Raw genomic sequence first — 72,089 nt, 5'->3', positions numbered from 1 at the left:
CAAAGCCCAGCTGTTCCCCTTCCTTCTGAATGCAGATAGAGTGAGACGAAAACCACAACGGTTCTTTTCTTGGATGTACGTTTGAGGGGAAGTGGTCATTCAACTCTACATGAGTAAGCAAACAAACTCTCAGGCACAGGTAGACTTGATATTCCAGCTCCATGCCTCAGTTAGCACTACTTTCTCCTTTCCGTCTCATGAAAAGCAACCAAGATAAATCTACAATGTACAGTAAAGAAAGAGCCAGTGATAGTTGGTTGCTGCTTTCATGGGCCTTACAGAGAAGCTTCGGCTTGTTGGCATTTTAGGGCTGTGTAACTGATTTGACTGACTCCTTAATAACAAAACAAACTGGGATGATTGGGGCCGACTTTGTATAGGTTCTGCAATGTAACAGGACACACAATTCAGTTTTGGAGCAGAATGCCACAGTCCCAAAATATTTTGGATTGAGCCAGAGCCAAGAAGGTGGATGTTAAAAATAAGCAGAGAAAAATGCAAGCCATTGTGTCTCCAACATGACTTTATAAGAAAAGGTGATGCAGTTCAGAGGTAGAGGAAGGGAATTGGGCTTTGCTCTTTGACAGTCCTAGCATGCAATCTGGGCAGGAATCTCACCAGCATGCTCTACTCACTGTACTTATAAGGAAGGATTATATGAATAACATTATCTCCTCCATTAACTGTGTTACTGCAAATTATGGAACAAAGAACTGTGGTCAGTTGTTGATTATCATCAGAGTTGATCTTGCTGTGCTTTGTATTGTAACATGCTGTAGCCTGTCTTGAGCCTTGAAGAAAGGCAGGAAAGAAATAATAATAATAATAATAATAACCTATGTTAGGGTTTTCTTGGCAACATTTATTAGGATGGGGCTTGCCTTTGCTTTCCTCAGAAGCTGAGAGAGTGTGACTTGTCCAAGGTCACACAATAACTCTCCCATCTTGTTGAATAGCCTAACTTAATCTTCTCTTTAGAGATGATTGCTCCAGCCTTTATTCCTGTGCTAGGAGCAAGATGTAAACACACAGGGATGGGGTCTATCGCACAGCTTCATCCTTGGGCAGTACTCATCCCGTATCTGATCCAAGCTTCTCCCAGACCTTTTAAAGAATGGGATTTTCCCATTCTTTAAAAGGTCCAGGAGAAGCCCGTATTGGGTATGGGATGAGTACTGCCTGCGGACAGAGCTGTGCAATAGGATCCATCCTTGTGCATTTACATCTCGTGCCTAGAGTGGGACTAAAAGCCAGTGCAATAACCTCCTTTGTCTTTCTTGTTGATGGGTCTTTTTAATGGGTTTCTATGTGTTTTAGCTAGCAAAACCTATTCCTTCCTCTAACTGGTTGTGTTGTTGTTATTTAGGTGTTAGATCAGGGGTAGGGATAAAATGGCCTGTGGGCTGCATGCAGTTCCTTGCCCCTTCTTTTGTGACCAAAGAAGCCCTACATCAACCCCCACAAGCAACCTCTGCTTCCAAATATTTTTAATTTTTTTTGGCCTGGTTTTGGGTGGCTTTTGCCCCCAAACTATGCACAAAGTCCCCCAAATATGTGAAAATGTGACAATATCATCACCCTACCTGCAAAAGCACCCGAGAATCCCATAAGATCCACACACCTCCATTTTTCTCTGCACAATCACTCTCAAAATGGCAAAGGGAAGTGATGCAATGTCTTTTCCTCTGTCCATTTTGAGAGGGACTGTGTAGAGGAATGTGGCTTGCTATGGGGGCAAGATGTGTCCCATGGAAGAGTTTGAGGGATAGATTGGTCTCTTGCTTCCATCACTGTGTTAGATGGATGTCAGGCCATCCAAAGGAAGGGCAGCACATCCTCTGGAATCACTTTGAGGTAAGAGTGGACCCCAGGATTGCTATCTGTCTTCACTGTATGTTAAATTGTATGTTGAATCCCATAGTCTGCTTTTTAAAAACTCCTTTTGTTATTTTGAAATGCAACAAATTTTACTGGAACCTAACATAAAAACAACTGGGTTAATGACTTCTTGATGATCTACTATGTCTCCAAATTTTATATGAAATTGTGAAAAAACAAACAAAAAAGATATAACTGTCTTTGGGTTTCCCAATTCATGTCAGTGATGATCTGGATTCTTGGTCTATGTCAGAATGAAATGGGGCTTGAGTGATATAGACCAGATTGATAAACTGGGCTCCAACTAACTTGGGAGTCTCTTGCACAGCTCTAGTTTTAAATATAAATGAAGAAGGCAACTGAAACAACTGGGAAAATAGATGTAAAATTGGTTGTGACTGGCAACTCTCATGTTAGTGGGGCAGTGAATCCACTCGAGGTGTTATTGTGGGCTTCAAAAGAGGTCTCCAAAGTGCTAAACCCTATTCTTAAATAGGTGCAGAACCCTGGCTTCTTTAAAGCTAGCCAAAACCTGGCATAGATTCACTGATATGGGTACTATCAGCCTTCACTGTGTGAAACAAAGACTTAGAGGTCTCCCAGAGTCTGAGTCCACACAGTACAGCCCCTTGGGTTTTTACCTCTTGTTGTTGTCTCTACACCCATTCTTTATGTTTTTTCTTGTGGACTGTAGACATTTCCTGGATCTGTGTTAAGGCTCTTCCAAAGTTTTTTTAAAAATTGGGCATGGTTTGGTGAGGTTATCCTGGATGGTTGACAGCAGTTCATGTGATGCTGGTGAAACATCAGGAATAAACTCTTCTAGAACATGGCCACATAGCCCAAAACCCCCACAAAAATCTATGTTCTGCTTTGGTCAGACCTCATCTGGATTATTGTGTCCAGTTCTGGGCACCACAGTTCAGGAAGTATAGTGATAACCTGGAACATATACAGAGGAGGGTGACCAAAATGGTGAAAGGTCTGAAAGCATGCCTCATGAGGAATGGCTTAGATTGCTGGGTTCACTTGGGAAGAGTAGGTAAAGGGGTGACATGACAGCCCTGTTTAAATATTTGAAGGGATGTCACACTGAGGATGGAGGAAGCTTGTTTTCTGCTGCTTCAGAGAATAGGACATGGAGGAATGTATGCAAACTACATGAAAAAATATTCCACCTACATATTAGGAGGAACCCCCTGACAGTGGGACACACTCCCTCAGAGAGTGGTGGAGTCTCCTTCCCTGGAGTCCTTTAAACAGAGGCTGGATGGCCATCTGTCAGGCGTGCTTTGATTCTGTGTTACTGTATGGCAGGGGGCTGGACTGAATGGACCTTGAGGTCCCTTCTGACTATGATTCTAGGACTGCCACTTGAAGGGAAAATTTTCTTTTCCTTTCTCTTCTCCCTCTTAGAAATATTGTGCTATAGTGCAAAAATGCCATTTCACTGATCCATGGGTATACTATAGCTCTAAGAAACTTATAACCATAAGAAAAATCAATTTTTAAAAATTAATTTAAGAAAAGGATAAGAGAAGGAGGCTCTTTTGTTCCGATATGTCTCAAGATGGGAAAGAAATCAGATGTGAATGAAATGTTTCAGCTGGTGCTGGGAATTGTCAGAAAATAGTCCATAATAACAGAAATGTAGTTTCATTAATTTAAAAACCCACACACAACAAGAACAGCAACAAAGGCTGCAGCCTCCTGACAAATTTGAAACCGATCTTCTTGTTTTAACATCTTGTTAGGCCTACTTTTTGATTGTTTTGAAAAGTGTTTGAAGAGCATTTTGATTTGTTTTTAATGTTTTACTCTCTGTTTAAACATTGTTTAAAATGTTTTTACTTGTTTGCATGACAGACAAACACATCTAGAGGAGCCCTGAATATTTGGATGTATTGTAAAAAAGGATTTTATTTTTTAAATTCACCCAAGGTGCAATTATAGAGTGTGGATAAACCCAACTCAAAATGGGAACAGATACATTTTGCAGGACTAAAAATGAGCAAAAGTATGGGATATTTCGATGATTTCTAAGGAACTAGAAAAGGCCAGAATGCCACTTCTATGCAGAAGAATAACACAAGGACCTAAATCTGATATTAGACTTGACTAGATAGCTTATTGCTTGGTTTATTAATTCTTACCTCTCCTGGTTTAAATTTCAATTCAAGTTCCTGGAAGCAGGGATGCACCCGGGCTGTATTCGGGCAGCAAATTTGGTGGCAAGAAACCTGATAAGATCAGGATGCAGGATTGAAATTTAAACTAGGAGAGGTAAGACTAATTAATAAACCAAGCAATAAATTCCTAGAGTAGATCCATCCAATCAGTGGGATTTATGTATGTGTTGACTCACCATTCAAGAATTGATTAAGTAATCTACTCTAGTTGAGACAGACCTACAGGATTCCAGCCATAGGGCAAAGAAGAATAACAACAACCACACCCACTCCACATTATGATTTATATGCAACATAATTTTTATTGATAGTAAGAAACATTTCTTTTCCCCGATGAACCTGCAAAGCAAGGTATATTTGAAAGCAAGGTGGAAAGCAAAGTGAGGAAATGAAGCAGAAGCCAGGTAAGGGCAATTCAGATTTGTACTGACGAAATAACATCCAAGATTTGTGGTGGATATGATAGTGCATCTTTTTGTTCTCCTCATCTTCTGAGAAGTGCGGGATTAAATCAGACAAAGATACTGTGAAAAAAAGAAAAGAAAAGAACAATTGTTGCATAAAAAAGTAACCTCATTCCTTAAAAAAAAATATCTACAGGGACATGGAAAGCAGTCAGGTGGATATTAAACTATCCCTCAAAGCCAATAATACCCTCTAACCCTCCCAGTTTGGCAGACAGTTCCAGTTAATTTTCTGTCCTCCTACTTTCTCAGTTGCTTCTAAAATCTTTGAATTCTTTCACCTTCCCACTTTTCCTCTTTTTCCTCAGCTTTGTTCAGTTGCTGCAAACTGAGTTCAAAGTGCACAAAGAGCTTGCCCTCAATTGATTTAGTAGGATATGGAAGGAATTCTCAGGGGAGGTGTTGCCAATTTCTTCCTCTGAAATATAGTCTATTGCACATGGCATTTGTTGATGGTCTCTCACCAAGTACAGACCAGAGTTGACACAGCTTAGCTTCCAACATCAGACAGGATCTGGTGCAAGGTGACCAGATGTCCTAACCCCAAGGCACCACAAAATGGAGGACATCCAAGGAAAATGTAGGACATGGTTAGTGATTTGTAGGCCTGACAAGATGTCTCGAGAGGTGTGTTGTCTTCCAGGTGCAAAGATCCGTGATGTGACAGAGAGGCTGACAAGACTGGTCAAGCCTACTGACCAATACCCCTTCCTTTTGGTCCACGTGGGAACTAATGATACTGCAAGACACAGCATTCGGAACATCAAAAGGGATTACGAGGCGCTTGGTAGGAAGCTGAAAGGAATGGATGTACAGGTTGTCATCTCGTCTCTTCTGCCAGTTGAAGGGCATGGTCCAGGAAGGGAGAGGAAAATAGCAGATGTGAACAACTGGCTTCGCAGATGGTGCCGCCGAGAAGGATTTGGATTCTTCGATCATGGGCTGCGGTTCCATGAGGAGGGACTTCTTGCAACAGACGGGTTGCATCTCACGCCAGTTGGACAAAATGTTTTTGCCAACAGTCTCAAGAACTTGATCAGGAGAGTGTAGCCAAGGGTCTGTAGGGGAATTTTATTATGTTGTTATTAGTCCAAATATTGCAAGAGGGGGGCTGGCTACAAGAGCCCACCGAGATCGTCTCCCGATATGTATACGGAGTAGACCAGGGCCTCCCAACAAATAGAGCTGAGACAGACTTCTAGAATTAATAACCAATTTATTTATAAGGGGAAAAGCACATACGATTCACTAGCATACACACACACATACAAGGCTCAGGAAAAGCATAGGTTAGCATGGAATAAGATTTTAGGCATCACTGGGGTGATACGTACCAGAATGTAGACTCCCTCCAGGAATCCAAATGGAATATGATGAGGATGACATGAGGCTCAGCCATGGAATGACTGGCCAGGAGCCAGGAGCCAGGAGCCAGGTCAGGGTTCAAGGGGACAGAGCTTCCCCCTGAAATCCAGACTGGCCCAGTGAACAGGCAAATCTGAGAGTATTTATAGGCAAAATCTTGCTTCTGGCAAAGGTGCTTGATGGTGAGAACAAAGGTGTTTAATTACTTGCTTTTCACCTGGATGTCCCTGTCTGATTGTCTTAGTGGTCTTAAGCTGCTCGGACAACAGACCTGGGGAGGGGGTGATAGCCTCAGGCAAGGCAAACATTTGCTCTTCCTGGTCATATGATAATCCTCTTATGCGACTCTCTAGATATGATGATGTGGGTGCCCCTCAGGGGTGTATGTACATGTCCTCATGCCTTGCTGGCAATGGTGGACAGGCTGTTAGAGTTCATCTAGGGGTCATTAAGGGTTATCATTTATACCAAAATTTATATGGAGCAGCATGGGTAACATTCCCCCCCCTCGGAAATTACGAGGACTCACAGGTGGGTGAGCATGAGTATTTTCCGAATTAATCTTTGCCATAGAAATTTTGGTGTGAGAATATTGAAGAGGGCATCCTATTAAGGGACGTATCACACTTATGATGCTCAGGTAGGTTTTGGTTGTCTGGAACCCAATCATACACCATACATACCAAAGATTATACAAAGTCAAAAGTGGGGGTGAAAAGGGGGCACATGAAATATAACCAACGGAAAAAGCCTTCAATAGGCCAAGAGAAAAGCAATAGACAATCAATATATAGTATGAAAAAGCAACAACCAGTGGAAATGAGTCCAATGACTGAAAAGAGCAAATGAATGTGACATGAGTCCAAACAGTTGGTGGTTTGTATATGGAAGGACAGAGTCCATGTTAAGTTTTGTTCAGCGGGAGCCAGATGGCTCAGTACGGGTATGAGAATGCGGGCATAAGGTATAGCTGTCCTGCAAGAAACAATTTCTTTGCAGCCAATGTCCATATGGCAACAGGATGAGCCATAGGTCTTGTATGCGGGCATTGGTCATGGTGAAGTGGGCTAATGTCCATGAGATGGCAGTTTAAGTCCAGTGGCGAGTAGTTCCACATGTGGAACACTTGAATGCAGGCAATGAGGTTTTGGAAAACAGTGATGAAAGTTAACAGCGATAGGTCTGTGGAGCTTGTCATCTGGACGGACAGCAATAAGAAAGGCATCTGGATGTAGGTAGGGCCATGAAGGACCATCTGGAACAGGAGCAGAGGTGTGAGGACAGCGGTTGTGTCTTGAATGAGCCTTTGGAGGATGTCCATGGCAGCAGGGGATGGAGGACATCACAGGAAGGATGCAGGCAAAAGAGTCTCAACCCTGGAGCAGGGAACATCACGAAGGCTGGGAAACAGCTTGGAGAGTCCTGTATCATGGCATCGATGGGATGACATCTGTGGGGTCTGGTCCGGCTTTTGGAAAGGATATTGGGGCTTACCTTCCCCATGAGGTTATAGAAGAACAGAGCTAGAACAGGATAGAATTTTACATGCAGTGGGGGTGAAGGAAGACAGACTCCTCCCCCCCCTTGCTCCCGACAGAGCAGGTCAGCTTTAAAATAGAAGTGGAAAAGAGATATGGTTTTTACTTGCCTTGGAGGATGAAGAGGACAGTCTCTTCTCTCCTCCCCCCCCTGGTCTCCCGCAGAGACCAGGCTGGCTTTGCTATAGGAGTTTTGTAAGAAAAGGATAGGACCTCCAAATTATATCTATGTGCCATGGGAATTACTGAAAAAGATAGGAATTTTTCCCTGGCTTCCTGCTGGAGCCAATCCTGATAGGTAAAGAATGCGGGAGAGGTCAACATTTAAAGCAGTGGCAGAGAAGTTCAGTGAGGCCACTGTCCGGCACTTAAATAAGCAGACAGACAGTACATAGAGGCCAGGGATAGGACTGGCATACACATGCAGAGTATAGAAACACACAACATTAATAAAGGAAAACCAAGGGGTTTGTGAGGCAATGCACTGTTTGGTTGTGGTCAATTTCCGGGCTTGACCAAGGCTGCTGTGAAGATGTGTAAATTTAGTCCAACTTTTAGCAAAAACTACATCCAAAATAGGCAAATTATTCATTTTTGGATCCCAGTGCCTGGGTATACTTGCACCATTCGAACAGGAGTCTAGCCATGGGTGCATTTTAGAAACCTTTCTTTTAAAACAGTGAAAATGGAGCAGCCGTGGAGGAAGTTTTAACTTTGGCAAAAACCTCTAACCATTGGGCTTGCTGACCAGCAAAAATGAAAAGGCAAAAGAAAAGCAAAAACAACAACTGTATCATTGGAAAGTAATGTGACTGGAAAATAACTCAAAATGAAAACACGATCACACAGTCAGGCAATTTGACCACTAGGCCTGCTGTTACCAAAATACTGTATGGGAAGCAGCCTTAAAAGACCAATCAAAAGACCAAAATTCTGCTAGCCAAAGGGTGAAATCCAAATGAAAGGTGTTGCAGTAAATGCATAGTGCTAACAGCAAAAATAGAACAAAACAATAACAAAAATGAGAAGGCACAGCTAATTTTGGGCTGAGAAAGTGTGACTTTCACTCAGTCTCAAAGTTGCAGAACAAAACGGACATAAAACGACACACATAAAAATAAGCCACCACCTTGTGGAAAAAATCACTCAGTTCTCTGAGCATAGGCAGAGCAAAACTGGGTATATTTGCAGCATGATCCTAGTCTCTGATCATGTGCAGAGAGCAAAGTAAAACCTTAGGAGGCGCTGTGTGACATCATTGGCAACACTCACAGCAAAGAACAGAGCCCAAAGCTACTATGAGAAATCTATCCTTCCCAATTCCTAGGAGAAAAGAAGAGGATTCCTGAGCATGCTTAGAGTGCATAGTCTCTGAGCATGGAAGGAGAAAAGCAGGAGAGCAACAACTTGTGACTGACAGGGGGCGCTTGTGTGAGACAAACTGGTTGGAACACACTTCCAATTAAACAGTGGATGTGCTGTCCTACATAAATTGTGGAGGACAAAAAGGTAGACTGCTCAGCCAGTGAGGCTCATCTATGAATCTCAAGGCTCTGAAAATAGACAGAGTGGAGGGAGTTCCTTCACACTCCCAAATCTCAAACAAACAATTAAACAAGCACAAATACCAATTCATGTATGGAAATACCTTGGTTGAGAGTCAGCAGCTAAGACATTTGTCACAGATAGACTATGCTGACCTGAGGCTCTTTATAACTACTTAACAGAAAAACAAAGACATTTAGAATAGACCAAGAGGAAGTTGCCTTCAAACTCCTGAATCCCAGGCAGTCAAGCAAACAAGCAAACAAACCAGAACAACTTTACTATGTCTGACCCTGCTGTGCCAGCCAAGCCTATGCAAATTAAGGCAAGGGAGACAAATGGGGCTCCCTTTTCCTGATCGAGCAGCCTGACTATGGAAAGTCTAGTTTTTCAAATACCTAAGTACCAGATTTATTTCACAAAATGCTATGTTCTCTTATCACAACCAAAACAACAAAAGTAGCCCAAATTTGGGTCAAGAGAAAAAAACTAGAAAGTCCTGTCCCTTCTCCATTCTCCATAATTACAGAAGAGATCTATAGTTTAACCAAGTAACATCCAAATTACAGTCTGAAAGCATGTTGTACTCACTAGAAGAGGGGGAGCTGAAGAAAGGCACACAAATCAGCTAAAAACACCTGAGGAAAAGACCAAAACTTTGGTTTGGGGCTGAGACAGTGTAACTCTGTTGAGTCCTACTCTCGGGAAGGAGGATGTAGGACAAGACTCATGGAAGATGACCAGATCAGACTTACAAGAGCAAAAGAAAAACTTTTGGCTGAGCAGAAGGTCTACAAAACTTTACACACAGTACTGATTACTGAAGACAAGACAAAAGAGTAGATCTCTTGAGCAATGCAAGAATAACAAAAGAGAAGATGGGGGTGTTTGGTGGCAGGAGGCCTCTGAGCATGTGAGGAGAGCAGAAAAAAACTGAAACAGGAAACTACGGCTTAACTTATGCAGCCCCGAGCACATGGCAGCAGAGATATACTCTGGGTCCCAACCATGTGTTCCTAAGACCTGGAGGGGCACAATAACATAGACTACATGCCTTTATCCAAAAGACAAAATCCTAACAGCATGAAGAAAAGACTGATGGTGTGCTTTTGCCAAAAGTAAAATAGAACACCAACACAACAAGAATATCTCAAAACCTTAAAACACAGAATGACAATCCTAACTGCACAAAACTAAGCCCAAAAGCTCAAAAAGAGATATATAAAGAACAAACACACCGGGGAATGGGCTTAAAGCCCATACCACAATGGATTTTTTTAAAAAAAATCCTAACTAGTTCCGTGGAACAGGAGGTGCTGCAAACAACCTGAGTCTGCAGCTCTAAACTTTGTGTTCTGCATTGCATCTGAGCACATGCAGAGTGTAAGCAAACAGAAAACAATGAGGCATTTCTCAGTCTCTAATTTGCAGAGCAGGAAAAGAAGAGGGGGAGGGAAGTCTTTCCCTCCAAGCCTTTGCAAAAATGGTGTTGCAAACTTTACAGAGATAAACCATGTTTCCCTTGTTGACAAACCCTCCACTCACACCAGAGTGGTATAAGTCACAAAAGGGGAAACAAAGGCAATTTGCCATTAACTGAATTTGAGTCCTAAGCTAACCAGGATGATGGTCTTTGCAACTTCCTTTGCCCATGATTTGGTTTTCTTGGCTTCTAGCAGTCAATTTTTCCATGAGGCTGTGGCATTAGGCAAACTATAGAAGAGGAGAAGAAAACTGCCTGTTTTTTAAAATCTCAACATTGACCAAAGTTCTCTGCACATGCCTGGCGTGCCTGCAGAGTTCTATGCTTCCTCAAAGGGCAGTCTCTAAGATTCCCTTTCGAAAGCCATTTTCTGGGGCCTTTCTTCCTTGCCCTTTGGTGGGGGATGGGGGAACTGAGGCTGAGACAGTGTGGCTCACCTCTTGGTCAAGGAACTGGGCTGAAACAGTGTCACCCATTCCTGCTGTTTCTTCCACGGAGCTGGGCTTGTGCCTCCTTGGGGGAACACATCTCCCAGTGCCATTCCAACTTGAACCCCGGGGATGAGATGGATGACCTCTAGGGTTCCCTTTCTCTGACATGCCTGACTGGAAAGGTTTCCAAGTCTTGGGATTTTGGGAGGGAGTCCATGTCCTACTTTCTGGGGTTTTGACTCTTCTGGCCCCTGGGTGCCCATGTGGGGCCTGCCTGTGACCTTTCTGCTTGTGGACTGTAGTCCGAACTGCAGCAGAAGTGTTCCTAGAAGGAAGAGGGACATTTTCCTTTTTACGTGGGCAATGAGGGGTTGTCTGCCGGAGGTTTGCAGGACAACTGCTGGTGTCGGTCCCTTGGGAATGAGGGGAATGGGGTCCTTGGGGGGTTTCTGGGGGCTGTACGCTGGGAAGATTTGCACCATCTGATGTTGCCATCTCCCTTTGGGGAGTGGGAGCAGGCTGAGTGGGGCTTCTAGGTGGACCTGAAAAGCATTCTCTTGGGGCACTCACCCTACTTTTCTTTTTGTTCTCCCTTTTTTGAGCTAGGGCCTTCTCTTGCCTTTTTGCTACTTTCACACGGAACATTATGAAAAGCAACTCCAACATCGGGTGAAGGGCATTAAGTCCCCCATATTGCCCTTCGGTTAGACGGTCCAAAACTGCTTTGCTCTTGGGATGGAATCCCTCAAGTAAATCACTGAAAAACTCTGTCTCCCTCTCCTCGGGGGAAAGAGCTACCTTTGCCAGCAAAACCTTTTTGGCAATGTATGCCTCTGGATCCTCATTTGTTTTTTGCTTTAGACTATGGTACAGATTCCTGACACCTTCTCTTGGCCACAATAGGTTCAAGATTTCTCCCATGCAAGAGTACATATCTCTGGACACAAGGTCCCTAAACATTACTGCTGCTTCTAGCATATCTCTGTGTGCAGGAGACATGCATAATCTGGCTAGCTGTGTTAAATGGAAGCCTGTGGCAGATGGGAGGCTGTTTGCTGCCCGAAGCATCCATGTGAGGCTGGTCTCTTGATTCAGGGGGCCCAACAATTCTGCCGTCACACAAGCTTCTGTGATGGGGAAAAGGGATGGTTCTTGCTTAGAGGCTATTTCCAATTTCTGGATCCTAGCTGCCAGAGTGGAATTTTCCTCTCTGAGGAAGTTGACTTGGGCTACCAATTCTCTAATTTCCTTCTCCATTTTAGTGGTGGGGTCCTTGGGATCTGGGACCTGCCTTTTCTTTTCTCTGGAGGATCGTCCTCCAAGGCTGTTGCAAAATTGCAAAGTGTCCTGTGTGGTGGGCTAAGGGTTTAGACCCAATTTTAGCCCAAATTGGTGGGGACCTTAAGAGGTTTCTCCACTGCAGAGCTTGGGTTAAAACCACTTGCTCAAAACTGCAAGACCCTTAAGGGGCGTCTTGCTATTTTTCTCCTCTTTTTGCTGAGGGAGAAGTTCAAAGCCAGGCGACCTCTAGGGTTCTGACTTTTGGGGTCCTTCTTCTATACTATGCTATTCTACGGATGGTATGTCCATGTTGAATCCTAGGCTGGGAGAGGTTATGGAACCGGGGCCTCTTTTCCCACCTAAACCTGGTGCAACTCTCTGTCCTACAGTGAGCTGCTGTCCTGGGATCCTCCCTGAGGACTCCACAGAACCCCTAAATGTAACTCTGGGTCAGGGACGCCGCCCAATTCACGCGAGGGCCCGGCGCTCCTGCAGGTAGCGACTTAAGGGTGATCCTCCGTTTAGACCCGGTCAGAAGTCAGTTTGGCCCTGCCTCACTTTCACTGGGGAGTTCAGATGCTGTAGCTCCACTCCGGCGTGGCCCGGCTAACAACCCAAACTTTGGCCCCCAGCTAGACTCCTGCCTGAGTTTTCCTTTCCTGGGACCTCCCTGAGGCTCCCACAAATGGCACTCCTTGGAGCTGCCTTTCCCTCCCTTGACCCCGGGCTTTAGGCTTCCGGACCAGGACGTCTCCCTCCTTTGCCTACCTCACCCGTTCAAGGGGGATTTGTGACTGTGATTTTGGGGTTATGTTTTATGGGACCTTTATTCTCTGGCTTTGTTTTGGGATAACACAATGGAAAGGGATCTGTCTGTTTCCAATCCACAATACTGTAGCTTTAGTGGTGACAGGCTGGGGTTAAAACCAATGCAGCCAGATGGGGTGTCCCTTAAAAGGCACACCAAAAAGAAAGCTCTGGGTTTTAAAACCACTTAGCTGGATGGGCTGTGACCTTTAAGAGGTACACACCTGGGGGAAGCTAGGAGTTAAGACCCACTGGCTTCAAACCAAACATGCCAAGACCTTAAAGGTTCCTTGGCTCACCATTTTAAAACAGGCTCTTCCATGTGAGGGATGCCTCAACCTGGAGGTTTGCTTGGGACTCCTTTTTGCACTGCAGCCCAAATGCCTGGATTTGGCTGCAGTGGTTCCTTGCACTAACTTTTAACTGTAAGCTTGGGTTCTGGAGTGGGAAAGTTTTCAGGATGCCTAATAACTTTTTCCAACCCACGGATAGAGAAAACAAAAATAGGGCGTCGGGAGCCTACTCCGACAAACACGCCCAAGGGTGATTAGGGCCCACCACTGGATGGCGTACCAGAGCCAATGAGCAGGACACCTAACCAAAGAAATGAAACGGGAACAGCCAACCCAAGATAGCCGTTTGCCCTTATGGCCAAGCGCACAAGAACACACACACACACCTCCCTATTTATTCCTGTCTGCAGCGGCTTCTTTAGAATCCCTGTTCTCTCTACGTTCCGAGATCTAGACAGCCCAAGTGATCAGTTTGGAAAGTCCAGATTTCGGGGGAGAGTTCTATGCCCGCATTCTCCACCAAATTGTAGCCAAGGGTCTGTAGGGGAATTTTATTATGTTGTTATTAGTCCAAATATTGCAAGAGGGGGGCTGGCTACAAGAGCCCACCGAGATCGTCTCCCGATATGTATACGGAGTAGACCAGGGCCTCCCAACAAATAGAGCTGAGACAGACTTCTAGAATTAATAACCAATTTATTTATAAGGGGAAAAGCACATACGATTCACTAGCATACACACACACATACAAGGCTCAGGAAAAGCATAGGTTAGCATGGAATAAGATTTTAGGCATCACTGGGGTGATACGTACCAGAATGTAGACTCCCTCCAGGAATCCAAATGGAATATGATGAGGATGGCATGAGGCTCAGCCATGGAATGACTGGCCAGGAGCCAGGAGCCAGGAGCCAGGAGCCAGGTCAGGGTTCAAGGGGACAGAGCTTCCCCCTGAAATCCAGACTGGCCCAGTGAACAGGCAAATCTGAGAGTATTTATAGGCAAAATCTTGCTTCTGGCAAAGGTGCTTGATGGTGAGAACAAAGGTGTTTAATTACTTGCTTTTCACCTGGATGTCCCTGTCTGATTGTCTTAGTGGTCTTAAGCTGCTCGGACAACAGACCTGGGGAGGGGGTGATAGCCTCAGGCAAGGCAAACATTTGCTCTTCCTGGTCATATGATAATCCTCTTATGCGACTCTCTAGATATGATGATGTGGGTGCCCCTCAGGGGTGTATGTACATGTCCTCATGCCTTGCTGGCAATGGTGGACAGGCTGTTAGAGTTCATCTAGGGGTCATTAAGGGTTATCATTTATACCAAAATTTATATGGAGCAGCATGGGTAACAAGAGCTTTAAACTGAGTTCCGAGGGGAAGGGAGACAATATTAAGGAAGGCGAAAGGGATGGCGAAAAAAGTCAAACTGACATAGAGGAAACAAGGCAAACAGTGCAAGGACCCAGCAGTGGGAGGCAAAAAAACTTGCACAGGCAGCAAGTAAAAGGGAACCATGGTCTGCGATGTCTCTACACTAATGCACAGAGCATGGGAAATAAGCAAGATGAACTCGAACTCCTAGTACAACAAAGCAAATATGATATAATAGGCATCACTGAAACCTGGTGGGATGAGTCTCATGATTGGAATGTGGAAATAGAGGGGTATAACCTTATTAAGAGAAATAGGCCAAACAGGAAAGGAGGAGGAATAGCACTATATGTCAGAGATATTTACACCAGTGAAGAGATCCTGGACATCAATCATGGAAGCCAGGTGGAGAGCATCTGGATAAGAATCAAAGGGGAGGGAAACAACAAGGGTGTTACGGTGGGAGTCTACTACAGACCCCCAAGTCAGACTGAGGAATTCGATGATGTCTTTCTAGAACAGATGACCACACACTCAGAAAAGAGAGATGTAGTAGTGATGGGCGACTTCAACTATCCTGATATTTGCTGGAAGTCAAACTCAGCAAAATCCTCAAGGTCTAGCAAATTCCTCACTTGCCTGGAAGACAATTTCATGGTCCAAAAGGTGGAAGAGGCAACAAGGGGGTCAGCTATTTTAGATCTGATCCTAACCAACAAGGATGACTTGGTTAATGGGGTGCAAGTGGTGGGTTCATTAGGTGGAAGTGACCATGTTCTCCTGGAGTTTGTAATACAGTGGAAAGGAGAAGCCAGGCAGAGTCAGACACGCATCCCAGACTTTAGGAGAGCGGATTTCAGTAAACTTAGAGAAGTATTGAGGGCGATTCCATGGTCAGAAATACTAAAAGATAAAGGAGTTCAGGACGGATGGGACTTTCTCAAAAGGGAGATACTGAAGGCACAATTTCAAACAGTTCCAGTGAGAAAGAAAAACGGGAGGTGTCTCAAGAAACCAGGATGGATGACTAAGGAACTTTCAACCGAGCTAAGTTTGAAACGGAACATGTATAAGAAATGGAAAAAGGGGGAAATCACGAAAAAGGAATTCAAAGAAATAGCAGGCATGTGTAGGGGTAAAGTCAGAAAAGCTAAAGCGCAGAATGAACTCAGGCTTGCTAGAGAGGTTAAGAACAATAAAAAGGGCTTTTTTGGATATGTCCGCAGCAAGAGGAAGAAGAAGGAAACGGTAGGGCCACTGCGTGGAGAAGATGGCAAAATGCAAACAGGAGATAGAGAAAAGGCAGAATTACTCAACACCTTCTTTGCCTCAGTCTTCTCAGAAAAGGCAAAGGGTGCTCAACCTGAGGATAATGGAGCAGAGGACAGAATAGAGGAATTTCAGCACAGAATAAGTAAAGAGATAGTAGAGGAACACCTTGTTAATCTAAATGAATTTAAGTCTCCAGGACCAGATGAACTACATCCAAGGGTATTAAAAGAACTGGCAAAAGTAATATCGGAGCCATTGGCAATCATATTTGAAAACTCCTGGAGAACAGGAGAGATCCCAGCAGACTGGCGAAGGGCAAACGTCGTCCCCATCTTCAAAAAGGGGAAAAAAGAGGATCCCAACAATTATCGTCCAGTTAGTCTGACATCAGTTCTAGGAAAGATTCTGGAGCAGATCATTAAACAGAGAGTTTGTGAACATCTAGAAGGCAATGCCATAATCACAAAAAGTCAACATGGGTTTCAGAGAAACAAGTCATGCCAGACAAATCTAATCTCTTTCTTTGATAAAATTACCAGCTTGGTAGATGAAGGGAATGCTGTGGATATAGTATATCTTGATTTCAGTAAGGCCTTTGACAAGGTTTCCCATGACATTCTTGCAAACAAGCTTGTAAAATGTGGGCTAGACAAAGGAACTGTTAAATGGATCTGTAATTGGTTGACCGGCCGAACCCAAAGGGTGCTCAACAATGGCTCCTTTTCATCCTGGAGAGAAGTGACCAGTGGGGTCCCACAGGGCTCTGTCCTGGGCCCAGTGCTATTCAACATCTTTATCAATGACCTGGATGACAGAATTGGGAGCATACTTATCAAATTTGCAGATGACACCAAATTAGGGGGAATAGCTAATACCCCAGAGGACAGGATCAAGATTCAAAATGACCTGAATAGACTAGAAAGTTGGGCCAAAGCTAACAAAATGAAATTCAACACAGAGAAATGTAAGGTATTGCAATTAGGGCGGAAAAATAAAATGCACAGATATAGGATGGGTGACACCTGGCTGAATGAAACTACGTGTGAAAGGGATCTAGGAGTTCAAGTAGACCACAAGTTGAACATGAATGAACAGTGTGATGCGGCAGCTAAAAAGGCCAATGCTATTTTAGGCTGCATCAATAGAAGTATAGTGTCAAGATCAAGAGAAGTAATAGTGCCACTGTATTCTGCTTTGGTCAGGCCCCACCTAGAATATTGTGTCCAGTTCTGGGCGCCACAATTCAGAAAGGACATTGAGAAACTGGAGCGTGTCCAAAGGAGGGCGACAAAAATGGTGAAGGGTCTGGAAACCATGCCCTATGAGGAACGACTTAGGGAGCTGGGGATGTTTACCCTGGAGAAGAGAAGGTTAAGAGGTGATATGATAGCCCTGTTTAAATATTTGAAAGGATGTCATATTGAGGAGGGAGCAAGCTTGTTTTCTGCTGCTCCAGAGAACAGGACCCGGAACAATGGATGCAAGCTACAGGAAAAGAGATTCCACCTGAACATTAGGAGGAACTTCCTGACAGTAAGGGCTGTTCGACAGTGGAATGCACTTCCTCGGAAGGTGATAGAGTCTCCTTCCTTGGAGGTCTTTAAACAGAGGCTGGATGGCCATCTGTCAGGGATGCTTTGATTTGGATTTCCTGCATGGCAGGGGGTTGGACTGGATGGCCCTAGTGGTCTCTTCCAACTCTACGATTCTATGATTCTATGATTCTATGAAATAAAACCTAAAAACACCCATATAGAGATAAATTCATGTGTCTTATTCATGCTCAAAATGAAGGACATTTTGGAATTCTTCTTGGACAGAAGGCTGAAATTCAGGACATGCCATGGAAAAGGAGGATGTCTGGTCATCTTGGATCTGGTGCCTTTTGGGTATTAAGGCCCTGTGAACAACTGTGGTTAGCACTTAATACATAATGTTCAGTGACATTACCAGGCTCTGTCCCAGCAGAAATCTCAGGGCCTCAATGGCTCCTGAACTAGCAATGCTACAGGCTGATTTACAGTGTGGACACTTGTTTAGGGTGACCAGATGTCCTCCTTTTCCAAGACATGGCTACATTTCAACCTTCTGTCCAGGAGGAATTTCAAAATGACCTCCATTTTGAGTATGAGTAAGAAGCATGAATTTATATTTATATGAGTGCTTTAACCTTTTATTTGTTAATGTCCTACATTTTTATTGAATGCCCTACATTTCATGGTGCCTTGTCTTCCTTTGTAGTTAGGACATCTGATCACCCTGTACTTGCTATGGATGCTGTCCACCCTGGTGGACTTCCATCTTACCTTTTACAGCATGGGGTACCATTTTTGCATTTGAATCCTACAGATTTGAGAGGCCAGCGACAAATAGAAGAATCGCAGTATCCCCCTAAACCTCTGCATCTGAGAGTTGGATCATCGGTCCAAGTGAAACCTGTAAACATGGAAGGTTTGTAATAACACATTTATGGCTTGTGTTTGAACATAGTGATTGGATCTCTAGCTCTATCTAATAAATTCACTAATCTTCTGTTATGGTATAGCTCATGTAAACTGGGAAGAGCTATCTCTCACCCCTTCCCCAAGGATTGCAGCTAAGCTTAGATGGTCCAAGGAAGTAAGACCATGGTAGTGCTGTCAAAAAATAATAACCAGAGATTATTTACATAAGTTTAAATGGGCAATGAATACATTGAAACAGCTGAAAGATTTTCTGTACCCTCATTCAGTATTAATCAAGATGAAGTCTGTAGTCAAGAAGGGTGCAACTAAGGGTGCAACTACACTGTAGAAATAAAGCAGTTTGATAGCACTTGAGAGTGCTGTAGCTCCATTCTATGGAATCCTGGGATTTGTACTTTTACAACATTTTTAACCTTCTGTGCCGAAGAGACCTGGTGCATCACAAAACTACAACTCCAAAGATGATTTAGGACAAAGTCATGGCAGTTAAAGTGGTGTCAAACTGTATTATTTCTACAGTGTAAATGTGCCCCAATACTTGGTAAGGCAGGCTTGAAGGAACTATATATGATATTCAGGTTCAAAGACATATCATTAAATACTCAAAGCAAAATTATTCAGGATATATTTTTACCAGTTTCTATGTATGAGTGTGAAGGATGGGCAGTGAAGAAAGCAGATGGAAATAAAATGAACTCATTTGAGATATGATGCTGGAGAAAAGTTCTATGGATACCATGGACAAGTGGAAAGACAAATAAATGAGTCTGAGAGCAAACTAGGTCCAAATTTAAATGAAGATAACTAAATTGAGGTTATTGTACTTAGTGGACATATCATGACATATCATGAGCCTTGGAAAAGATGATAATGCTTGATAAAGTGGAAGGCAATGGAAAAGGAGAAGATGGTAGTATAGGTGGATTGATTTAATCAAGGAAGCCACAGCCCTGAGATTGCAAGACCCTAGCAGGACAGTTGATGAATGGGGCTCTTGGAGATCTCCTATTCACTTGGTCACCGTGAGTCAAAGTCATCTTGATGACAAACAACAATAACAACAAAGCACTGGCAGAGTACCGCCGATTCCACAATCTCAGCATTTTGACCTTGGCCCAGTCTGCATGGACCAACAACAACAACAAAAAATTCTCCCCATTCCCACTGTGATAAGTCCAGATAATGCAGGTTGTTATCAAGTCTGGAATTTTATAAAAATACCCCCAAAATCCCTATCCCAAAATGCATCTGTGGAGGTAATCAGGTGGCCCCTTTTCCCTGGCATCACTTGATCATAGAGGCCTCCAAGCAAGTTCTGCATCCATAGGGTGAAGTATGTCTCCTGATGACCCTAATGGAAAGGCATTATGGGAGCTGTCCCTTGGCTGCCATGACCTGAAAGCGGAGAGACCACGTAGGCACCAGCCTCAGTTAGGAGTTGCAAATAGGAAGATTTCCTTCACACCTAGGAGACAGATTTACAGAGACAAGCCATTCCGGTAGCAATTGTTGTCCCATGACAAAGGATGCCTATGGATCAAGTGATGTGTAAATTTGGTTTCCCTTTTGAGTTAGGACAAAAGCCTCCACTGACTACGTGACTAGGAATCTATTTAAACTCCAGGTTTTCCTTTGTTCGAAGTTCCATGTTGTTGGCAGGCAGGCACTCTGTCAGTCTGCTTCTCCTGGTTCCACGCACCCCTTTCCCATTTTCCTTCAGTGTTGCTGCATCTACCTTGATTCCGAGGGAAACCATTGCAGGCAAGTATTTCCATTAGAAGGCCTTGTGTTCTCTCTCCATTTTTCCTCCCTTTTCTTCTATTAGCCTTGAGTGATTGCATGAGTGAATGTATGTGTGTGAGTGTGTCCCCCTGTACATCAATAAACTAGATTAAAATTCAAAGACTTTGCCTTTGCCTCAGTTCCTGGAAGTTCTGGTCCCTTCGTAAACACTGCTGGGATTCGATCCGACAAGGGTACTTGTAAGGAGCCCTATATTGGTGTGTTGAGCTACTTGAAACATTTTTTAAAACCTCACTTTTTGCTCTAGATTTTCTAGGAAGATCCAGAACCCGGCTATTTAGATGCACCCTGCTGTGCTATCCAGCGCTGTTACCACTGCCGCAGTGTGTCACCTCTTCTGAGGTCAGAACAAGGCACCCGACCATGTGCTCAACTTCAGATCGAGCGACTTGTGCCAGCGTGTGAAGAGCTGCCCAGTGTTGCAACAGGAGTACCCAGGTAATGGTGGGGATGTCAAGGTGGTTCCTGAGCCAGAATTGAGCCCTTTGGCATTTCTGGAGCCAGTGGCTCCTGGAATATTTTGGCCTGTGCAGACACTACCCTTGTCCCCACTATTCTACCTAAGATTTCACTGGCTGGTGAGAGTTTTTCAAAATCTTACAGAACCTGCAGTCATACACATTTCAAAGGAGTTACTGGAACTGAACTTCCTATGACTAAGATTCCTTTTACTCTCCCGCTTAACACAGGGCTACAGCTATGCAACTGTTTAAGATGAGTTTTCTTACCTGGGGTGATCAAGAGAGCAAGCGAGAAAAGAGCCAACAGAAGGAATATCTTTGCCATGCTGAAAAGTCAAAGTTATTAATGGTAAGGTTGCTGGAGAGATGGAACACCGAGTCTGAAAGGAGACGGATGACTCTCTATATTTATAGAGTGCTGAGGATTGGGACATATACTGAACGCTTGAAATCGGCACCCAAAGAACATTTGTGTGGTTGACAAATAATGAAATTGCATTTTTTTGGGGAAAAAAACAAAAACCAAAACCCTGCAGCAACTTTCAGAATGGTGGGGGTACTTCTGAGATGCTCTTGCTCCTTTATTTCTCTTTCTCCCCTCCAAACCTCATGGCCTCTTCTTATCATTGCCTCGCACTCCAGCGGTAAACCTTTTGGGGAAGAAAAGCTGCCATTGACACTAGATGGATGTTGTTTAATTACTTTACAGCACAAACCCTGTTCTCATTGCAAACATATTAATTAAAGGAAATGCAGACACCAGTTTGGAAGCACTTTGTATCAAACCTCTTTTTGATACCACAATCTGGCTTTTGCTAGTCCCACTCTCTCTCTTCTGCCTTTTTCTTTAACCCTGTCTTCCTGTCCTATGCCCTACCCCAGATCTGCACAACTTGACAGTAGAAAGGGGCCAAAATTAAAATAGGTTGAACTTCTTTGGGCCGCAAATTGGTTTTAATTAATTAATTAATTAATAATACATATAATTAACATTAATTCCATCCTCCCCCTCCTCTCCTCAGCCCTCTCCTCAGGAGAAAGTCGAGAAGCAGAGAAGCCTTGAGGGATGAGCATTTGTCCCTCTTCTTCCTTTGCCATCTGGCCTTCTCAGGAGAACACCAAGCAGTCGAGGATCCTTGCAAGGCGAGTGTTTGCCTGTCCTCCTCCACATGACTCTCTCCTCAATAGGAGGCCAAGTGGCACAGGAGCCTTGAAGTCATTCTACATCCTTACGGGCCACTCAAAATCCTTTGTCAGGCTACATACGGCCCCTGGCCCATATGTTATACAGGCCTGCCCTACCCAGTGTGTCTTTCATTTCTCTGTGTGTTTATTTTTTAACACAATTCCAGAGTTATGCTAATTTAATTTAACCAACAAATAAAATAAAAGGAAGTAAAATTAAAAAAAACCAGGCTGTTCTGGATTAGTGAGGGGAGCATAGAATCATAGGGTTGGAAGAGACTGAAAGGGCCATCCAGTCCAATCCCCTGTCATGCAGGAAGACACAACCCAAGCACACCCAACAGTTGACCATCCAGCCTCTGTGTAAAAACCTCTAAAGAAAGAGACTCCACCATTTTTCAAGGCAGCATATTTCACTGTCCAACAGCTCTTACCAACAGGAAGTTCCTCCTAATGTTGAGGTGGAATCTCTTTCCCTGTAGTTTGAATCCATTGCTCTGGGTCCTAGTCTCTGGAGCAGCAGCACATAAGATTGTTCCTTCCTCAATATGACATCCTTTCAAATATTTAAACATGGTTATCATGTCACCCCTTAACCTTCTCTTCCCCAAGCTAAACATACCCAGCTTCCTAAGCTGCTCCTTATAGCGCATGGTTTCCAGACTGTTCACATTTTGATTGCCCTCCTCTGGATATGGGGGAGAAGAGAAGACATTGACACCATATGACTGCCGAATCCCAAAACTGCCACTTGAGGAATGGTTGGTTACTAACCCTATACCAGTATGATTGGAGGCTTATTAACAATTTTTTCCTGTCAATGGCTAGGCGTGCTCTAACAATGCTTCAAGGACAAGGCAGCAATGAGACAGGCCAGATTATCATACACGTTTTTCTCCCGAGCTAGGCATAGGCTGGGCATGGCGTAAACAACTTAAAAATGAATGGTTTTGCATGCTTCCGTGCCCAGCTTGGAGGCATCACATACCTTATCCAGACTTCAACCAGACTTTGCAAAGAATGGGAAAGTCCCATTCTTTGTGAAGTCCAGATTGGGTATGTGATGGCTTCCAGCTGGGCATGGAGGCATGTGAAAACATCCATTTTTAAGCGGTTTACACCTGTGCCCAGCTCGGGAGAAAAACATGTGTGTACGATAATCTCCAGGTACAGTGTCATGCATTGCCATAGGTGCTATATTGCAAACTCTTATGGTGGTGTGTGATAAAGTCCTAAGTTTAATAAAGTCCTAAGAATCTCTCCCATTATTCACAGATTTGAGGATGGACTGCAATCCAAAAAGAGGATTAACTTTTTCTCACTGTCACTCTTCACTTAAATCACCCTCTGGAAATTAAGGTGTGGTACAGACCACCCCAAAGGGGTGGCCTAGACCTGTCCCTTTTTGCTACGGATTGGGGCCAGGGCAGCCTCACCGGCAGCCCTGTGGCCCCAATCCAGAGTTTTTCTGGGCCACGGAGAAGTGGCAAAATGGAAAAGGGGTGTCTTTGGGGCTTCATGCCCCCAGACACCCTGAGAGCCACAGCCATGGGAGAAAGGGGCCGCTCGGCCCCTTTCTCCTTGGCATTGTTCCCGCAGCCGTTTGGGTTGCCACAGGAACGATGCGCACAGTGAAAAGAAGGTCAATTTTGGAGCTCTTCCCACGCCACAGCCATGCCGCCATAAGCAGCCTGAGGCAGCGCAGAGGCATCACACACATGCTGCACCATTTGGACACGGCATGTGCATGACATCATCATCACGCTCCCTGTGTGGACGGTGCTGCATAACGACGGCACCATCCATACGAACTAAGGTTAGGGAGTGTGTGGTTGGTGCATGCTCCCTAACCCTAGAATTGACGCTAGTATGCCACTTACTGGCGGTCTGTACCATGCCTTAGTTTCAAAAATTAAGAGGGGAAAAAAGAAAGAAAACTAGAAGGGAATATAAGGAAAATAGGCTTTTAAACATTTCCATCCGATCTTAAATTGGCCATTGTAAAACCTTTATTAAAAAAGCCCTCCCTCGACCCCCTGGTATATAACAATTATTGGCCAGTTTCACTGCTGCCATTTTTGGGGAAGGTGATCGAGAGGGCGGTTGCAATCCAGCTTCAGGCGGTCTTGGATGAAACGGATTATCTGGACCCATTTCAAACTGGCTTTCGGGCGGGTTACGGGGTTGAGACGGCCATGGTCGCCTTGGTCGATGATCTCCGTCTGGGCATCGACAGGGGAAGCGTGTCCCTGTTGGTGCTCTTGGACATCTCAGCGGCTTTCGATACCATAGACCATGGTATCCTTCTGGGGCGCCTGGCAGAGGTGGGAATCGGGGGCACTGCGCTCCAGTGGTTCCGGTCCTACCTCTCCGGGAGGTCCCAGATGGTGCAGCTGGGAGACGTGTGCTCCGATGAGAGGGCCCTTAAAACTGGGGTCCCTCAAGGAGCCATTCTGTCTCCCATGCTATTTAACATTTACATGAAACCGCTGGGAGAGATCATCCGGAGACATGGGGCGCGGGGTTATCAGTACGCTGATGACACCCAAATAATCTTCTCTATGTCTCCGACTGATGCAGTGACTGAGGATGGCGTCTCTCCTCTCGTGGCCTGTCTGGAGTCAGTAATGGGCTGGATGAGGGAAAACCGACTCAAGCTGAATCCAGAGAAAACGGAGGTACTCGTGATAGGTTCCCCTGGTCCAGGAATGGCGGTGGTTCCACCTGTCCTGAACGGGGTCACGCTCCCTGTGAAGGACTCCGTGCGCAGTCTGGGGGTGCTTCTTGACTCGTCCCTTTGCCTGACTGCTCAGGTGAATGCGACGGTCAAGAGCACCTGTCATCAGCTTCGGCTTATTCGCCAGCTGCGCCCATACCTGGCCCAGAGGGACCTTGAAACTGTGGTACACGCCCTGGTAACCTTGAGACTGGATTTCTGCAATGTACTCTACATGGGGCAACCCTTATACCAAACCCGGAAGCTTCAAATGGTGCAGAACATGGCAGCCAGGCTGGTCACTGGTACGTCCAGGGCCAGCCATATAACGCCGGTATTAAAAGATCTCCTTTGGCTGCCCATCCGCTTCCGGGCGCAATATAAGGTGTTGGTGATGACCTATAAAGCCCTAAATAGCTTGGGCCCAGGATACCTGAAGGACCGCCTCTCCCCATACATTCCGCCCCGCACCCTCAGAACATCTGGGCAGCAACTACTTAGGGTTCCCGGGGTGAGGTTTGTCTCCACTACCAGGAGGACATTTTCCATCGCCGCCCCGGCCCTTTGGAACACGCTGCCCATAGAGCTCCGCTCAGCTACCTCCCTGGCCCAATTTAGACGGGACTTAAAGACCTTCCTGTTTGGGATTGCATTCCCTGAATAAGGTCCTATAGGCCTCCTTCCGCCGCACTGGCAACGGGACTGGCTAACCTGGGGCCTTTTGTTTTTATGTTTCATGTATTTGTTGTATGATTTTAATGTTTATTGTTTATTGTATTTTAATTGCTGTAAACCGCCCTGATCTGATGGAAGGGCGGTATATAAATAAAATTTTTATTATTTTATTTTAACAATTCTTGCCTTGCAGCAATGGATGCCTGCATGGGCAGGGAATTTTCTCTCTTTTTTTTTGGTGAGGTGGGCAGCATTTCAAGAGGAATGTCTCTTAGTCTTAGTACCTTCACAGTTATGGCTGTGAAAACATGAAAGAGGTTCTTCTCAGTGGCTGCCCCTAAACTTTGAAATTTCTTCCTTAGAAAGGCTAGAATGATTCCTCCCTTGCTTTCCTTCTCTTCAGCAAGACTTATTTTTTCCATTTTACAGTTTTTCAAGGCTGTGTCTCTACTTACATAAACAATCCAGTCTGATATCACTTAAACCACCCTGGCTTAGAGCTAGGGAATTCTGGGAATAGTAGTTTGTTGTTGCACAAGAGCTGTCTGACAGAGAAGGCTAAATGTCTCACAAAACAGAATCGCACACTCTCAGTCCCAGAAAACCCCATGATAGTTTGCCTTAGGGTCTCCATAAGTCAGAGATGTCTTGAAGGTACACAACAACAACAACAACAACAACAAGAACAACAACAAGCCACCTTGAATCCAAAACATGTGAAAAAGGCAAGTAAAGTTGATTATTATTACTACTGCTATTGCTATTAATATTACTATTATGATTGCTATAGGGATTGAAAGGTAGTGGGTACCAGTTGTGACTACATCTGTCACTTGAACCATTTTCATTTTTACATGTGAGACTAGAGAAACAGTTCTGTTAAATGAAAACCAATATTTTTAACGGTCAGGAACTGGTTTCTTCATTTGTGGAAAAACTTTCTACATGAAGTCTTCTTCACAGTTCAGAACAAATTGGTCAATAGATTGTGGGGTCAGGCTGTGAAGGGTAAGGCAAGGTTGCATCATTATAACATAGATTCTAACCTAGCCAGTTCACAAATGCAAAAGGGGACAGACTGAGATGGAAAAGACACAGGAGTTTATCAGACAAGGGAAATTGGAAGTATAATCCAATGGCAATCTGAACGCAATCATGGGGTTTAATGTTATTGCGTGATAGATTACCACATGCAATTTCGTACAATGGGAAGTCAGTCTGAATGCAATAATAAGGTTTGACGTTATTGCGTGATAGACTACCACATGCAATTTCAGGCAATGGCAAGTTATTTTCGGGGAATGGGAAGTCAGTTTAAACACAATTCGAATGCACGTAAATTGGCTGAACTAGCTAATTCATGCGAATGCGTTCTGGCCCCACTTTCTTTTCATTCGAAATTAAGAGAAATTCCTCCCATGTGATAAACTCCACAGAAGAGGACGGGGGCATCCAATTGATCCAGGAAGTTGGAGCAGCTTTCCTATTAAGGAAAAAGAAATACTGGTAGGAGAGTGATAATTTAATTTAAAGACAACTAAAGAGCAGTCTCAGCAAGGAACTATAAAAGTGCAAATAGGATCTGCAGCAAAATATTGCAGCACAAAGTGTTCCAGTTCAGGGTTCTATCCAGAAACCAATGAGCTTTCATTCCCCCCTCCTTTTCCATGATTATCTATGCTTCTCCCCAAAAGAAACTCAGGAATATGTGACCCCTATGTAAGTAGTAAAGGGTGGCACCTCTCGTCAAACTCATAAGCCCCGCCCACTGACAGGTGCCCCGCCCCGGAAGTCCCGCCTTAACAGGAAGTCCCGCCTTAACCGGATATCCGGCCTCCTGCCGGAAGTCCCGCCCTCCCCGGATATCCGGCCTTCTGCCGGAAGTCCTGCCCTCCCCGGATATCCGGCCACGCCCCCCGCTTGTGGCCCCACCCCAGCATGAAACCCCGCCTGTAGGTGGAGCGTCTGAAGGGACTCATGTGACCATGATGATTCAAAAGGGCCAATCAGAAGACTGTTTTAGCAACGCTACAGGAAGCCTTTGGGCAAGCCCAGACATGTTCAGGGAAGACAGCATGGAGTCAACCACCGCTATTCCAAGCTCTGGCGGTTTTTCCAGGCCATCTGCAGCAAGAAAAAAGCAACCTGCAAGGAAGGCCGCCCCTAGATTCACCTCTTTCCCCCCGCTACTGCCAGGACCTATGGGTTTTTCCAAACCCCCGGTACCCTTGCTTAAGGAAGGCTGGGCAGAATTTACGAAGCCTCTCTCGCTAACTCCTGCAGACCTGAAAACCCGTGCTGGTAAGAAAAAGACCACCGTGAAGGATTCCCCCGTGTTTGTTTTTTCAGCAGGCCAAGAGGCTGGGGCTAAAACCATGAGCTCGCCGGACGGGGGTATAGATGGCCTTGATAATGGATCTGACCTAGAGTGTGATTGCGGTTGTGATCTGAAAGCACTTTTCCCGAAGAGGGAAAGACCTCTGATTTCTGATCCAGAAGAGCTAGATGGCAGTGTGTTTAGTAAAGCAGCCCCACAGAAGATTGAGAGCTCGGTGGGAGAGCCTGACACAGCTGGATCGGCTAACCAATCACTCCTTGATGACCTGATGGAGGCTGCCTTGGGGGACAACTCTGAAAAGACAGATGCAGTTTATGACAGCTTACCGGTAAGAGTTTTTTGTATTGAGTGGCTGTTTTTTTTTAAAGAAAGAGAGAGGTGGGGGGTGCATTGCATGCAGAGGTTTTTTACTAAAAGATGTTTTAAATGTTTTTGCCAACAGGAGGCTGGTGTGCATGAAAGTGACGTGAAGAATCTTCAGTTCGGAAACTCTCAGAATGTAAACATATCCTGTGTTTCATGTGTTTCCTTCAAGCCTGAAGATTAGATATGCTCTGTGTAATTTGCAATAAAAATGGTTTGATCTATACCTGCGTGTTCATATTTACAGCAGCTGACAAAATGTCAGAACATGAAAAAATCCTAAAGAAAATATACTACGACCCTGAAGAAGTTGGAAGCTTTGGCGGTGTTCATCCCCTCTTTCTAGAGGCCAAAAAGCAGAACAAAACCATCCGGAAGGGGGAGGTTGTTGGATGGCTTTCCAAACAGGACAGTTATACACTACATAGGCCAGCCAGGGTCCGTTTTAAAAGAAACAAGACTGTTGTATCTAAAGTGGATTCTCAATGGCAGGCTGATTTAGTTGACATGCAACAATTTTCTAAGTATAATCGGGGTTACAAGTACATTTTAACCGTGATAGATATCCTTTCAAAATATGCCTGGGCTGTGGCTCTGAAGGATAAGTCAGGTAGAGAAGTGTCAGGAGCCTTTAATACTATTTTCTCAGAAAATAACAGAAAACCTGTTAAGTTACAGACAGATCGTGGCTCCGAGTTCTTAAACAAGCCTGTAAGTAGCCTTTTAAAACAACATGGGGTATATCACTTTGTCACCAATAATGAAGTTAAAGCTGCAGTTGTGGAGCGGTTTAACAGAACTTTAAAAACAAAAATGTGGAGGTACTTCACAGCCAATAACACCTTCACCTATATTGATGCCCTCCCATTGTTTATAAAAAGTTATAATCATAGTTTTCACCGTACTATCAAAGCAAGGCCTGTTGATGTCAATGATTCCAATGACCTAGCAGTGTGGAAAACAGTTTATGGGACCCCTGTCAAAAGAAAACAGGAAGTGCCAGTGCTCAGAAAAGGAGACCACGTTAGGATTTCTAAAAGCAAGGGAATATTTGCTAAGGGCTATGAACAGAATTTTACTACAGAGGTATTCATTGTGGACCATGTCATCAGAAAAGCAGAAAGGCCTGTGTTTCTTCTGAAAGATTATGATGGTGAAACTGTGGTTGGCAGCTTTTATCCTGAAGAATTACAAAAGATTAACACTGCAGAGGACCAGGTATACAGGATTGAGAAAATTCTAGCTACAAAAGGGAAGGGTAGAAAGAAGCATTACCTAGTGAAATGGCTAGGATGGCCAAGCAAATTCAACAGTTGGGTTCTTGCTTCTGAAGTTGGCAAACCTGTGTAATAGCTGCTGGTGAAGAGGTGGAACAATGGGGGATGGTAGCTTTTATGTTGTACTTCCAAGTAATGCCTGTGCAGATGTTTTTCCAGAGAACACGATCTCAAGTTTTACTATCTCTGTCGCAAGACCTCTGGAGCTTCCTGGGGAGTGGGAGGTAGGCCTGGCCGAGATACAGTACCCTCATAGTTGGAACACTGTAACTTCTGATGTGTGGTTTGAAATTGCAAACGGGAAAAGGCGGTGGCGTTACCTTCTACAACGGGGCTATTATTCAAGTATCCCTGAACTACTTGCACACATGAATAGCCTTATAAAAACACACAATGATCCCCCAGAAGTGGTTCTGCGGTATGACCAAGTGTCCAGAAAGGTTTGGCTTGAAACAGATGGCACATACACACTGATGGTTGGTGCAGAATTATCCTACATATTAGGGCTGTTTCCCAACCATCATGTCAAAATCCTGCCTTTCGCAGCAGACATCACTGGGGGTTTCACCAGTTTATATGTTTACACAGATATTGTGGAGCACCAGATAGTTGGGGACGTCTATGTGCCTTTGCTACGCTGCGTACCTGTGCAAGGACAGAATAATGAGCGTGTCAATATTTGTTATGACAAGCCTCACTACATTCCTGTAAGCAAGCACCATGTTGACACCATCACTGTTGAGATAAAGACAGATCAGAACAAAAAAGTCCCATTTCGCTTTGGAAAGGTGATTGTGAAGCTTCACTTCCGGCCCAGGAGAACTCTGCATCTTTAAAAAAAAAAAAAATGGTGATCGTAAAATCATATGGGGACCCAGCCCTTTACAGAAATTATTACAGAGCCCAGGCTGGAAATGGCCTTCCTGGATATCAGGGTGTCCCCCAAATGTATGGGGCAGGGCTTGGTGGGATTTTCAGAGGCCTTTTTCGAAAAGCTGTACCGCTTTTAAGAAGAGGCCTGGACATTATTAAACCTCACGCAAAAACAGCTTTTCGTAATATTGCCAAAGATGTTGCTGGCAAGGTGACTGAGGCAGTTCTAAATAGAGTGACACCTCCAAATCTGCAAGAAGGATCGGGCCTGATGTACATTAAAAGAAGGAAGGGGTTAAAAAGAAAAGCATCACAGGCGAGGCTGACAGGCCCTCCCCACCCCCTTAAAAGAAAAGTCCCACAAGAAAAGAAAACTCAGAAGCGGAGAGCTGTGCGAAAGCGACAGAGGGCTCTGGCTAAGAGGGACATCTTTTAAACCAGCATCATGGCCTTTATCCATTGTGGCTCTGAAGAGTGCACTAAATCTGAATTAGATTTATTCCACATTGGGCCTACTCAGACCAGTATTGAGAGAAGTGTGTTTATTGAGGTTCCCCCACTGACTGCTCTTACAGAATCTGCCCCACTTGACTTTTTCATTGCCGGGAATGGTGAGGACTATATGGATCTGAACAACACGCTCCTCTATTTGACCTGTAAAATAGTGAATGAAGATGGGTCAAACCTTGCAGAAGATGCCAAGGTAGGGCTGGTGAATTATCCAATAGCCTCCATTTTCAGTCAGGTTGATATTACTATAGCAGATCGTCTCGTCAGCCAGAGTAATAACTGTTATCCTTACCGATCATTCATTGAATCTGTGTTAAACTACAGCGATGACACTCTAGCAACTCAATTTTCTGCAGGCCTGTTTTATAAAGATACAGCTGGAGAGCATGAATCAGCTGAGCTGGATGGGGATAATGAAGGTTTTGTTAAAAGAGCAGCCCTGACGGCTGCAAGTAGAAAGATAGACTTGCTGGGCCATCTCCATGCTGACCTGTTTTTTCAAGAAAAGCTTTTGCTAAATGGCGTTGATGTGAAAATTAAACTCACCCGCAACAAAGATGCTTTCTGCTTAATGAGCGATGCTGCAGACAGGCAGTACAAACTGCAAATTCTATCAGCCTCCCTTTTTGTCAAAAAGGTGAGGGTGTCCCCTGGTGTCCGCCTGGGACACGCCGAAGGACTGTTGACTTCCAATGCCAAATATCCTGTGGATCGTGTGAGTATGAAAGTGTTCAGCATCCCGAGAGGCAGCCGCGTCTCTAATCAGGAGAACCTGTTTCTGGGACAATTACCTAAACAGGTGGTTATAGGCCTGGTGGACAATGATGCCTTTAGCGGTATTTACAACAAAAATCCGTTTAACTTTAAACATTATGATATTAATTTTGCGGCCCTTTACCTGGATGGAGAACAGAATCCAATGAAACCGTTTCAGCCCGATTTTCAAGAGGGAAACTGTGTGCGAGAGTATATGAGTTTGGTACAAACGGCGGGCAAGCATATGAAAGACAGGTCTCTTTTAATTAACCGTGAAGAATATGCAAGAGGTTACACACTTTTTGCATTTGACCTGACTCCAGATCAAGAAGGAGGTGACCACTACTCTTTGATTAAAACTGGAAACCTGAGGGCAGAGCTGCGTTTTGCCAGGCCCCTGCCAACCACTGTCAATATGGTTGTTTATGGAGTTTTTGACAATGTGATAGAAATAAATCAACGAAGAAATGTCTTGTTTGATTATATGTAACATGGATAGCCTGCAGTTAACCCGCATACTGACTTCTGACCCCTATACTCGGAAGAGCTTCTATGGAGTCTTCCCCTGTGACATGCTCCCCAGAAAGAAGCTGCTGCAAAGGCCCCTGAGCTTGGTCATAAACACCCATCCTCACAACCTTCCAGGAGAACATTGGCTTGCTATATACTTGACAGAAGAAAAAAATGGCGAATTTTTTGACTCCTACGGACACCCTCCAGACCACCCTCTGTTTCCTAAAACAATCATGAATTTTTTAAGAAAAAATGGCTACAAAACTGTGTTTCAGGGTCATCCAGTACAAGCCCCAGACTCTGTGGTTTGTGGATATCATTGTGTGTTTTTTCTGCAACAGCGCGGCAAGGGCCTGACATTTAAAAATATTCAAGACCTATATTCTCACAATTTGGAAAAAAACGATGAGATGGTTGTACAGTTTGTGAAAAAGAAGAAGAACTTGCCCGGGCTTGTCTCAGACATGTTCCAGACTACTCAGGGATGTGTATCCTGTAATGAATTTCACCACCGCATTTCCTAATAAACACACCCCCTCAGAGGGTTTTATTAAAACATAATCTGTGTCCTGGCTTTTATTTTCATTTTAAAAAAACACTCACAGACTATCAAATAGTTTAAAAAGAAGACTTTTATTTCTATTTCTTTTTCTAAAAAATAGCGGCGTTATAAAGTGAGCCAGGTACAAGCAGCATGCCGTTGTTTTTTAAAAGATCTGTGTGACAGTACAGGTGTAAGTGACAAAGAATCTTCAGGGTTCTTTAAACGGTTCAAAAGTTCTCTATTGGCAGTGTTACCCACCACAGAAGTTGGAGCGTTTATTTCAGCCATGGCCCTCAAAAAAACATCCCAGCCTTTGGGGAGGCGTTTGGTTGGTAAAGCATGAGGCTGTATTATACTTTTGACTAAGTCCAATATATTAGATCCAGTTACAGATTCTCCTTTATACACAAAGACGCCCTTGTCATCCCACGAAGAAACATTTTTGTTTTGACTCATTTTGTTTAGTAACAATCTTGCATTATTTTTGTACCTGACAGGCAGATTGTCCAACACTTCTTGAATCATGCCATCAGGGGAGTTCATCACAACTTCTTCAGAAGGGGATTCGGGTAGAAACAGATTTAAACTTTGTTTCTCTGCCTCCTTCTGTTTTACATGAGTTAGATATTTTTGGAGTAAAGCATCATAACGTCTGGCTTTCTCATATTCAGTTAAGTCGGTCCTACGTAGAATTGCCTGCATTTCAGTATCTAAGGAAGAGATTGCTGTAGTTCTGATGTTTTCATCTTTAGAAGCTGGGCCCTTTAATTGTTCTAGCTGATGGCTGGGGACCAAATACATTTTTTCAGCATATTCCATCACTGTTTAGTTAAAAGGCCTGTTATTAGAGGAACTGCGAAACTTAGCAGTGGCCCCAAAAAACCCCCAGACTGCTTCACAAGGTACTTCTTTTTTCTCAGGGACAATTTACTGTTACCCAGAGTTTTAATAAGGGTGCGTCTTTTTTTTAATACACGCACCTGCTGTGGGGATAAAGGAATGTTGCCTTTTAAAGTATTGAGGGCTATTTCTGAAATGGCTGCAACAAGGTCATCCGAAGCTGAACACAAAATGGCCTTTCTTTGACGAGGAGGCACTGTAATAAGCAGTTTTAAAAGTGCCAAGTTTCTCTTTACGCGACTGGACATGTTTCCCCATGGAGGAGCAGACAACAACAGAGCCCTGGATTGTTAAAACCGGGCCCTTTTGTGGTGGGAATGGTTTTTCTTCATTATATATACCACAGGCAAATCTGGAGGGAAAAGGCAAGTTCTTAGCCTGTAAGAATCAGGGGTGTTAGCATTCAGATCCAGCACTAAATACCCATGAGGTTTGTTTGTAGCATCAGCAAACACCTCCATGAAGAAATTGACATTTCCCGGATACATCTGTCGAGCCAAAGTAGCAATTTGTAATTTGTCCCGAGGATTTTTAAAGAGCACCATATATTTAGCGTTAAGGCTGATGGTCCGGCTACTTTTTCCTTTGCAAAAAATATTTTGGGTAATGAAAAATACACTCAGATTCCTATGATGTACAAATTGGGTGAAAACCCGCTCAAGATCTCTATTTTCAGAACCATGAATCATCAAATCATCTATAACCAAAAGATTTACTTTATTGGGGGGTAACAGTTCATCATCATCAAATTTATCAGGCATCCCCTGTACAAACTGAATAATAGGGTATTTACATTGGAGTTCTTTGTACAAATGTTGCCAACAACTGTAACACCAGACAATATTTTCAGGCATTTCTGAGAACACACTACCAGCATGATCCAGCATATTTTTTATAAAAAACGTCTTCCCACAGCCACTAGGTCCAGCGAGAATAGCTGAGAATGGGTGTTGCCAGCGTGTTTCCATTTTAGTAGCCATAAGGAAGTGTCCTAAATCCTTCAGTAATGACCCTTTTATCAAAAACAACTTTTTGTGTTTTTTTGAGATTTCTAGTGTGAAGTGTCCAATGCTGCTTATTTCTTACAATACCTGGCTGCTGTACCACAATTTCATGAGGTGTGGAACCTTTCTTGTCTGAGACGTAGGAGAATACCAGGTCTTTGAGACTGTCAAAATTAATTTTTTCACAGTTAGCGCTGTTCAATGTAATCCCCTTGACCTTCATGCAGGCTGTGCCGTTAGACAACTTATAACCGTAGGTCTTAGGCCCTGCTGACACAAACTCTGTAATGGTCTGATCTGCAGGAACCTCACTTGTGAGATCCCCGAGAAAATCTCCGAGAGGAGGGTCCCACTCTCCTTCCCGACTCACAAATATGACACTGTCTGTGTCATGGTACAAAACACGTCTCCCAAGCTTGTCTAAGAGTGCATAAAGTTCCAAACGTGCATAGGCCGTTGTAAAACAGGCAAGGAATTCGTTTTTTCTACCCGAGGTTGTCACCCGGTCGTCGGAATATTTCCAGGAGACACAAACAGCCTCATCGTCAACAAATTCAAACATTGAAACCTTGTAAGCATCAGAAAAAAGCAGCTGAAAGAATTCATCGGGGTCTCTCAACACCTGAGTGTGAGGGAGGTTTGTTCTCTGCCCAAACTTCCCCCACAAAGAATTTAAAAACAGCTTTGCAATCTGGCGCTTTGCAGGGTTCACAGCGATCTGATCTTTGCGCAAAAGCACCCCCTCCCTCATATGATATTCCTTTATATACTTGTTTTTGTCCTCATCGGTAACACACCAGTGAGGATAGCCTGAAGCTTCCTGCTTCTGTCGTAGGTGCATCTCGATGTATTTTGAAAACAACACAGAAGACCTGTGTGCAAAGTGCCATACCTCATAGATTTCCACAACCCTGTACCCCTTCTCTAGAGCCACATTTAACTCAATGGAGCACCACGTCCCCTTTAAGGCTCTTTGTTCATCTGTATGTTTGCACGGGTCCAACTGCCGCTGTTCTGCACAGGTTGAACACAGCACAAACATAAGTTTTCCAGAGATCCTGGAAGGCAAAACTGGAAAATAGAGTTTTCTGGGAGGAATAACTTTTGCCTTCACTATGCCAAAATAGTTTGTGACCGGTTCAAAGTCCTTATAAATGACTTTGGGATGCCCCAGAGGGTATTGTTTGGTTTTGTTAACATAAGGGTACAGGCTGGTGAAATCGTAGTATTTCACTGTCTCCCCACTTTTAGGTTTATAGTAGAGACAGATGGCATTTGTACGACCCCCAAAGAGAGCATCTCTGGGGTGTAGGGGTTCTGGAAGGCGGGATGAAGCAAGAAACGTTTGGAGTTTCACATCTGTTTTTACCATATTATCCCATTCGTGTTGCCAAATCGTTCTCAAATCAAAACCCCGGCTTTTGAGTTCAGCTGCTTTTTTCTGTGTGGAATTGTAGAGAAATTCATAAGATTTCCCCACCACAGGGTTTTTCTCCTGGGGAGGATAACACAGGACACATCCATGATAAAAGCAACCATTAAATTCAAAGGCTATTTTCCTATTACCTACAGCGGCATACCCGTCAAGAAAATAATCTCCAACTTTAACCTCTCCACCATTTAAGGCATGCTGAATCTCAAGCTTTTCCTCATGTTCAATATACAAAAGCCATTGAATAGACGGTGTGGAGTATCGCTTAAACTGATTGTGGTAATTTACAAAACTTGGAATTGCAATGGTGTTTTCTTGCAGAAACTTAAATCTATACATCGCAAGAGAGACACTTGCAAGGGTGGGGAATTGGAGGGGGTCTATAGCAAACCACTCCTCATATTCTTTTTTCCCTTTCTTCCCTTTCTTCCCTTTCTCCACTAACTTCTTTTCTTTTGTCAGTTCTACAATTTCATGCCTGTACTTGGTACAGGCCTCTACTAAAATTTCAACATCCTTTTTGCAGTAAAACACAAGCTCTTTCTGCATGTCAAAGATTTTATCCTGATTCTCTGAATACCATGCTAAAAAGGCTTCCTTTTCACCAGGCATCATATATTTTACACCAAAATCTTCAGCTGAGGGCATTGGGCCTACATAATCCCAATGCTCAGGTGTGTTAAAGTAATGGGGAAAATATCCCTTATAGCTCTCAAAGCCTAGAGCTTTGGGTAGTTTAGAGAGGGCCATAGGGAGGTGACTCAGGGAGTCAATAAATTTTATATTCAATTTTTCCACTGTAACAGAAATCAGTTTCCCACCCTGAGCGATAATTTTTACATCAAGTTTTTCTTTCACCAGCTGATTCAGCACCAGGTAACCATCATAACCCTTAGAGTTATGTGCTAAGAATGTGCAGTCAGAAAACTGGCGGTCTATAAATGTTGTAATAAAGTCAGATAAACATGTCTCCCCTTTAAATTCCCAACTTTTGCCAGCAAGGGGCCACTCATAATCTTCATCCTCATCATCGCTGTCATACTGCTTTTTAGCCCCTCTCTTATACCTCCGCTTTCTTTTGTTACCATTTTTAAAGCACTCTACAGTTTCCCCTGGAAATGCTTTTACAAAGCAGTAGTTAGGGACATGTACACCAGTTGCTTGGTGACACTCGAAATCGTAAAATAGATACTGTACAGAAACCTCAGGGGTTTTTAGGGGCTGCATGAAGCATTTATGTTCATCATCTTTTGTGATGAACCCCCAACAGACTGTGCACTGCCGGCCTTTACACTCTTCCTCATCATGGTAACTTTTCTGGTAATGCGAGCATTTAGGACAATAGCTCCTGCTTTCACAGCGTACCTTTCCCTCTGAGACCAGCTGCCTGTGTATTTTTAAGCACTCTTTAGACCTACAATTCAGCTTACAGTCAAAACACCTAGCCTGTTGATCTACCACAACCGCACAATCTTTTCTCAAGCAGAGGCGACAGAAATATAAGCAGGTGTGATTGTTATGGTTATATAGGCTCTGGCAAAATATGCAAAAATTTCGTACCCCGAATAAGGCTTTTACATTGATTACCCCATAGAAGTGTTCGTCATGCAGAAGCAGCGTGTATGTTTTTTGATATTGAGGGCCTTGGGTTTTAAACAGACTCCACCCCTTCTTAGAATAATGTGCCACATGAATATTAATTTTTAAGTGGTTTTCAGCATGTGAAATATCACTTAAGGTCACTTTTTTCTGATCAGACCAGCCAAGCTCCTTATACAGTTGCCTGGCTGCTGTCAGCAGTTTTGCATCTGTGGGAATCTTTTCACTCATGACAGCAATCAGGCCACCGCCAAAACAGAGGTTAGTGCCTGTATAATTTAAATCAACCAAATGTTTTCTTTTTCTGGCAACTATTTCACTAGAGGGGATGGAGCCTATTGATCTATGCCCTCCGCCCCCTGGGGGTTTCACAATCGTAATTATGAGACGAAAACTGGAATGGGCACAGATTTCCATGTTGCTTTGCAACAGGTTACTCAACTGTGATAGAAAATCCTCAGCATTTAAAAGGTCCTTACTTTTTTTAACAGAATACAGAGGATTTCTTAGGCCATCAGCCTCCAGTCTAATTTGAACACAATCTCCCAGACTAATTCGCTGGTTAAGATCGTCTAGAATATTTTGTATTGAGTTGTGTAATGCGTGTATAGCTTGCGTGTACGATGTTACATGCTCTAAGTTTCTGAATCGGAACTCCTCACCGATACGCACTGTACGATACAACCTGTGGGTCCACTGCCATGAGCGTACACGCTCTGCATACACGGCAGGGGGGCCCTCATCATCTGGGGAGCCTGGGATGTTTGCAGGTAGGGGCTGGCTCTCATCCCTGGATGATTCAGAAGACTCCAAATCATTCTGAGGTTCTGCACTGGAATAAGAAGGCTGGTTATTATCAGAAACAGAGTCACAGGGGTTTTGGTTCTCAGCCCTGGATGGGTCAGAGGCCACGGAAGAAGGGGTGCTGGAACAAGAAGGCTGGTTATTATCAACACTATGTTTAGTGTTTTTTACCAGGCTCCTCGAGTTCAGGCCCCCTTTACATTTCCTATTATTTTTCCGAGTGTGGAGTACTTTTTTTGATCTGTTAATCAGGGTGGTTACTCTTCTTCTCCAGTACAGTTTACCATTGGCAGGTTTCTTCCAGTACCCCGCCACCCTGCACCATTTACCATTCCGGCCTTTCTTGATCCTTGGTTGTAGTTTACCTCTGCCTATCTGCCGATGTTCAAGGGACCTGTCCACCATGTACTCGTTATATTTTTTAATACTCTCGTAAAAAGCATCCATATGAGCTTGTGTTACTGGATTGTCCCACATATAATTCAAATGGGCTTCATAGCCCTTGGCCCGTCTAAGGATCGCGCAACCTTTCGCTACCATTTTCTGCATCTCCACAAAGCAGGCCGATAACGTTGCAGCTTTCTTTCTGCGGGCTTCAAAGCGTTGTAAGAGATTTCCGTCAATCACCATCACCTGCTCATTATTTTTTTGCTTCTTAGAAGCCTGGGGTGTAGCATCGTGGGGTTCTTCTCTGTTACGTTTCAGAGATTTGTCTAAAAGCAAACAAAATAAGAAGTATTATAGCTCACTCACTCACTCATTACCCCCCCAGCCCTTAAATACCACAACACACACACACACACACACACACACACTGTACCTCCACTTTTATTTGTTGTCACTGGAGTTTCAGGTGCCGCATTGCCTTCGTGGCTGCCTTCAGCAAACATCAATTCTGTAAAGAAAAGACACTAATTTCAGAAAGAACAAACCCACAAAATAACACATTTAATGTTGTTAGCCCCCACCTCTAAATTATTTTTTTTTGACCCACAAAGCAGTGCTAATATTGTTAAGCACAAATTTTACCTAATTCTTCATCTGTTGGGTGTGTCAGGTTTGGGGCCTGTGTTTTAGCCAGCCCTCCTGTGCCCTGTGCAGTCTCCTCTGAAGGAACGTTTTGGACCTGTTTTTCCATGGCTTGCAGGGGCTATGAAGTACCAGCTGTGCCTGATGAACACAAACATGTTGAGACATGCCCACTAAACCCACCCCTCGCATATCAGAAAACCCCACAGAATTATACTGTTGAGACTGAGCTGCCACATTTCTGCTTCTGACAAGAAATGGAGAGGCAGACATTCAGCATTGTTCATGTTTACTTAAATCTAGTATGTGACCAAGTTCCAGATGAACAAATAGATGAAAAAATATACCACACTTTACAAAAATTGGCCAATTCAACTCAGAAGCACGTGGAAGAAAAAATGGAACCCTTAATAACACAGTTGGAAATTCCAAATATTTCTCGTGCTTGTGAAATAATCCATTTAGTTATGAGGTCTCAATTTTCTGATGGAAAAATCAACTGGGGAAGAATTGTGATGACTCTCTTATTTGGAGGTTTTATTGCCAAAAAGCTGAAGACCAGAGGTGTGCCTCTCACAACAGGAAATGTACAGCAAATTACCAATTGCATTGCCGGCTATTTGATAATGGAGAAACACATCTGGATGAAGGAAAATGGCAGCTGAGTAAGTTTAACACATATTCTTTAGGAAACCCTATGGAACCAGTGATCAATTGAGAAAAATGTGTTGCCCTAACAGTTTTTTTCTTTTCATTATTTCAGGAAAACGGCTTAATAATGACGCATGAAGTTACACCCAGAAATATGAGAACAGCTGTTTTTAACCGTCTGTACAATATTTTATATCTAAAGTGGTTGTTATTTCCGGCATAAGCTCTTGTATGCTAATGTCCTATAACAAAGCTATCCACCCAATAAAATCTTTTGAAATTACCTAGTCACCATCAATTCCTAACCCCTACACACACAAAGCAATGCTCAAAGCAATGGTAGTTAACAGGCTTATTTAAGAAAAACTGGCAAAAAAAAAAGTTTTAAACAGAATAAAAAGATTTCCAAATGGGCACTTATTTGAGAAAAAACAAAAAAAGAGCTTTTAAAACAGGCACATTAGACAATTTAAAACCTAAAAAAGACCTTTTTGGGGGAAAATGGCAAAAAGAAGTTTTCCAAATAGGCTTATTTAACAATTAAATGAACTTTTAGCACCAACAAGCCAAAAGTTAACAATACAAAAGGCTGTAACTCTGCTGCGTATGAGTAATCAGCTCTTGACCATAAACCCATTAACACCTCTGGAGCTTTGTTTTCTACCCCCATCAAATCTTCCCACAAAGTCTCCAGAATACTCTTAAAAAAAAAAAAGCTTATAAAGCATTTTAAACCTTGTTTCACAAAAAGAGAGCTTTTTAAAATAATATTTGACAAAAATTTTTAAAAATGTACCAAGCACATGTTTTGCATGTGGAAACAGGGGCCAGACTTTTTAATACACATCTTTCTTAATCCCATCAAACATACCCAGCAGTAAGCAAAGCAAAGCTTTTTAAAAAAGGCTTCTAAAGCATTTTAAACCTTGTTTCATAAATACCAAAAAGAGCTTTGTTAAAAATATATATTTAACAAAAAAAAAAAATTTAAAACAGTGCTGAGCACATGTTTCCAAGTGAAACCATTTGCCAGACATTTTAAAAACCCGTATATCCTAATCCACACATTTCTACTCTCAGTAAGCTTTGAAAAGTATTTTTTAAAAAGGCTTCTAAAACATTTGTAGCACATGTAAAATTTCTTTCTAACAGAACTACATGCTAACAATTAAAAACATTTAACAGGAAAATGCATAAATACCAATGTTTTTATGGCCCAAAGCCCCAGATTTTAGATGAAGTCCATGGAAAAAGAGAAAGCCGCATGTTATGCTTGTAATTTTAAAGCTGCTCAGTTTTCCCCCCCAAATTAATGGACATTCATCAAATATTTATTCTTTAGTGAGGGAAAAGGCCCACAACAGCCCATTTTGAATAAAGTTTAAAAATGGGGAAAAGGCAATAGTTATAAAGGCCTTCTTTTAAAAAACAATGCTATGGAATATACAGGAAAAAACTTACCAAGAACCACAGAGTCTCACAGGTATGGCAGCCAGAAAAGGACAGACCCCCTTCTCTGCAGAACTTTTATACGTCAGGTAACCAGTCTGTGATTGGCTCTTGAGACTTGCCCCCACCCACCCCTAAGAAAAAGGCTAGGTTGGATCTATCCCCCCTCCCCCAAAAGGTGGTCCTTGGAGGTGGATCTATGACCCAAAGGTGGTCCTTGGGGGTGGATCTATGTCCCTCCACCCCCCCTAAGGTGGTCCTTGGGGGTGGATCTATGACCCAAAGGTGGTCCTTGGGGGTGGATCTATGTCCCTCCATCCCCCTAAGGTGGCCCCCCACCCCTAAGGTGTACATGTTGCAGGGCACATAGCCATGTGGTAAGCCACCCCCCTCCCCTTTTCTCTTTTTAAAAAACTTTTTGCAGAGGGCCCCACCAGGGAAATATAGTGTCTGTTTAAAACTTCAACCATGCTTTTTGTTTCTGTGTTTAGGAGACATTGGGAGGGGGCCTTGGGGGGTTGCAAAAAATGATTTTCAACCCTCTACATTATTTAAGAGCCACCCTGATTTCTGCTTTTTGTTTGAAGTGGGGGGGGGGGGGTTGGAGAGGTAGCTGTACAGCTTAATTGTAAGAATCTCTCCTTTGCTTTATTTCTGTTTTTAGGCTAAGGAGGGTCAGGAAGTTTGGAGGGTTTCTGTAAGAAGGCTTCCCCCCACCCCCTCTTCATTGTTTAATTTAAAGAGCCATCTCCACCCTCCACCCCTCCATTTTGTATCCCCCACACCACCAAAGCCTCATGTTTTCTAGGGAGATTGAGTGGTGCATGAATACTGATACCCCCCCCCCCCCCATTGTAAATACTCATTATGAGCCAGCTCTAGAGTAGTCACTTTTTTGAAAAGAAAATCACAAACACCTTTTTAAAATAAACTCTTTTTTATTTTATAACCTTTTAACAAACATTTTTAAAAAAATATCAAAGCAGCCAACAGTTTTCAAACAAACTTCTAGTCAGTCTTTATGGATCAGATGGTCTGTTAATAGTTGTTAGAAATGTTTTATAAGATCTATTTTTAATCACTTTTAACACATGCTCCAAAATAGGCTTATCCCTGGGTTTCAAAATGTTATTTAATTCCTTCAGTGAATTTTCAGATCTCTCTACTTTAGTTACAAGTTGCAAGATTTGGTCTACAGTCTCATTTGTTATCAATAGGCCATTGAAACTGTAAGCTACAAGAATATATACGTGTAACACGTTTTTAAAATCTATTTGCCCACATAACCAGCTCAGTTTTCTACACAGATAACGTTTTGACCACAACAGACAGTCATGGGAATTTTGAGCAGGGGCAGAGATTACACAGCCAACACAGGATTCATAGCGATATTGCTGCAAACAATGGGTGATGATTCCATAACACACAGCTCTGATTGTTGACCGCATGAGAACTTTCAATTCTCTGGGAGAAAAATTTAATGGTTCTTTTGGAACATCTAGTCCAAGAATTTCAGCCATGACCACAGGGCTAGGTTGAGCTGTAGACATCTCGACGAAATCCTAAAAAAGAAAAAAGATAGATTACCTTTAAAATGCATTTTTAAAACACACACACTTAATACCAAAATCCCCTTCTAAAAGATGACTTACTGGAATATCATTCCAGCCAATGCTTGCAAACCTCCACAGAGCTATAGGTAATGTGTTGCCTCCACATGCTTCAGCACACTTCTCTGCAGAACTGCTACTGGCCTGAGGTTGCTAAAATATAAAGAAAATAGTCTTTTTTTTTTTTTTTAGAGGAGAGGTGGGGAGCCGACTTTGTAAGGCTAGTCAAAACCCTTTAAAAATAAAAAAAAAACCACTTTTTTACCTGCATTACAGCTGGTTCTGCTGAAACGGCATCCACCAGGCGGTTCCATGCTTTGCAAATCTCATCAGCTTCTTCGCTAGCCAGGTCAGCATAGGTAGAAAGCCCATCATCTGAACTATTGCTAGGATAACGCTTTCTGCTTTTTGGCTTCACATCCCCTGTTTCTTGCTCTGTAGAGTTTGCAGAAGTAGTGGGGGCCTCCATGTTGTCTTCTCTGAACATGTCTGGGCTTGCCCAAAGGCTTCCTGTAGCGTTGCTAAAACCGTCTTCTGATTGGCCCTTTTGAATCATCATGGTCACATGAGTCCCTTCAGACGCTCCACCTACAGGCGGGGTTTCATGCTGGGGTGGGGCCACAAGCGGGGGGCGTGGCCGGATATCCGGGGAGGGCAGGACTTCCGGCAGAAGGCCGGATATCCGGGGAGGGCGGGACTTCCGGCAGGAGGCCGGATATCCGGTTAAGGCGGGACTTCCTGTTAAGGCGGGACTTCCGGGGCGGGGCACCTGTCAGTGGGCGGGGCTTATGAGTTTGACGAGAGGTGCCACCCTTTACTACTTATGTATGCTCATTCTTCATGTGGCTGTTGGGAAGAGGGTATTTCCCCTTCAACATATTTCTGTATATCTACAAACCTAAAAATTTGCTTAACTGTGAAGTCAAAGACTTTCATGGCCGGCATCCATAGTTTTTGTGGGTTTTTTGGGTTATGTGGCCATGTTCTAGAAGAGTTAATTCCTGACGTTTCACCAGCATCTGTGGCTGGCATCTTCAGAGAATTCTCTGAAGATGCCAGCCACAGATGCTGGCGAAACATCAGGAATTAACTCTTCTAGAACATGGCCACATAGCCTGAAAAACCCACAAAAAATTATAGATTTGCTTAACTATTTCCAGTAACATGGATTTCTCTAGCCTTCTACCTGCAGCCAGTTCTGCCCCATTCCTATGCTTCCCTTTTCATTACCAGTCTTGGCAATCTTGTGTTTCTGTCAAATTCAGCAAGAACCAAGTTCAAAAGCTCAGGCTCCAATAGTTAACACTCTGGATCCATTCCAGAGACATCCATTGTCAGAACAAAGCAGCAAGTATTAACATTGCCTAATGAAACTACACATAATTTCAAACTCATGGTGGCCTCGGTTCTCATACATTACAACTAGTAAACACATTTGCCCCTCTTGTTCCTGCTCCCGCACCACCCCTTCTTTGTTATTGATGCTTGATTCTTTTCATGGGAACAACCTTGAACAGGTTTGAATCACGCCTGCCTCCTCTTCACAAGTTATCTCACCATTTGTTGCTGAAATCACCATGTCTCTTCAGTAGCTGTTTCTACTGTATAATCCATCACATCAAGTTCCCAATATTTTATGGCAGGAAAGATGCATTTGCCACTTTTGATAGTTTCAATTTTTTCAGCACAAACTTTAAAACACTGACGGCTCTAGGGCAGAGGTGGACAAATTGTGGCCCATAGTCTGAATGCGGCCCATGGAACTCACTTATGTGGCTCCTGAAATCCCACTATCTGTCCCTAAAGCCCTTAAATTCCTTGATTTTTAATTCTTTGTACCATGATTTTTAGGCAGTTTTTGCCTCCAAACAATGCAGAAAACCTTTCTAAGTCTGCAGGAATAATCCAGTTTGACACTTGCCATTGCCTTCCCCTGAGACTAAGAGCATGTGACTCATCCAAAGTCACCCAGTGGGTTTCATGGCCAGGCTGAGAATTGAACCTTGGTGTCCAGATCCAATAACATCCAAACAATGATACCTTTATTAGGACAAAAAAATATATGCACAATTACATGTTGTGCATTTTTGGTTGGTCATATAAAGGTATCATTCTTTGGATGTTATTGGATTTTCTTTATCCACAAATTTGCTTTATCCACAAATTCAATCATCCATGGTGTGTGTGTGAGTGTATATATATATATATATATATATATATATATATATAATTCCAACAATCAAGCCTTAATTTTGCCATTTTATATAAAGGACACCATTTGACTATGCCACTGTATTTAATGGGACTTGAGCTTTTAGTATCCATGGCGGTCTTGGAACCAAACTCCAGTGCATACCAAGGGCCAACTGCCTTCATTAGGGACTATATAAATTCATAAAAAGGCAAGATGTAAATATATGGCATCACATTACATTGAATTATAATTACACTGGTTCATTTTCTATGCTTTATTTAAAATCAAAGTCTCTAGACTAATCCCTATAGGAATTTGAAAGTAGGACACACTGTCCACAGTATGGCACTGTTGCTCTGCACAATGTTTCATATAATATTGTTGAAATATGTTGAACAGTTGCAATCTACTGTGTGCCTGGATGTCTGCTTACATCCATCTAAGTGGGGGCCATAATTCATGTTATTGTATTTCTACAGTATCATTGGATAATTATAGCACAGCTGTCACTGGAAAGTGCGACCATCAGTGTTGAACTCTTTTGAGATCTCAGGGAATCTGGCCAGCCGAACATCTCTGCTCTTGCAAATGCTTCATCCTTTCTCTCAAACCCATTGGAATAACCATTCATCTGGCTCCAGAAAGCTTTTCCCCCTGAAATTTAGCAGTGCTTTTTTTAAAAAAAATGAGAATAGACTTTCTCTTCTTCTTGCTATTTTTTGAAAACAAATACACTTGCAATGAAATGCTTGTATGCATTATTTAAGTGGGAGAAAATTTCTTTCAGATTAACCAGAAAGATTATTATTTGAAACATATTGACACCCACATTTGTTTATTCTAACTTAGTGTATACAAGTCCTCCCTTCATCCTCCATCTTGAGGGAGAAAGAGGCAGGCTAGCACCACCAGGCCTGCCTGGAAGAAGAAGAGCCCTCCCTCCGGTCCATCTGCCTTGGTTCAGGCCTCAGAGGGAGAGAAGAATGCTGGACCTGATCCCCTCCCCCTCACCATTCCTTTCTTCTTTTGTGTTGTGTCTTTTAGATTGTAAGCCTGAGGGCAGGGAACCGTCTGTTATCCCCTCTGTTGTAAACTGCTCGGATTCCCAGTGATTGGGCGGTATATAAATAAATCCTATTATTATTATAACTTTCAGAGCCACTGCTTTCAGTCTCTCACACAGCAGTTAGAATTTAACCTTACCCTCTCCAAGTAGGTGTCATGAACACTCAACAATAAGACACTAAGGAAGACCAATAAAACAAATTTCAAGCTGTCCATCCCATCACACTACCTGAACAGTTAAAATTCCACAATGATTAAAATGGTCTTCATTTGATGATGCCTAAAAAATGTTAGTGTAGGTGATAGATGAGATTCTCTTGGGAAAGGACTCCAGAGGTGAGGAACAACCATGGAAAACCCACTCCCTCTCTCTCTTGGTGGCTGGTCACCATACCTCAGAAGGTGAGGACATCTAGTAGGGACCCCTGGGGAAAGCATCAGTGGAGGCCAGTACCATTGATGGACCGATTTATGACAGTGGCAGGGGCGAGAAAGTCCCAACAATGGCTTGAAGATGTCCTTCAGTGACAGTTCCACACTGTAACAACAGAATGTGGGTGAATATGAGTGGTTTTGTTACATCTTTGTTAGAACTATTGATCTATTTAGAAGCAAAGGGTCCACAGCTTGGAAAATGTCCTTTTCTGGATTCCACCTCCAAGAATCCTCCCACAAGAATGGGTGCTGGCCGTGCAAACTGGGATTTTTTGAGGTTGTGGTCCAAAAAAGGGAACTTTCCCTAGCTTGGGTTGCTAGGCAGTCCTTGCAAAGGTACTGTAGTTCACCAGTCAACAGTGTGCTTTGTATATTAAGGCATTGCCTTGTAGCTCTAATTCAGATGTTCTGATAAGGGGCAGTGGGAAAGACCTTTCTTTGTTCTCTAGCTAAGAACTGCTTCCAGTCAGAGAAAGTAAGAATGGACTGTATGCTGATAACTAGTCCAACCTGATATGAAGCTGATTCCTACGTCCAAATTCATTATTCTTACTGTGTCTCAGTCCATTAAAACTGAGGAGGTGTCCCTCATCACCCCCTACCATCCATTTTTGCAACAGTCAAAAGGATTGAAAAGACCTGTTTTGCAACAGTCAAAAGGTTTTGAAGCGATAGCCCATAAAACCTGTCATAATTGGCTACACTGCATAGTACAGCTGAGATTTATAGACCAAAGTATATGGAGAAGACCAGCTTCTCTGGACTTCAAGCAGCTACATAGGTGCACAGTATTCACTGGTTGTTTCCAAAGAGCATCTATGCTTAAGCACTATGTTTTCATGCAGGGGTTCCAAACCCATGGAATGTGTAGAGGCTAGTAGTGATTCCCCTTGAAGACGTTATTGTCATTCAGGAAATCTGTGGAAAATATTTCTCTAGCTGCTGACAGGGAAAGACAAAATCACCTTTTGAAAGTGGGACTTTCAGTGCATGAGAAGAAAAAAATTGGTTTGTCAAACCACTACTCAAACTGTATTACTTCTGCAGTGGTGAAGCAGCCCTAGACAATATTACACAAATACATTTGTGGGCACGGGTAAGTGAATCCGTGGTTGCCGAATTCACAAATATAAGGGTCATACTGTAATTAATTGTAATTGGCTTCCACATTAGTGGGGCGATGAGTCTGCTTGAGGTTTCAGCCCAGACTTTAAAGACACTGTAAAGGGTACTGTAAAAGATACCCAAATAGGTTCATCCTCTTCCATAAATTCTTTAAAGTTTGGATAAAGTCCAATACAGATTCATTGTCCCACTGAGATGGAAGGCACAAGCCATCACTTCATAGAAGGGTCCCTCAAAAAGGGGGAGCAGGTGGTTTGTTGAATTTAAGAATTTAAGAATGGCTGAATCTATGAAGTGGATTTGTGTCAATATTAAATAGCATGGAAACTATTTAATAATAATAATAATAATTTGTTTTATTTATATACCGCTATTCCAAAGATCATAGCAGTGAACAGCAAGTAAGCTAATTAGCAAGTAAGCTAATTTGCCCCCAACAGTCTGGGTACTCATTTTAGCGACCTCGGAAGGATGCAAGCCTGAGTCGAGCTTGGGCCCTTTTGCTGGTCTTGAACTCGCAACCTTGTGGTTTTGAGTGAATGGCTGCAGTACTGCGCCACCAGGCCGCTTCTGCCCACTCCTCCCTTCCAATGCTAGGATTTCACCCCCACCCTCTTCTTCTCTTCTGTGAGAATTTGAATGGCAGAGCATGACACAAAGTGGGGGAGGTCTTATCCACCACCACCTACACACAAAATGCTCTCCCCTTGTGTTCTCTTTTGTTTTTCAAAGCAAAGCTGTGGGCAAAGATGGGGGGGAATCACCCTAACAAAGGAAATAGCCTCTGGTAAAACCCAGTATGAATGGTAGCTTTTCTTATGCAAAATACGCAAATCCTGGCCATCGAATTGTCAGCTGAAAGGTCTCGTCTCTTCACTTCATTTGGAAATGATTAAAAATCAAAATTCTTACTCACTGATTGAGAAGCGCTCAGAATTTCTTCTCTTTAAAATGCTTTCGAAATTTTCGAATAATAGGTATTTCTACCAGTTTTCGAATTTTGAAGAATATTCTTTACATCATGAAGTTTGACACAGCTTTAATGGCGATGGTTCAATGCAATGGCATCCTGGGATCTGTAGTTTTGTGAGCTATTTAGTCTTTTCTGTCAGAGTGCTCTGGTACCACTACAAATCCAAAGATTCCAAGGCTCCATGGCAGTTAAAGCAGTGTCAAACTGCATTAATTCTGCAGTGTAGGTGCAGCCTAGGTCAAAAGACTTCTGACTGAACTGCAAGTAACCTTTTTTCTGAGTCCCTCTTAAATAAGGCACATATTAATTTCACTGTAAGTTTATTTGTGTTCGGAAAGGGAGAAGAGGAAGGGAAAGCATATTTTTTGAAGCAACGTTGTCTAATTTTTGTTCAGTGGAAAAATTATTTTTTTTGAAAGAGAGAGAAAGAGAGAAAGAGAAATGGGCGGTGATTCCAATGGCTGTGAAGCTGATGAAGGCTTTGCAGGATCAGAGACCTTCTGCTGGCCATGTTCCACAAGATCTCAAAGGAGGTAGCCAGTGGTCCTCTCACTTTCCAAGGAGTTCATGCCATTACTTTCCAATGAAACTGTTGGAAAACAGTGAAAAAAATATAATAGTTTCCACTCAGAGTGATGTAAGTATACATCCTGGCATAAAGCATACTGAAAGCAGTCAGAATATTTCAATGACATTATCTGAGCAATTAACTGCTGTACTTGGTGAATTTTAAACTACTTTTTTTCATCGAATCAAAGCATTGGAAGGAGTCTCATAGGCCATGGAGTCCAACCCCCAATAAGTGAAGGAAATCCAACTAGAGGATCCCCAGGAGGTAAATTGCAAAAATTGCAAGGAGTTGCCAGTACTGGCTGGATTTATGTACAATTTATGTATTGATTGAAGTCTAATCTGCACTAATTCTGCACTGCAGAAATCATGCAGTTTGACACTTCTTTACCTGCCATGGCTCAATGCTATGCAGTTCTGGGATCTGTAGTTGTGTGATATTTAGCCTTGTCTGTCAGAGCGCTCTAATGGCACAACAAAATTCAGATCCCAGGATTACATAGCATTCAGCCATGGCAGTTAAAGCGATATTAAACTGCATTATTTCTGCAGTGTAAATTAGATCTGAGAAAGCTACCTTTTTCCTTCCCATTTGTTGTAGTGCCAGGGCTCACCCTCTGCTCTGCTCTTCTCTGCATCCATCTTTTGGACAGAGGCAAGTAGGCTAGATTAAACGGTGCACTGTATATTCCATAGAACTACTTTGTGGTAGATTTGCCAGCGTTCCTTACATTGAAAGAAGATGCCTATGTAATAACTAAGAAGTAGAGCCTATGAAACAAAATTTTATTGCCTTCTAGTCTTCACAATGGGATCCAACAAGCCAAATTCCATGCATTGTTAAGTAAGATGAATGGAAGATCAGACCTTTGTATATAAAATTCTTGCTGGAAGTTAAATGCCCAAATGTCACTCTTGCAGTTGCCAAATTTCTCTCTGAGGCAGCTAGGATTAGAACCCACTATGTATAAAGCAACAGTTTTAGCAAGAGTTGAGTTAGATGGAAAGAGATTTAGCATCTTCCATGACTCTTGTGTTATTGTGCGGAATTTATTTTGTGGAATTTGATGACATGTATATCTCAATTGAATGTTTAAATTTTGGGTCTATGGGACATAATAAATTATGACTGACTGGATATTCCTTATCCCATTTCTCTAAGTAAGAAGGATTATCACCTCCATGTGGGAACACACTCTTTAGCTGAGATTTTGCCCATACTTTTCCAATCAGGAAAATATGTTTTGTATCTCTGTGTATGTTTGAATGACAAGTTGTGAAAGACTGTCATTTGTACTAAAATGCTTAAAACTTCATGATATTATGCCAGGTTTTGCCCTGGAAAACCCTAGGAATCCCTATCTGTGGAATAACAGACCACGAACTGGAAATTCTATCTGGAGTGGCATTGAGGGAATGGGAATAATGTTTAGACCTCTCAAATCCCTTGCCAGGGTCTCAGGATGAATTGCCCTTCTCGTTTGTGCCTGCTATTTACTTCTTTTTAAAAAAATGTGCACAAAGGCTAATTTTGTAAATGGCATCTTTCCAGTCTACTTATTGGCCTTCTGAATGCTGGGAAATTTGAACGTCGAATGCATGACCCTGGGATGCCAATGCCAATGCCAACGATCGGCAGAAAAGAGGAGACAGATCTCAAAGTGCTCAGGGGAGGAACAAATGATTTATTAATAAAAAGCCCAACATGTTTCGGCCTGGAGACACTAACAAAGTCCTTCTTTGGGGACTGCTTGAAATTTTAGTGGCAGAAAAATTCTGGAGCTGAAATTCCAGATTCTCAAAAAATTTCTATAAGATCCTGAAAATGGCCTTTGAGAGCATGCTATTTAACATTTACATGAAACCGCTGGGAGAGATCATCTGGAGACCCGGGGCGCGGTGTTATCAGTACGCTGATGACACCTAAATATGTTTCTCTGTGTCTCCGACTGATGCAGTGACCAGGGATAGCATCTCTCCTTTAGATGCCTGTTTGGAGTCAGTAATGGGCTGGATGAAGGAAAACAGACTCAGCTTGAGTCCAGACAAAACGGAAGTACTCGTGATAGGTTCCCCGGGCCCAGGGATGGAAATTTGTCCACCTGTCCTGAATGGGGTCACGCTTCCCCTGAAGGACCCTGTTCGCAGTCTGAGGGTGCTCCTGTACTCATCGCTCTACTTGACATCTCAGGTGGATGCGTCAGTCAGGAGCACTTGTTATCAGCTTCGGCTGATACGCCAGCTGCAACCCTACCTGGGCCGGGGGGACCTTGAAACGGTGGTACATGCTCTGGTAACCTCTCGGTTGGATTTCTGTAACGCGCTTTACATGAGGCAACCCTTGTACCAAACCCAGAAGCTTCAATTAGTGCAGAACATGGCAGCCAGGCTGGTCACTGGATGCCCCAGGACCAACCATATAACACCGGTTTTACAAGATCTACACTGGCTGCCCATTCGCTTCCGGGCGCAATACAAGGTGTTGGTTATTACCTATAAAGCCCTAAATGGCTTGGGCCCAGGGTACTTGGAGGACCGCCTCTCCCCATATAATCCACCCCGCACTCTCAGATCGGCCGGGAAGCAATTGCTGAGAGTTCCAGCTATGAAATACTCTGTGACTGCACAAAGGGCATTTTCCAGCTTGGCCCCGCAGCTCTGGAACTCCCTTCCCGGTGAGCTCCGCTCGGTCACCTCACTTGACTCATTCAGGAACAGGCTAAAAACCTTCCTCTTCCAACAGGCTTTCCGCCAGACAATGTAACATCTGCTCTCTCCCCGATGTATTGTTGCACCTGCACTTTATGCTAGCCACTGTTGTGCTTTTAATTTTGTAATTTTTTATCCTGTTTTTAACTTGTTTTATTGCATTGTTTGCGCTTTTATATATGAATACTGTTGTAAAATTTGTACACTGTTGTACTTGCTGTAACCCGCTTTGATCTGCAAAGGAAAAGCGGGATACAAATAAACAGTTTATTATTATTATTATATAAAGTCTGAAACTAATTGGATTTTTAAAAATCATAAAACATTCATACACTGCACATCTTTAGGATGTGTCTCCAGGTTGCTGTTGATTTCATTGCGTGCTCATGGACCATGGATGAAGCAATTCTTGTTGTTGTTGTTGTTGTTGTGCCTTCAAGGTGTTTTTGACTTCTGGTGACTCTGGGGGCACAGTGGTTAAATGCCTGTACTGAAGCCTCTCTCTCATAAACCACAAAGTTGTGAGTTCAGTTCTATGCAGGGGCTCAGGGTCAACTCAGCCTGGCATCCATCCATGGTCACTAAAAGGGTACCCAGCTTGTTGGGGGCAATTGGCTTACACATTGTAAACCGCATAGGGAATGCTTAAGTGCACTGATAAGCAGTATAGAAATGTACTTGCTATTGCTATTGGTATTACTATTGCTATCCTGGGGTTTTCTTGGCAAAATTTGTTCAGAGGAGGTTTGCCATTGCCTTCTTTTGAGGCAGAGATCACCCAGTGGGTTTCATGGCTCTGCTAGGAATAGAACCCTGGTCTCAAGAGTCATAGTGCAGCACTCAGACCACTATGTCACACTGGCTCCCCAAATAGTGAAGGAGAACTGGAGAGAGAAAGATCCTTTTCAGATACATGTATCTTCATGTTTTCTTTTGGCCTCAGGTAACAAGTGAAAGAAGAGCCAGCATGATTTCAGCACTGGAATACACCTCTGGAAACTAGGGTTCAAATCCTCTCTCAGCCATGGAAACCCACTGACCTTGGCACATCATACATTCTCAGTCTCAGAAAATCCTGTGAGGGGTTCATTTTAGGGTTGCTATAAGAATGAAACCCACCTTAAATCCCATTGTGGGAGAAAGGTGAGATATAATTATTTGCAATAAATAAATAATAAATATATGAAATGACTTGAAGGCACACAACAACAAGGGGAGAAAAGACCTTCTCTACACCGAAAGAAAAGGAACAGCAAAATGAAGGATTCCTGATTTTACATGGAAATAAATTCCATCTAAACATTTGGAAGGTGGTAAGAGCTATTCAATGACAGAATGAATTGTCCTGGAAGGTGATGGAGGCACCTTCAATGGAGGCTGGAGGTTGGGTGACTGTCTCTCAGGAGTGGTCTAGCTCTGGTTTCCTGCATGGCAGAAGGATGAACTCCACGATCATTGATGTTCCTTCCAATGCTGTAATTCTATGAGTTCAGTATTCTGAACCAACTCCGAATGATCTGGAATTAAGCCATCTGTATTAATTATATGAATTTTCATCCCTTTGGAAATTTGGTATCAATTTTTTTTCTGCATCTGATTATTATGGGGATTGTCAAAAGACTGATACAGATCCTGTAGCATTTGCCTTACCCTATACAACATTTCTGTATCCAATTGCATTTCCCTATGCTTTCAGAGCCACGAGGGCAGACAATGGAATAGCATCCACCACCGCTAAATTTACATTCATCATGGTTCTTGATCTTTGCTTCAGCAACCCCTGTGGAAAGAAATGAGATGAAAATTTTGATGCAAAACAGAATGAAGGAAGGTTGGGTGAAGGGATATGTAATAATAATAATAATAATAATAATAATAATAATAATAATATAATTTATTTATAGCCCGCCTCTCCCTGAGGGATCGGTAACAATCATAAAATCACAATAATATAATTAAGATAAATCCCTAACGCCCAATAAAAAGCTGCAAAACATCATAATGAATCAATTGTTGGAAGAATGAAGCAACCACAGTTATGGGACAGTAATACCTATGCATAGTGGGATATTTATGGAAACACCATTTCTTTCTCTGTAAGAGTAGGTGCTGAAAAATTCCTAGCCTGACCCACTTTCCGAAATTTGATCGTAATTTTGTCACTATGTCTTGAAAGACCACTCGTTTGTATTGTAAATTTCCAATTTCCAAGGTTGTAGCTCTAATTTTTGATTTTTTTCCCAGATCATTGAACCATGTCAACAAAAAGTGTGCAGTTTTCAAGTGCTGAACTCCAGGCCATCATGAAGTTCCTGTTTCTGCAAAACAAAACTGCAAAGAAAGTGCATGAGTGTATGATGCAAACATGGAGTGACAAGAGCCCATCATATTCAACTGTGAAGAAGCGGTGTGCCATCTTTCATTGTGGAGATTTTGAGACTGAAGATGCAGCAAGGTCTAGGAAGCCTTCAGCAAAGTCAACACCTGAAAGTATTGAGCGTGACCTGATTCTGGCAGATTGGCAAATTTCAGCTAAAACAATTGTTGACACACTAGAGATATGATAAAAAATGCATTGAGTTTATCGTTCATGAGCAGTTGGCTATGCAGAAGCTGTCAGCCAAGTGGATGCCAAAATATTTGAATGCTGACAAGAAACCAAATCAAGTGGATATCTCCAAGTTGATTTTGCAGCATTTTGAGCAATCTAGTAATATTTTTTGGAATGACTGTTTATGAAACATGGGAGATTATCGCACTGCCATTTCCTGTGATTTCCTCCCAAGCTAGGCATGGGATATGTACTTTGAAATGCAGATTTTATCACATGCCTCCATGCTCAGGCTGGAGGCACCCCATATCCAGTCATGGCATTGCATATCCAATCTGGACTTCTCCCTCATTTTTTGGAAAAAAAAAATGGATTTTCCCATTCTTTGCAAGGTGCAGGAGAACTCCTGATCTAGTACAGGATGCCATGATTGGGTATGGGATGCCTCTTGCCTGAGCATAGAGGCATGCAATAAAATCCCATTTAAAAGTTTACATCCCATGCCTAATTTGGGGGGAAAGGACAGGAAAGGGCAGGGTGATAATCTCCATGGTTATATGGTGCAGCTGGGGGACGTGTGCTCCAGCGAGCGGGCCCTTAAAACTGGGGTCCCTCAAGGAGCCATTTTGTCCCCCATGCTATTTAACATTTACATGAAACCGCTGGGAGAGATCATCCGGAGATATGGGGCGCGGGGTTATCAGTACGCTGATGACACCCAAATTATTTTCTCTATGTCTCCGACTGATGCAGTGACCGGGGATGGCGTCTCTCCTCTCGTGGCCTGTTTGGAGTCAGTAATGGGCTGGATGAGGGAAAACCGACTCAAGCTTAATCCAGAAAAAACGGAGGTACTAGTGATAGGTTCCCCTGGACCAGGAATGACGGTGGTTCCACCTGTCCTGAATGGGGTCACGCTCCCCGTGAAGGACTCCGTGCGCAGTCTGGGGGTGCTTCTTGACTCTTCCCTTCACCTGACTGCTCAGGTGAATGCGACGGTCAAGAGTACCTGTTATCAGCTTCGGCTGATTCGCCAGCTGCGCCCATACCTGGCTCAGAGGGACCTTGAAACTGTTGTACACGCTCTGGTAACTTCGAGACTGGATTTCTGTAATGTACTCTACATGGGGCAACCCTTATACCAAACTCGGAAGCTGCAATTGGTGCAGAACATGGCAGCGCGGCTGGTCACTGGTGCTCCCAGGACCAGCCATATAACTCCCGTGCTTAAAGATCTCCATTGGCTGCCCATTCGCTTCCGAGCGCAATATAAGGCGTTGGTTATCACCTATAAAGCCCTAAATGGCTTGGGCCCAGGATTCCTGAAGGACCGCCTCTCCCCGTACATTCCGCCTCGCACCCTCAGAACATCTGGGCAGCAAATCCTGAAGGTGCCTGGGGCTAGGTTGGCTGCTACTGCCAGAAGATCTTTTTCCACAGCTGCCCCAGCCCTCTGGAATACGTTGCCCACGGAGCTCCGCTCATCTACCACCCTGGCCCAATTTAGGAAGGGTTTAAAAACCTTCCTATTTAATCAGGCATTCCCCGACTAAACATCCTGCGGGCCTCCCTCCTCTCTCGTGGCCGTGAGGTTGGGCTAAGGGGTTTTTTATTGTTTTTAAGGATTGTTATTATTGTTAATGTACGTTTTTAATCTTCTATGTTGTTTGCGCTTTGGTGCATTCTGTTAGCCGCCCTGATCACCCGGAAGGGCGGGGTATAAATAAAATTTTTATTATTTTTATTTTATATCACTATGATCTGGAGACCAAACAACAGTACTTCCTGAGGGGGCACTTAGGTTCTCAAGGCTGAAGACATTCAATACCAAAATGTCAACATGAAAGGTCATGGTACATTTGTTTGTGATGAGGAAGGTATTTTGATGTATTTTGGAAGGGCCAAACAGCTCATGCAAAATGGAATGCCAACTTGCTGTGCTGATTAACAGAAGCATTCCAAGAAAAATGTTGAGGGAAGCTGTGGAACAGTGTTCTCTTTTTGCAGAACAATGCATCTTCCCACAGGGAAGATGGATGTTCTGAAAAATTTGGGGTTTGACAGCATAGACCATTCACCCTACTCCCCAGATTTTGCTCTATCTTACTATTTCCTGTTAGCAAACTTTAAAAAGAGTTTGACAGGAAGAAATTTTCAAATGATTCAGAGCAGCAGAGCAGTTTTGCAGTGACCAGACATCATTTTTTTGGGAAGAAACCTGAGAGACAATGTGCCAAACACATTGAACTTGTGGATAAATATGTTTGATAGCATGTAAGTTTCATGACTTTAGGTAATTCCCTTCTTGGTTGGGTTACGAATTTTTCAGCACCCTCCTGTACATTTACAAGAGCTCACCCTTGTTGGAGGCAGTGCTAATTGGCTAGCACCTATGACAGCATCAATAGAGGATCCCACAACATCTAACATGGTTTTGCAAGTGTTGTAAACTTCTTTCCTTGGTGTGTATGTTTTAACAGGGAGAAGATGTAGGCCAAGATCCTACATCATGTGACCAAGTCTATATTTTGAAATATTAATGCAAAATATTTCTGCTCCTAACTTCTTGAGAAACAGCTCAAGTTGGAAGCCAAAACTTTTGAAAGCTAATTGAGTTTAATTATTTCTACATTTTAAAAAGTAAATTCTTTTAAACAATTTTATCTGTGAGCCACCTTGGGTCCCTTTCTGAGAGAATGGTGGTATAGAAATGAAATGAAATACATACATACATACATAAAATGAGTTTGTTGAAGACTTTGTAACATTTCTGATATTACCCATCCTGGCAATCTCTTTCAGGCTTACCAGCATGGTGAGAAACCACTATCTGCAACTACCCAAAGCAAAAGTGAAGGTGTCAGTTCCTCACCTCCTGAGGGGCAACCTACAAAAGATGCTGCTGTCTGCTGCCAGCAATGGCAGAAAGCTAACATGAGGTTCCACTACAAGCAAGACAAGCACAGGCACAGATGGGTTGGTACCAAGCACTGCAGAGATATGCCTTCCTCTGCCTGCTCTTGCTTGCTCCCGCCATCCCTCTGCTAATCCATGCCATCATGTCTACTCCAGCCATGTGTCTCCTGACACTGAGGGGGAAAGAGGAGGTGAAAGCATGGAGGAGGGAATAGTAAGATCGCCTTGGAGGAGGTGGCCACCAAGTTGATAACACCACATTGATCTGGTGGTCATGTTGCTTCCTCATGCTCCATCCAACTCTTATGCTTGTGTGCTCATCCCACTGTTCCCCCAAAGAGCAAGTCTCTTTGCTTTCTAATTTTGTCAACCAGCATCAGCATCAACTCCTGCTTTTCAGCCTCTGCATCACTGCCTCTCAACTCCCTGCACTTCCCTTGTTGCAACTCTGATTTTCTTCACTGCTGCCTGGATGTTTGTACCACCCTGAGTGGATGGACCAGGCACTTTGGGAATCACTGGTCTAGAGCAGGCACTGAGAAGGCCCTCTTTCATGTCCCCACAACCATGCATACAGGGAGATATGGTCTGCCAAACAGCCTGGACCTGAGCCATATATAATAATAATAAAATATAATAATAAAATATTTATTTATATCCCACCTCTCCCTTCCAGGATCTAGGCGGTTAACAACAGTCCAATAAAACAGATATACAGACAATAATAAAATCTCCCTAATCCCCTTAACTCTCTCTCCTTCTGCTAAAATTACCATTTTTTTAACCAATATATTACCAATTTTCCGAGTGCACATTTTTCCAGTTGCACATTTTGTGTCCAACTGTACACTAAAAACAAAACATAACAAAAACAAATCCTTGAGGTGGAAACTCATGACTTATCCCTTCATTTCATTAGGCTCTTACCTGGCCCTTGGAAGAGCCCAAGAAGAAGAACAGCCACGAGAACGTAAAGGATTTTCATCTTTCTGTTGCTTTCAGAATCAAGAACGCACCTCCAATGGGTTACGTGTCTGTATTTATAGTGCTGTAAGAATTCTGTCATACCAGTCCTTATGATAGATTGACTTATGTTTACTGGCATTTACTTAACACGTTTTATCATTAAGTAATCAAAAACCTGGACCAGTTGTATGCAGGGGAAAAATTCCTTATCTCATGGGCAATTGGAAGGATAAGTATCAGAACAAAACTGCCAGGGTATACTTTGCATGCTGAATGCTCCAGGACCAAACTTGATGATTTCTGCACCGGACTGAAAAAGACCAATATTAAATCCCCTGGCAAGCCACTGCTAATGAGTATAGATAATACTGAGCAAGACTGATGAAAATTCTCATTGTCTACATGGTAGGTTCCTATACAGTACTTATGGGGCAAGAGTCATACCTTAGGGCAGAGGACAGGATTTTCTGCTTGCCCAAGGTTTCCTGCTTGCCAAGCACCTTGGCTTCTCCATGAAGAGGTGACAAAGGGCCCCATCAAAATTTGGGTGAGCTGCTGACCAATCTGCAGGATAGCATTCCACATCCCAATGGCCTCAGGATGCTTGCAGGTGCAAGATAAGCTAATGGACCTTGGCTACTGTGCATTTTCAACTAGATCAGGGCATTAACTGTTAGTTTGGGGCTGGTCTTGTGAAGAACCATGTTTTACATGCTCAAATATCAGGATCAGTACTGGGCAACTCTAGGAACAGCTGAGAGAGCTCCATCTGAATTTAGGAGACCTGGCTTCAATAAGTGCAAAGCAGCCTTTTCTTTTCTTTCTTTCTTTTCTTTTTTTACTGTGGGGCTCCTCAGTTTTGGACTATAACTTTCATTTCCATTCGCCCTACTAATGAAAGCACTTAGAGGGCAGCAGATTGAGAAAGCTTCATGGAGAGAACCCTTAGCTCAATAGACCAATGGATTGACTTGGTATTAGGACCTTTCTAGGTCTCCCAGTTGACTGAGTGGTAAATTCCAGCATTGTATGGGGCATTGACAGACATTGTGGGAAGTTTTTTTGTTCACTGTAATAATGTATCTCCCAAGGCAGTGGTGGAACATACTCTGGGATTAAGTCAAACCCAGATTTTCTTTGGACTATAGTCCCCAGAATGACCCCACACTGCTTGGTAGTAGCTCTGGCCTCCTTTCCTAGTGATTTTCAGTGACAACAACCCACGAGAAGTGAGCTGGTGGCCATCAGTAAAAATATTTCTTGTGTTTGCAATTGAGGTTTTCAAGTCTGATCTCCAGCATCTGATGGTGATGTGATGTCCCATTCTTGATCACAGAACCTGGAGATCAGATCCACTCAGATGAGACAATACTGAGTTAAATAGACACACAACTTGTGAAAATCAAATTCTGTAATGGGTTTGGATTCCAAATTTGATCTCTAGCATTTCTACTTGAAAGGAGTTTCTAAGAGGTGATGGAGAATGCTCAGAGATAGCAATGGGCAGCCAGGTTACACAGTACTGGTTTAGATGAATTAAGATCCTGGGAAATACCTCGTATGCTTGAACCCTATTGAAAAAATGGGTGCATGGGCCATTGCCTCTTCTGACAGGCAGCACACCATATAATAGAGATTCAGGATAAATGGGGAACACTATTCTACAAGATAAACCTGCAACTCACCGCTCTCATGATGTTTGGGGCTACAGCATTCACCAGTTATGGGAGTTATAGATCAACACATCCAGAAGGCATAGGCTGAGGGGGATGTTGTCAAGAATGATAGACATTGTTGTCCAAGATTAATGGCAGGAGAAGTTTGTAATACCTGCAGACAATGGGGGCTGTAGTCCAAACATCTATAGGGCACCCAGTTGTGGAATTCTCTATTGCCTGTAGGAGGAGGGGGCTGCAGTCAAACATATTTGAAGGGCAGAAGGTCTCAGAAGACTGAGAATGATGTCAGTTGTAGTGCAACATGTGCAGTGGGCACCAGGCTAGTGAAGTTTGCATTAAATGTGTGGGTGTCCTTTAGATATGCAATGCAAGTGTTCTGGACACTTGTGCTATGTGTCTCCTTAAGGGGTCCTCTACTGGGAAATCCTGTCTTAGCCCCACAGATGGGTTGAAGTACTTCCAGCTTGTTTCTTTTATGGGCAAATGTCTAGTTTTATCTTGTGAAGTGGGCTGGGCATTGGCTCCCTTGTTAATCTTCAGCCAGGTTACACTAAATGAATTCTGTCTTTGGCAACTTGAAAAGGAATTCATGTTGACTAAACCTGAGTCACAGTTTACTTTCGACTGAATGCGATTTGCACATGACGCTGATATATTTCCATAGCCAAAAGATTGATTGCACAGCAGTTTGCATAAAATGCCCACAGGATGGGAGTAACCACACCTGAATTAAACCAGTTTATTAGTAGTTTTACCATGATGATATCTTCTGAGGAACTCCAAGAACTGTTGTTCTTGGATAAAATGAAGAAGTATCTCTCACTATCAATAAGGGGTAGAACCTTTAAGCAGCATGTGACCCATTTGGGGCCTCATCAGCACCTTGACCCTGCCAACGTTATAAAAGCAACCTTTTTGGATGGTGAAAAATATCTGTAAACAAATAACTGCCAGTCCTAAAGTATCAGTTTACTCGCTAACAGTCCAACACCCAAACTCCTCCCTCTGGTCAAACATTTGCTGAAGGATCTCAAAATCAAAACTGGGTTCTATTTTCAGCCAATTTTCAGGTGAAAATGGGATAGATCTTAACTCAGCTTGCCTGCCATAGTCAATAGTGACCTGATTTGCTTGTTGGTGACATTTTACACTGCATTACTTGGTATGAATATTGCTCTAAGTTAATTGCTAAGGCTGTTGGTCACATTCCTGTGGTGGGAAGGGAGGAGAGGCTGAGAGTTTCAAGATCAGGCTCCTAAGAATGGATGGTATGGGGTTGGACTCTGAGAAAGATGGAAATGGAGAGTGTTCAGTTTTATGGGTGACTGGGGTGTAAGCCCTCTAGAAATTTGAATTATTGTATGCTTTAATTATGCTGTACCAGCACTGGCCATTTAGTCCTGACAACATACGTCTATGGTGAACATCTATAGTTCCTGAATAAAGCTTTCTTGTTTTTACAGCTGAAGCCTGGATTTCTGAATGAAAGTGTTCTTGTACATGATATTGGGAGATGGATAGATAGTTGGTCCTTGGCACTTTTTGAGATTCAGAATCAAAACAGTATGTGAACACATGAAAAGGAAACAGAGGCTGGATGGCCATCTGTCTGGGATGCTTCGATGGAGAGTTCCTGCATGGCAGGGGGTTGGACTGGAAGGCCCTTGTGGTCTCTTCCAACTCTAGGATTCTATGATGCTATGACACATTTGAGGCATTCTAGCTGATGTTCATTTTTATTTACTGACAAAGAAATAACTCACTGCCCACCATCATCACAATGGAAAAATCCATTTTGATGATTTAGGAGTGACTCAGTGTATCTAAACCTTATGCCCCAGCTCTTACAACTTGTAAGTTCTTTGATCCATTCTCAGCTGCTGCTGCTGCTGCTCCTCCTCCTCCTCCTCCTCCTCCTCCTCCTCCTCCTCCTCCTCCTCTATTCACTTTATTACTATTTTTTCATGTTCAGATATTTTTTTAATAGTCTAGATATGTCAGCTTAACATTTTCTGGCAAAAATAAATGAAGATGAAAAAAAACACACCCCAGACTATTAAATGGTTTTAAGCATAGAATCATAGAAGCGTAGAGTTGGAAGAGACCACAAGGGCCATCCAGTCCAACCCCCTGCCATGCAGAAACTCTCAATCAAAGCATCCCCGACAGATGGTCATCCGGCCTCTGTTTAAATACATTTAAGGAAGAAGACTCCAATATTGTAGGTGAGGCCTGACCAAGGCAGTAAAGAGTGGCACTATTACTTCCTTTGATCTAGACACTATATTTTTATTGATGCAACCTAGAATCGCATTGGCCTTCTTAGCTGCCTCATCACACTGTTGATTCATGTTGAACTCGTGGTCTACTTGGACTCCTAGATCCCTTTTAGTTTTATCTTGTGAAGTGGGGTGGGCATTGCCTCCCTTGTTAATCTTTAGCCAGGTTACACTAAATGAATTCTGTCTTTGGCAACTTGAAAAGGAATTCATGTTGACTAAACCTCAGGCACAGTTTACTTTCGACTGAATGCGATTTGCACATGACACTGATATATTTTCATAGCCAAAAGATTGATTGCACCTATTTGGGTATCTTTTACAGTACCCTTTACAGTGTCTTTAAAGTCTGGGCTGAAACCTCAAGCAGACTCATCGCCCCACTAATGTGGAAGCCAATTGCAATTAATTACAGCATGGCCCATGTCCACAAATGTATTTTAGTCTATTTTCATGCATATATGGGCCTTTCTGCATGATTTCAGAGCAAAATTGTCTACAAATTGCACCAACATTTTAAAAGTCTTTTTTTTTTGAGGGGGAGGGAATAAATGGTTATGAGTTTTGGGGGGACTGGTGTGGGGGACACAGGAACCACATGTTGCCCATGGGTAACAGAAGGTTCAAAACATGTCCATTGTTTATTACCATGTGATTTGGGGAGGGGGTGTTGTGCAAACAGGCCTGAAGGGGCAGCCTCCAGCTGCCTCTTCTTCAGATGACTGGGGCTGTGGCAACCACATGCTGCAGCCCCAATCTGGCCTTTCCAGGGCCTGAAGAGGAGCCACAAAAAGCAGCTCATTTTTGCACCCTGGAAAGGACGTGATAGCCATGGTGCTGCAGCTATACGGTGCTCCTTCGGTGCTGTGTCTTTTGGAGGTAGCACTGGAGGAGTGCTTTGACACCGCATGGCATCTGGAGTGACATATGGTGTCATGGCACCCTAGGGGTGGAGCCAGTGCGTGCATCATGGAGACACTATGCCCTGACTGCGCCCCCCAGCCAGCCCAAAGTGCCAGTCTGTACAGGGCCTTCGTGTTCTTGCTAGTATATATCATAGAATCATAGAACTATAGAGCTGGAAGAGACCACAAGGGCCATCCAGTCCAACTCTCTGCCCTGCAGGAAATCACAAAGTATCCCCAACAGATGGCCATCCAGCCTCTGTTTAAAGACCTTCAAGGAAGGAGACCCCACCATGCTCTAAGGAAGTGTATTCCCCAGGCAAACAGCTCTTACTGTCAGAAAGTTCCTCCTAATGTTGAGGTGGAATCTCTGTTCCTGGAGCTTGCATCCATTGTTCCAGGTTCTGTTCTCTGGAGCAGCAGAAAACAAGCTTGCTCCATCGTCATTGTGACATGCCTTTAAATACTTGAAGAAGGATATTATATCATCCCTTAACCCCTTAAACATACACAGCTCCCTAAGTCTTTCCTCATAAGGTATGGTTTCCAGACCCTTCACTATTTTGGTCGCCCTCCTCTGGACATGTTCCAATTTGTAAACATCCGTTTTGAATTATGGTGCCCAGAACTGGACACAATATTGTAGGTGAGGCCTGACCAAGGCACTAAAGAGTGGCACTATTACTTCCTTTGATCTAGACTATACTTTTATTGATGCAGCCTAGAATTGCATTGGCCTTTTTAGCTGCTGCATCACATGGTTGATTCATGTTGAACTCGTGGTCTACTTGGACTCCTAGATTTTTTCACACAGAGGCCTGGTACATACCACCAAGAAGTGGCGTCCAGGTGGCGATTGTAAGGTTAGGGATTGTGCATCAACTCTGTGACATCACGGTGGTGGCGTAATGGTGGCCTTCCATCCATACGGGGGCTGCCATCATGATGTAAGTGACGTGTAGTGTATAGATGCTGCTGCGCATTGCTTATGTCACGAGTACACCAATGGCACACTCTGACATGTGCGTGGCATCCCAATAGGAACCCAGTTTCTCTGAGTTCTTTTTGGGGTGGAGGGATGCCGCGTAGGTTGGCTGCTGCGGTATCCATCCGCAGGAAAACCGGCCGCCTCCAGCCCATCCTTTCGGGGAGGTATGTACCAGGCCATAGTCTTACTGAGCCAGGTGTCCCCCATCCTATATCTATGCATTGCAATTTTTTGTCCTAAGTGCAATACCTTATATTTCTCTGTGTTGAAATTCATTTTGTTAGCTTTGGCCCAGCTTTCTAATCTATTAAGGTCATTCTGAATTTTGATTCTCTCCTCTGGGGTATTAGCTATTTCTAGGGTCATCTGCAAATTTGATAAGCATGCCCTCTATTCTTTCATCTAAGTAATTTTCAAGGATGTTGAATAACACTGGGCCCATGAGAGAACCCTGTGGCACCCCATATGTATATGCCCCCCTCTTCATGTAAAGTGTTACTTTCAAAATTTTTACTAAACTGTAAATAATATGCAGTGTAAATTCAGTCTAAGTACAAAAAACCCCCACATATTTGGGTTGTGTATGTTTTTCTGTGTAAATATTGTCTAGGGCTGCATCTCCACTGCAGAAATAATACAGTTTAACACAGCTTTAATGGCCATGGTTCAATGCAATGGCATCCTGGGATCTGTAGTTTTGTGAGCTATTTTAGTCTTTTCTGTCAGAGTGCTCTGGTACCACTACAAATCCAAAGATTCCAAGGCTCCATGGCAGTTAAAGCAGTGTCAAACTGCATTAATTCTGCAGTGTAGGTGCAGCCTAGGTCAAAAGACTTCTGACTGAACTGCAAGTAACCTTTTTTCTGAGTCCCTCTTAAATAAGGCACATATTAATTTCACTGTAAGTTTATTTGTGTTCGGAAAGGGAGAAGAGGAAGGGAAAGCATATTTTTTGAAGCAACGTTGTCTAATTTCTGTTCAGTGGAAAAATTGTTTTTTTTTGAAAGAGAGAGAAAGAGAGAAAGAGAAATGGGTGGTTATTCCAATGGCTGTGAAGCTGATGAAGGCTTTGCAGGATCAGAGACCTTCTGCTGGCCATGTTCCACAAGATCTCAAAGGAGGTAGCCAGTGGTCCTCTCACTTTCCAAGGAGTTCATGCCATTACTTTCCAATGACACTGTCGGAAAACAATGAAAAAATATATGATAGTTCCCACTCATACATCCAAGTATATATCCTGGCATAAAGCATACTGAAAGCAGTCAGAGTATTTCAATGACATTAGCTGAGCAGTTACTCAGAGCTCTTGTGGAACAGAGGCCAAAGCGTGGCCAGTGAGTCCTAGATTCATATCCCCTCGACTATATAACAATTAGTGCTAACTTATCTTGGGCTGCCCCCAGGCCCTGCAACTCCCTTTCCAGAAAGGTTAGACTGGAATCCTCCTAACTCTCTTTTTGTAAACAGGTGAAGACCCTTCTGTCTGAGGACTGAGTTGCACAATATGCTGGATACTACATTTTATTGGTTTTACTATTTTTGATAGCTCAACCTTTTTTAACTGCCGTATTTGGTGAATTTTAAACTACTTTTTTTCATCGAATCAAAGCATTGGAAGGAGTCTCATAGGCCATGGAGTCCAACCCCCCACTAAGTGAAGGAAATCCAACTAGAGCAGTGATGGTGAACCTTTTCGAGGCCGAGTGTTCAAACTGCAACCCAGACCCCACTTATTTATTGCAAAGTGCCATGTCCCTCTGGCTTTCTAGTAACAAACTCTGGCAAACTCTGTGCTGGGACGATGGCACATGTGCCCACAGAGAGGGCTCTGAGTGCCGCCTCTGGCACACGTGTCATAGGTTCGCCATCACTGAACTAGACAATCCCCAGGAGGTAAATTGCAAAAATTGCAAAGAGTTGCCAGTACTGGCTGGATTTATGTACAGTTTATGTATTGATTGAAGTCTAATCTGCACTAATTCTGCACTGCAGAAATCATGCAGTTTGACACTTCTTTACCTGCCATGGCTCAATGCTATGCAGTTCTGGGATCTGTAATTGTGAGAGATTTAGCCTTGTCTGTCAGAGCGCTCTAATGGCACAACAAAATTCAGATCCCAGGATTACATAGCATTCAGCCATGGCAGTTAAAGCGATATTAAACTGCATTATTTCTGCAGTGTAAATTAGATCTGAGAAAGCTACCTTTTTCCTTCCCATTTGTTGTAGTGCCAGGGCTCACCCTCTGCTCTGCTCTGCTCTGCATCCATCTTTTGGACAGAGGCAAGTAGGCTAGATTAAACGGTGCACTGTATATTCCATAGAACTACTTTGTGGTAGATTTGCCAGCGTTCCTTACATTGAAAGAAGATGCCTATGTAATAACTAAGAAGTAGAGCCTATGAAACAAAATTTTATTGCCTTCTAGTCTTCACAATGGGATCCAACAAGCCAAATTCCATGCATTGTTAAGTAAGATGAATGGAAGATCAGACCTTTGTATATAAAATTCTTGCTGGAAGTTAAATGCCCAAATGTCACTCTTGCAGTTGCCAAATTTCTCTCTGAGGCAGCTAGGATTAGAACCCACTATGTATAAAGCAACAGTTTTAGCAAGAGTTGAGTTAGATGGAAAGAGATTTAGCATCTTCCATGACTCTTGTGTTATTGTGCGGAATTTATTTTGTGGAATTTGATGACATGTATATCTCAATTGAATGTTTAAATTTTGGGTCTATGGGACATAATAAATTATGACTGACTGGATATTCCTTATCCCATTTCTCTAAGTAAGAAGGATTATCACCTCCATGTGGGAACACACTCTTTAGCTGAGATTTTGCCCATACTTTTCCAATCAGGAAAATATGTTTTGTATCTCTGTGTATGTTTGAATGACAAGTTGTGAAAGACTGTCATTTGTACTAAAATGCTTAAAACTTCATGATATTATGCCAGGTTTTGCCCTGGAAAACCCTAGGAATCCCTATCTGTGGAATAACAGACCACGAACTGGAAATTCTATCTGGAGTGGCATTGAGGGAATGGGAATAATGTTTAGACCTCTCAAATCCCTTGCCAGGGTCTCAGGATGAATTGCCCTTCTCGTTTGTGCCTGCTATTTACTTCTTTTTAAAAAAATGTGCACAAAGGCTAATTTTGTAAATGGCATCTTTCCAGTCTACTTATTGGCCTTCTGAATGCTGGGAAATTTGAACGTCGAATGCATGACCCTGGGATGCCAATGCCAATGCCAACGATCGGCAGAAAAGAGGAGACAGATCTCAAAGTGCTCAGGGGAGGAACAAATGATTTATTAATAAAAAGCCCAACATGTTTCGGCCTGGAGACACTAACAAAGTCCTTCTTTGGGGACTGCTTGAAATTTTAGTGGCAGAAAAATTCTGGAGCTGAAATTCCAGATTCTCAAAAAATTTCTATAAGATGGTCTTTGAGAGCATATAAAGTCTGAAACTAATTGGATTTTTAAAATTCTTAAAACATTCATACACTGCACATCTTTAGGATGTGTCTCCAGGTTTCTGTTGATTTCATTGCGTGCTCATGGACCATGGATGAAGCAATTCTTGATGTTGTTGTTGTGTGTCTTCAAGGTGTTTCTGACTTCTGGTGACTCTGGGGGCACAGTGGTTAAATGCCTGTACTGAAGCCCCTCACTCATAAACCACAAGATTGTGAGTTCAGTACCATCCAGGGGCTCAGGGTCAACTCAGCCTGGCATCCTTCCAAGGTCGCTAAAATGAGTACCCAGCTTGTTGGGGGCAATTGGCTTACACATTATAAACCGCATAGGGAATGCTTAAGTGCACTGATAAGCAGTATAGAAATGTACTTGCTATTGCTATTGGTATTACTATTGCTATCCTGGGGTTTTCTTGGCAAAATTTGTTCAGAGGAGGTTTGCCATTGCCTTCCTTTGAGACAGAGGTCACCCAGTGGGTTTCATGGCTCTGCTAGGAATAGAACCCTGGTCTCAAGAGTCATAGTTCAACCGTGGTGGAAATTCCTTGTTGAAATAAAAAGCCATAGAAACATGGAGTCGCTTTGGTCAAAGAAAAAAAGGTTTTTAAAATAGAGGCTTGGAGTTTAGAAAAAAATTAGAGCAAAGGAGTAAAAAGAGCATCATGACCCATAAGAAGTTGGCACCAACAGAATTAGACACTCCCACCAGGTCTCCCCAAAGGAACTGAGCCCTTCCCAGAAAGCATCTGAATCCATCCTCCACTCCCTTCCCCTTTTGTGACATGTCTTCTTAGATTGTAAGCCTGAGGGCAGGGAACCGTCTAATTAAAAGATTGTATGTTCAGTGCTGTGTAAATTTACAGCGCTATATAAATAAAGCTTAAAAATAATAATAATAGTAATAATATACACCATTTAAGATAAGGATACATTGTTGATGTTCAGAAGCAAGGTTAGAAGGAAAGCTACTAAATTCCTAAAGGAGGGGGTAAGGAGTGATGATGCAGTTTTAATGTATGCATGTATTTCTGTTCTGATTGTAAGAATTCTGTATGTTTAAATTGTAATTAGCCAATCAGGTGTATTGAAGAAGCTTCTTTGTCTTCAATAATATAAAAAGAGCCATTTTATCTTGTTTGGGGTCTCAGCTTTTTGGAACTTGGATTCCACTGAGTTCAATGTTTTCCTTTGTCGACATTTGGAAATAAACTTATGGATTTTGAATTTACTAGGTCCTCTTGTCAATCTTTGCTATGCCAGGTCCAGATCTTTAAGTTTCCTGAAATTTCTGTTACACAACACTCAGACCACTATGTCACACTGGCTCCCCAAATAGTGAAGCAGAACTGGAGAGAGAATGATGCCTTTTCAGATGCATGTATCTTCATGTTTTCTTTTGGCCTCAGGTAACAAGTGAAAGAAGAGCCAGCATGATTTCAGCACTGGACTACACCTCTGGAAACTAGGGTTCAAATCCTCTCTCAGCCATGGAAACCCACTGACCTTGGCACATCATACATTCTCAGTCTCAGAAAATCCTGTGAGGGGTTCATTTTAGGGTTGCTATAAGAATGAAACCCACCTTAAATCCCATTGTGGGAGAAAGGTGAGATATAATTATTTGCAATAAATAAATAATAAATATATGAAATGACTTGAAGGCACACAACAACAAGGGGAGAAAAGACCTTCTCTACACCGAAAGAAAAGGAACAGCAAAATGAAGGATTCCTGATTTTACATGGAAATAAATTTCATCTAAACATTTGGAAGGTGGTAAGAGCTTTTCAACGACAGAATGAACTGCCTGGAAGGTGATGGAGGCACCTTCAATGGAGGCTGGAGGTTGGGTGACTGTCTCTCAGGAGTGGTCTAGCTCTGGTTTCCTGCATGGCAGAAGGATGAACTCCACGATCATTGATGTTCCTTCCAGTGCTGTAATTCTATGAGTTCAGTATTCTGAACCAACTCTGAATGATCTGGAATTAAGCCATCTGTATTAATTATATGAATTTGCATGCCTTTGGAAATTTGGTATCATTTTTTTTTCTGCATCTGATTATTATGGGCATTGTCAAAGGACTGATACAGATCCTGTAGCATTTGCCTTACCCTTGACAGCATTTCAATGTCCAACTGCATTTCCCTATGGTTTCAGTGCCACGAGGGCAGAAGAAGGAATAGCATCCACCTTTGTTTAATTTACATTCTTCATGGGTCTTGATCTTTGCTTCAGCAACCCCTGTGGAAAGAATTGAGATGAGAATTTTGATGCAAAATAGAATGAAGGAAGGTTGGGTGAAGGGATATGTAATAATAATAACAACAACAATAATAATATAATTTATTTATATCCCGCCTCTCTCTGAGGGATCGAGGCGGGGAAGAATCATAAAATCACAATAACATAATTAACATAAATCCCTAACCCCCAGTTAAAAACTGCAAGACATCATAAAGCACAATCAAATTTACTAAAATTTATCTAAAATAAATGCTTATTTAAATGAAGCAATTATAGAAAGAATGAAGCAACCACACACACACACACACACACACACACACACACAAATATATATAATATAGATTTATTTGTATCCTGCCCACTCATGGGGAATTCAGGTGGCTAACAACAATAAAAAAGATACAATACAAAAAAAAATACAATAAGATACAAATTAAACCCTTCCCAATCCTCTGACCAATACAAAACAACAAAAACAATAAACAATATAAATAAGGTAGCAATCAAACAAAAAAATATAAACTAAATAATCCCTTTCCCAATCCCTCAATGCAAATTCAAATCAAAACAATATTATATGAATTAAATCCAAAACATAACACCGGGGAAAAAATAGGAATACAATATATCATAATCCAGATACCTAAGCAACAGTATAAAATACAATTTGACCCAATTACATTAAACAAACAACTATAACAAATTCAGAATTCATAAAAGGAGCCCAGGTGGAATAGGCTGCAAAAGTGTGGTCTTTATGGAAACACCATTTCTTTCCCTGTAAGAGTAGGTGCTGAAAAATTCCTAGCCTGACCCACTTTCCAAAATTTGATCGTAATTTTGTCACTATATCTTGAAAGACCACTCATTTGTATTGTAAATTTCCAATTTCCAGGGTTGTAGCTCTAATTTTTGATTTTTTCCCCAGATCATTGAACCATGTCAACAAAAAGTGTGCAGTTTTCAAGTGCTGAACTCCAGGCCATCATGAAGTTCCTGTTTCTGCAAAACAAAACTGCAAAGAAAGTGCATGAGTGTATGATGCAAACATGGAGTGACAAGAGCCCATCATATTCAACTGTGAAGAAGCGGTGTGCCATCTTTCATTGTGGAGATTTTGAGACTGAAGATGCAGCAAGGTCTAGGAAGCCTTCAGCAAAGTCAACACCTGAAAGTATTGAGCGTGACCTGATTCTGGCAGATTGGCAAATTTCAGCTAAAACAATTGTTGACACACTAGAGATATGATAAAAAATGCATTGAGTTTATCGTTCATGAGCAGTTGGCTATGCAGAAGCTGTCAGCCAAGTGGATGCCAAAATATTTGAATGCTGACAAGAAACCAAATCAAGTGGATATCTCCAAGTTGATTTTGCAGCATTTTGAGCAATCTAGTAATATTTTTTGGAATGACTGTTTATGAAACATGGGAGATTATCGCACTGTCATTTCCTGTGATTTCCTCCCAAGCTAGGCATGGGATATGTACTTTGAAATGCAGATTTTATCACATGCCTCCATGCTCAGGCAGGAGGCACCCCATATCCAGTCATGGCATTGCATATCCAATCTGGACTTCTCCTTCATTTTTTGAAAAAAAAATAAATGGATTTCCCATTCTTTGCAAGGTGCAGGAGAACTCCTGATCTGGTGCAGGATGCCATGATTGGGTATGGGATGCCTCCTGCCTGAGCATAGAGGCATGCAATAAAATCCCATTTAAAAGTTTACATCCCATGCCTAATTTGGGGGGAAAGGACAGGAAAGGGCAGGGCGATAATCTCCATGGTTATATCACTATGATCTGGAGACCAAACAACAGTACTTCCTGAGGGGGCACTTAGGTTCTCAAGGCTGAAGACATTCAATACCAAAATGTCAACATGAAAGGTCATGGCACATTTGTTTGTGATGAGGAAGGTATTTTAATGTATTTTGGAAGGGCCAAACAGCTAATGCAAAATAGTATTCCAACTTGCTGTGCTGATTAACAGAAGCATTCCAAGAAAAATGTTGAGGGATGCTGTGGAATGGTGTTCTCTATTCAAATGAATGGGGCTTGTGCCTGCAGTGGCACGACGGTGGCGCATGGGGTGCACGCCACAGGAGCACGCGCCATTGTTTCCTTCCTGT

The 72,089-nt window shown here is 42.8% G+C and overlaps 2 protein-coding genes across 2 annotated transcripts; one reads left to right on the top strand and one right to left on the bottom strand.

The window, feature by feature from the left end:
* Positions 1 to 27,596: 27,596 nt before the first annotated feature.
* On the top strand, positions 27,597 to 31,828 carry LOC149310402 (uncharacterized protein F54H12.2-like). Its single transcript, XM_089528399.1, has 2 exons — positions 27,597 to 27,887; positions 30,593 to 31,828. The coding sequence occupies exons 1-2, from the start codon at positions 27,597 to 27,599 to the stop codon at positions 31,826 to 31,828; spliced, it is 1,527 nt and encodes a 508-aa protein (XP_089384525.1).
* Positions 31,829 to 42,200: 10,372 nt separating this feature from the next.
* On the bottom strand, positions 42,201 to 44,452 carry LOC149310401 (uncharacterized). Its single transcript, XM_089528389.1, has 4 exons — positions 44,431 to 44,452; positions 43,139 to 43,611; positions 42,916 to 43,026; positions 42,201 to 42,825 (listed from the first exon to the last, which is right to left on the bottom strand). Exons 1-4 carry the CDS (start codon positions 44,450 to 44,452, stop codon positions 42,283 to 42,285), a joined length of 1,149 nt encoding a protein of 382 aa, XP_089384515.1. The 3' UTR covers positions 42,201 to 42,282.
* Between the last annotated feature and the right edge of the window lie 27,637 nt (positions 44,453 to 72,089).

This window comes from Sceloporus occidentalis, unplaced genomic scaffold, assembly GCF_023333645.1.
Source record: "Sceloporus occidentalis isolate IW3139 unplaced genomic scaffold, rSceOcc1.0.p SCAF_6, whole genome shotgun sequence".
NCBI lineage: Eukaryota > Metazoa > Chordata > Lepidosauria > Squamata > Phrynosomatidae > Sceloporus > Sceloporus occidentalis.
Note: the sequence above shows the minus strand (reverse complement) of the source record. Positions and strands in the feature narration are given on the sequence as shown.

Excerpts from the sequence above, each read along its gene's own strand:
- LOC149310402 (XM_089528399.1), top strand. The coding sequence starts at position 27,597 with ATGAGCTCGCCGGACGGGGGTATAGATGGCCTTGATAATGGATCTGAC. Across the intron at positions 27,888-30,592 it reads CAGTTTATGACAGCTTACCG|ACCAGTATTGAGAGAAGTGT; the intron begins GTAAGAGTTTTT and ends GGGCCTACTCAG.
- LOC149310401 (XM_089528389.1), bottom strand. The coding sequence starts at position 44,452 with ATGGTGATTTCAGCAACAAATG. Across the intron at positions 43,027-43,138 it reads CAGAACCAGCTGTAATGCAG|CAACCTCAGGCCAGTAGCAG; the intron begins GTAAAAAAGTGG and ends TTTATATTTTAG. Across the intron at positions 42,826-42,915 it reads TTGGCTGGAATGATATTCCA|GATTTCGTCGAGATGTCTAC; the intron begins GTAAGTCATCTT and ends TTTCTTTTTTAG.